Source organism: Zeus faber (genome assembly GCF_960531495.2).
Source record: "Zeus faber genome assembly, chromosome: 20".
Classification (NCBI taxonomy): Eukaryota; Metazoa; Chordata; class Actinopteri; order Zeiformes; family Zeidae; genus Zeus; species Zeus faber.
Window position 1 is genome coordinate 5,876,555 of NC_137207.1, and position 72,089 is coordinate 5,948,643.

At 42.3% G+C, this 72,089-nt stretch overlaps 3 protein-coding genes across 3 annotated transcripts; 1 reads left to right on the forward strand and 2 right to left on the reverse strand.

Moving 5' to 3' along the window:
- Positions 1-7,867: 7,867 nt before the first annotated feature.
- Positions 7,868-54,676, reverse strand: rhbdf1b (rhomboid 5 homolog 1b). The gene is made up of 20 exons (XM_080020754.1): positions 54,581-54,676; positions 29,592-29,778; positions 28,860-29,005; positions 28,362-28,508; positions 21,465-21,684; positions 19,145-19,351; positions 17,648-17,770; positions 16,811-16,971; positions 15,631-15,885; positions 15,319-15,430; positions 15,075-15,149; positions 14,800-14,961; positions 14,043-14,143; positions 12,921-12,984; positions 12,704-12,798; positions 12,083-12,158; positions 10,927-11,027; positions 10,662-10,815; positions 9,224-9,447; positions 7,868-8,169 (listed from the first exon to the last, which is right to left on the reverse strand). The coding sequence occupies exons 2-20, from the start codon at positions 29,724-29,726 to the stop codon at positions 7,974-7,976; spliced, it is 2,754 nt and encodes a 917-aa protein (XP_079876880.1). The 5' UTR covers positions 29,727-29,778; positions 54,581-54,676; the 3' UTR covers positions 7,868-7,973.
- A 5,743-nt stretch (positions 54,677-60,419) lies between these two features.
- hbae4 (hemoglobin alpha embryonic-4) lies at positions 60,420-61,805 on the forward strand. The gene is made up of 3 exons (XM_080021668.1): positions 60,420-60,525; positions 60,800-61,004; positions 61,411-61,805. Exons 1-3 carry the CDS (start codon positions 60,434-60,436, stop codon positions 61,537-61,539), a joined length of 426 nt encoding a protein of 141 aa, XP_079877794.1. The 5' UTR covers positions 60,420-60,433; the 3' UTR covers positions 61,540-61,805.
- A 4,882-nt stretch (positions 61,806-66,687) lies between these two features.
- Positions 66,688-68,161, reverse strand: hbae5 (hemoglobin, alpha embryonic 5; the record flags this gene model as incomplete). Its single annotated transcript, XM_080020977.1, has 3 exons — positions 68,048-68,161; positions 67,692-67,899; positions 66,688-66,816 (listed from the first exon to the last, which is right to left on the reverse strand). Exons 1-3 carry the CDS (start codon positions 68,140-68,142, stop codon positions 66,688-66,690), a joined length of 432 nt encoding a protein of 143 aa, XP_079877103.1. The 5' UTR covers positions 68,143-68,161.
- Between the last annotated feature and the right edge of the window lie 3,928 nt (positions 68,162-72,089).

Below are 72,089 nucleotides of genomic sequence, written 5' to 3' on the forward strand. Positions count from 1 at the left end.
ATATCTCATTTGAACTATTACCAACAGAAAACTACAATGAGTTTGCAGCATTATTTAGTGATAAAAATCACTACCATGAGAGACATCGTAGTAAATTCTGTGGGGGGTTGAGTAATATGTCAGTATTTCAGCCACTGACCTGAAAAACAAGTTCACTACCAGCTGATGTGTGGAATGCTGTAAAAAATTAACTGTCATTTGAAACCGCTATTGTCAGGCCTAGAGAAAGGGATTCCGCTGCCCTTATTATACAGTACAGACAGCAATCCTTTGATTATCTCTAGACAATAATAATCTTTCGGTTGGAAAAACATTCTGAACGATCAACCATAGCATTGAAACAACACTTTTCAAGGAATCTAATCAGTTAATAGAGGCTTGTTCAACCTATCCATCATGGCTCCCCTAGTCTCTGCCGCCTTATGATTCCACTGCACCGGCTGCAGGACAGAACTGAGTTGTCTTCCTAGTGCTGCTCGGGCTTAATTCACAAAACATTTTGTATCCAGTTCCGAATGTGTATCTGCAGGGTCTCCGTATGTTTCATGAGTCCCACTTGTTTTCCTTCCATTTGGTTAAAGTTTTGTGAAGGTCTCTGGTAAAGGTCTTTGAAGGCCAAAAGCGAGACAGCAGCCATTCGAGACGGCAAGCTAGGTTTGGAGAGCACCCTACCACCATGCTTGTTTTAAATGTCATCTAAATTGGATACTGGGCGACTGTAATGCTGTTTCTTTTTCTTTTTCTTTTTCTTTTTTTTATCTTGTTACAAATGCTCGAATTACTGCTGCCAGAATACACACACGGATAGATCTTTTAATTGGTTCTCTCTATCTTTTAGTGTTGAGTCTTTGTTATCTTGGTTATATGATTGTCAGATATGTTGAATATTACTCAGTGATATCTGAGAGCGGGCAATGAAATATACACACACACACACACACACACACACACATACACACACACACACACACACACACACCTTAGTGGATGGACGGTGGGGCGGGGCAGGGGGCATTGAGAGTCAGTCCAGGTGGTATATGGGACCAATGGGTTCTTCATGCAGACCTATAGCATTACTCTCTATCAGTGCTGTCATAGGTGGATCTTCTAACAGGTGCTTGGTGGGACTGCTGCACCGACCCCCCCCCCCCCGTGCTCCAAGACACACATCCCCAAATCCCTCCCCCAGCCTCCTTCACCTAATGGCCTCGGTGCTACAGTGGGTCTGGGGATTGTGTGTGTGTGTGTGTGCATGCGTGTGTGTGTGTGCATGCGTGTGTGTGTGTGTGTGTGTGTGTGTGTGTGTGTGTGTGTGTGTGTGTGTGTGTGTGTGTGTGTGTGTGTGTGTGTGTGTGTGTTTGTGTTTGTGTTTGTGTTTGTGAAGCCTCTTGGTCATTCCAGGCACAATGAAGAGAGAGGGTCTGTCAGGAGCCACCTGTTGGCCAGCTGTCAGGGTCCAGTTTCAGGGTCGCCTTTCCACACACACACACACACACACACACACACACATCACAACCCCCGTTATATCCACCTGCCCTCTACCTATCTATCTTTCTATCTATCTTTCTATCTATCTATCTGTCTATCTATCTGTCTGTCTGACTGTCTGTCTATCTATCTATTCTCTCTATCTATCTATCTATCGGAAGCAGGAGGGCTGTAGAGAAAAGGAGAGAAGAGGAGAGGAGAGAAGGGGAGGATTGATGCCGATCAACGTCGTGGACGTACCCTCCTCTCTCGACGCATTAGCATCTGTATCGAAAGACAACACGATGCGAGCGAGGGATGGGAAACAGCCAGACCACAAAATGCACGGAGGTGGAGAAGTGGTTATGGAGATGAGAAAGATGAACAGGAGAGGAGAGGGATGCTGCTCCTGAGACAATGAATGGAGGAGATGGGGGGTGGGGGGCCTGTTGGGTCAGTAGGTTAGAATGGAGGAGGGTTGGGGGGGTAGTGGAGGAGGAGGAGGAGAGGGGGAGGGCTAATTTCCTATACAGGGGTCTGTGTGGAGTTGGAGGGTGGAGAGCGGGGGTTTTGGGGGTTAATGGATTTTGGTGTCATTGCAATCAGTGGGATGGATAGATAGATAAATAGGTAGATAGATAGATAGATAGATAGATAGATAGATAGATAGATAGATAGATAGATAGATAGATAAATAGGTAGATAGATAGATAGATAGATAGATAGATAGATAGATTAATTAAGTCATGAGAATAGTGGTATGGTCATACATCATCATATCAGTTTATATAAGAAATATTTGAAATACATTACTATATTAGATACAATTATCTGCAAAAAAGAGAGCTTTCTATCGTGTTATGTGACGATTACATTTTGTGTTTTTGTGGCTTGGACTCCAACATGAGATTGGGTAAATTGTGGCCATGATGGATGCACATCAGCAACAATACTCAAATAGGCTGTGGCATACAAGCAAGGATTGATTTGTATTAACGGGCCCAAGGTATGCCAAAAAACATTCTCCACACAATTACACCACCACCACGGATTCTTGACACAAGGCAGGTTGGGTCCATGGATTTATGCTGTTGCCGCCAAATTGTGACCCTACCATCTGTGTGCCTCAGCAGAAATCAAGATTCATCAGACCAGGCTACGTTTTTCCAGTCTTCAACTGTCCAGTTTTGGTGAGCCTGTGTCCACCGCAGCCTCAGCTTTCTGTTCTTGGCTGACAGAAGTGGAACCCGACGTGGACATTGTGCTGTTGTAGCCCATCCGCCTCCAGGTTCCACTTGTTGTTCAGTCTGAGGTGTTTCACTGCTCGCCACCATTGTACAGTGGTTATCTGGGTTCCCGTCGCCTTTCTGTCAGCTTGAACCAGTCCGGCCATTCTCCCTTGACCTGTCTCATCGACAAAGCCTTTCTGTCCGCTGAACTGCCACTTACTGGATATTTTTTTGTTTTTCGCACCATTCTGAGCAAACTCTAGAGACTGTTGTGCGTGAAAATCCGAGCAGTTACAGAAATACTCAAACCAGCCCGTCTGGCACCAACAATCATGCCACGGTCGAAAACACTGAGATCACATTTTTTCCCCATTCTGATGGTTGATGTGAACATTACCTGAAGCTGCTGACCCGTATCTGCATGATTTTATGAGCTGCACTGAGGCCACAGGATTGGCTGATTAGATAATTGCACGAATAAGTAGGTGTAAGACCAACACACCTGTCAGGACCTCGCACAATTAATCGCACAATTAGGTCCTCATAATTAAAAGTCCTCACTTCACAGGCTTTAATTTTATTTTATTTTTCATTTTATGTGATGTGCATATTATGATTTACTTACTTGAATGATTCAAAACATGTCTCAATTGGGTTTTTCTGGATGATTCTATAAACCACATATGCGCACGCGTGTGCACGTGCGCGTACGTGCACACGCGTGTGTGTTTTCGTATGCACACCGGTGGCTGAGCTTTCAAGGAGCTGCAGAATGAGCAAATCCAGCGAAACAAAGGACGGGAGAGAGTGTGTGGGGCATCTGTAAGAGTCGTGCGCGGTAATAAAGCCCCTGCTTGAATTAATGAAGGGAGGCCTGGTGCTCCGTGATGCATTCAAGCCGCAGAGCAGCATTAACTCAAGCATCCCAGCGTGTCGTGGCGGTGGTTTAGTTTTAGTTCACTTCAGCCACAGCGATCATTTGCGTGAGGCTACCATCTGTCGGTCATCCAAAACACTCCTTTGAAGGCAAGGAGAAAGATGGCGTATTATTTTGAGACAACACAGACAAACACTGACCCATAGTGTAGGGTTATTTTCCCCCCTTCATCATTATAATTGCAACAAGGGGATGGTATACTCTTGGATTGAAATCGGTCACAGTAGGGCTGGTCGATATTGACAAAATCAAATAGATACTCATTTCAGAAGATATTTAAAAAATCATTAGTAATGTGGATATCTGCTCGGCTGGAGGCTGGAACCCTACTGTTTTTCTCTATTGTATTCTTAATCTTGGTGTTTTTCGGGGTAAAAGTATCAGGAACACGACAACTGCAGTACACACAGACATGCTTGAGGTCTCATTAGAACCGGGACATTTCAGACGAGTTGTTGTTCGAGTTTGATCAATATCGATGTATATTTGGAGCAGTGAGTGATTAGTGATTCGTGAAAAAGTATAGTAATTTTACCGGAAGTAGAAGAATGTTGCCGCGTTCAGTTTGAGGAGTGGGGTGCTTTGCGACATCATCACTCGACGTTATATACTGTAAGTCCAAGCTTCGTCTCTCGGAAGTCATTTGCTTCCATCCACTTGCCCCCTGTGGACTGCCCAATAGTGCTGCATTTTACAAAACCCTGAAAACTATAAATCGATCTGTGAGGAACCGTCCCTTTCTTTTGTGTCTGCATTTTGTAATCCAGGAAAGATTGTAATTGTTAAAACACCGTTCTTGAGGCACGTTTAAATTAAACGACACAAGAGGAATAATCAGCAAGTAAGTCCACAGTGATTGGAAAAAACACATGAAAAATAACATACTTAATTTAAAGTCTTAATTTATACACAGTTTATTTCCAAAACAATCAATCTAGGTTTAAAAAAAAATAACAGTGTCCCTCCGCCCCGACCTCAGAGTGGACACGGTGGACCCGAAGTGATCCCCGATCATGACAGGTTTACCTCAGTGTGACCTGACCAAGTTGCATTACCAGTCAGTAAAGAAGTAGTGGACAGAACATCCACACTTAGAAGTTAGTCACACTCGTCTTCACGAAATGGCCGAACAAATCTCAGAAAACCTTGAAAAAAGTTATGAAAAAGCGATGCTATGCAGCATTGAATATAAACTCAGTAAATTGTAACTTGTGCTGCATTTCACAGAACCTGGAAATACGTACCAAACACGACTAAACTGGACCCCGTGTAGCTATATTTATGACTGGAACCCTAATATTATTGCTCAGATTATTAGTATGATTAATCTTCTTGGCATTGTTTGAGGAGCAGGGCACTTTGTGACATCACCTGAAGTTATATAATTCCAAGCTTCATCTCTCAGAATTCATTTGCATCCAATGACTTGCACCCTGTGGACTGCATTGCTACACGTAGACAGACAACCCGAGCAGAAACTGCATTCAAAGGAAACTCAGAAAACTGTTAACCGCGCTGCGTTTTACAAAACCCTGAAAAGTATAATTGGTCACAAAAGACGTTTTTGAACCGCAGAAAGTTCTAAGAACCTTTGGAGGAACCGTCCCTTCCTTTTGTCTCCCCACTGTTGATCCAGGAACTATCCTAATTGGGGATATAACTGTATACCGTTTTAAGGTAGACCGTGGTATCAAGCAACCACAGTTCTGAACCGTAATCCTTTCCCTCTAATACCGTGCCCAGGGTATAAATGTATATTGCAAAATTGAAGATGTAAACTTAAATTCACATCACCTTATGTTGCCGCTGCATGATAGTAGATGGCCAAATGTTGTAATAATCCATCCAATGAGTAATTTTGCCAAGTGGCGTGTTCAGCCAAAACAGCTTACATATATTTATCGACGCCGTGCTTTACGTTACTTGTGCGGCGCATGGGAACAAGTGTAAACAAAGATGCCAACGTTCTAAAACGTTCGGTTGGGAAGTGGAGCATGTGACATCATCATTCAATTCGTTTTATATGTGCAAATTGTGGCTCTGAGTGCCAAGTCCCTGCTTGACGTCAGCGGGGCTTTTCTTTGAAAGTTTTTAGCTCTTTTGCCCTCTTGGTAAAGAAATGCATTCTGTTTGCATCTAACCCAGTGCCTCCTTATTTTGCAGCATTGGAGCCAGTCATAACACACACACTGTGGAGTCCAAAACAGTCCAAACTTCCGAACTTTCACATGGATTATTGCCTTCCACAGAGACACCGTGAGGCGGGACTCTGTGGACAGTCACCTTCAAATTTTTAAGATTAATTTATCACACGCAACAAGTGTATCAGTTGTAGAACTAATTTTGCGTGTTACCACGACTCGGAAAACTAAATTTTGTCACAGATAGTCGTCGCTGCGTCATGAGGTCAGCCGATCCTGCGTTCAATGGAAACTCTGAAAATCGGAACTTGCTTTAGTAGTGATGCTGAGGTAAAGACGAGCGACGGCACAAGCTGATGTTATGTTCCAGGGGAACTCGAAAGTTTGTAATCGGTGTCCCTGTGAAGTGATGGCGTGTTGTGTGGGGACTCGGAAAACTAAGGTAATTCGTACCTTACACGACCAACCTGGACCCCGTGTATTGCTGCCCCGCAGCTGTATTTATTGTTATGATCGTCATCATCATAGTCATGTAGCCTACACACAATATATTACATAGAAATATTGTGTGTGTGTGTGTGTGTGTAATATATATATACATATGTGTGTGTGTGTGTGTGTGTGTGTGTAAGTAAATGTATAGAAATATAACGTGTATATATATATATATATATATATATATAATAATAGGAATATATTATATTTCATAGTTATGAAAAAGTAAAAAAAAAAAAACATATAACCAATAATTTCTCTCTATTTATTTTATAAATAAAGAGAAATATTATTATTGGTATATTATGATTCGTCTTTTTATTTTGATTGGTAAAAAACCGGAGGCGACGTGAGCTCCAGTGGCGCAATCGGTCAGCGCGCGGTACTTATACGACAGTGTCCTGCGAAGTGATGCCGAGGTTGTGAGTTCGAGCCTCGCCTGGAGCAGAGCGCCTTTTTAGAGGCTACAGCGACACCCACAGGCACAAGGACGTGTGACCTCTGGAACGCTTCACCCCTAACTCACAATCAATCTTTGGGCCTCAATATGAAGCTTATGAAGACAAGTCCTCCAGCGGCCGGCGAGTCGGTTTTTCACCGTTTACGTCTTATGTCTTCATGATCGAGTAAAGCAGAGCGAGACTCGGGGGGGTGTTTGGTGTTGGTACGGTGTTTATAGTCATTTCCATGTGTCCACAGGTAGCTAAAACGCCACCATCGCCAACATACAAACACATTCACACAGTGACACAACAAACCAGACTAAGAAACCAGCGCTATCTTTCCAGGTAATCAAAAAAAAAAAGGCAGAGTATATAAAAACAAACGAACGTACCGATCCCCATTTTCATGCATTCTGCTGTTTCTGTGTGTAGTTTGACTGGGTAAAGGTGCTTTATAGGCAGCGGTTAAGTGTCAGGTTAGAGCACAGCGTGGTTCTTGACAAGGAAATACCTTGAATACTGATATAGGAAATACATATTTTCATCATCAGCCATTTGTTTCCGTTTAGTTCTACTCTCATCTTCCTCATTAGAACAAATCCTAATGTAACCAAATGCAACCACCTTTCTAAACTCACCACTACTACTACTCCTACTACTACTAATACAGCATTGTGGATGTGTGTGGGAATGTGAACAAGGCACAGTTTGGAATTCCACAAGCAAGTCGTGGTATTTTCTATTATGTTCAGTTATTTTGTTTCGAGTACATCCCGTAAATGGATGGAAAAAAAAAACATTATCCCGTTGTTTAATGTCAGAAAAAAAACAATAAGAAAAAATTAGTCTATGACAAAAAAATCCCCATCTATGCGGTTTCTCTGAGGTCGCAATACCGAAGTTGGCCACGCGGTAGCGCTCTTGAGTCCTTTTTTTTTTTTTTTTTACTAAAGATGAGAGGCAATTTGTGGCTGTCCAACTGAACTCACTTCATTCTTACGCACCATAGGTAAGTTGTTTTTACTCGGTATTGAATTATATCCTTGGCTTCCATGGATATTCTCCCCAGGCATGGCAGGCATAATGCTGAATGCCGGACAGGTGACCATGCTCTGAAAAGTCCTCACTTTCAAGTGCTTCGAAGGGTCAGTCAAAAGATTCGTTATGGTTCCTCTCCGACAAGGAGGCCCCCCGAGCTTGGGAGCGGTACGTCCAGAATGGCGTGACCGTTGCTGACTGAAGGGCGCGGGCAAGGCCGCGTTCAGTGGAGGTGGGCGTTGAGGTCGTACTTCTCGCAGAACTTGTCGGTGATGGGGATGCAGGTGAGGTACTCGCACCAGTCGCACTTGACCGGGTGGACGTAGAAGAGGACGGCCAGCGCTGATAACAGGCCCAGGAACACCAGCAGGAAGACGCAGATCTGGAGCCGCTTGCGGTACATGTCGGAGCGGCCGAAACTAGGAAAAAGGACACAACACATTATTGAGACACTATAGGGACGCTTTCACAGACGGGGTTTAATCTAAATCAGGATTTAAAAAACCCTCATTAATCCAGAATTGATAAATGCCTTTCAGAGACGTTGATTAACTCAAGATGAATTATGTACTAGACGAGGAAGTCTTAGACTAAGGTCATGAAGGACTACTCAGCTCCTTCTGTCTGGTCTCGGTGCTGCTCTTAGTCCAGATCCACCTGGTCCACCTGGAGGCCACATCCATTGATCCAAAAACAGACCTGCCTCTGGCCAGGTTTCATTGAAGCCTTCACTTAGATCTTCCTTCTGGATTCTTTAAACCGAGACTGGGGCAAGTCTGACACTATTTTAGACCATGACTGAGAAAGGCCGTTTCAGTTAGTCCAGTTTAAAAGTGGGATTTGAATCCAGGATCAGGCCTAATTTGTGTCTGCGAAACTGCGCCTTTACGGTACAAAATACATGGAACCTTACATTTGCCTAATTAGGTATTATTATTTAACCATTTTTTTAACAATACATTTTTTTTTTGAAATACAAATTTTTCATTATTCATTGTTTGTTTTTAGATGATTCTCTTCTGCTATGGTGTTAGGTAAATTTTTATTCTTGTTAGGTTATTGTTTTAATGTATATTGAAATGTTTCCCATCTTCTAGTTCATTTTCTGGATTGTTGAATATTTCCAATTCTTTCTTGTTTATTGTTCATTTTTAGGTTTACATTAATTATTTGTAGTTTATCAGAATGTCATTGTAATGAAAAATTGCTTTTTTTTGTAACCTTTCATTGTATATTTGTATTGTTTATTGTAAATTCCCTATTTTTCTATCTTCTTTATTATATATTACCAATTTTTCAGGTAATCCTTAGATCTATCTATCTGTCTATCTGTCTGTCTGTCTGTCTGTCTATCTGTCTGTCTGTCCATCTATCTGTCCGTCTGTCCGCCCCCCATCCGTCCGTCCGTCCGTCTTTAACAAACATTATACATTTGAAAGAATAGATATAGTTTCTCCTCCAACCATCCCCCACCTGATGTAGGGCAGGAAGGCAAATGAGAGGAAGAATCCCGAGACGAAGCCGCAGACGTGGGCGAAGTTGTCGATCCAGGGCAGCAGACCGAAGGAGAAGAGGAAGAGGGCGATGGCGAGCAGCTTGGCGAAGGCCCTCCAGGGCCGCTCCAGGATCTGCCAGCTCTGGAACAGCTCCACGAAGAGACAGGCCAGGATACCGAACTGGCTGCCCGCCGGGCCCACCTGGAGCCAGGAAGGACAGAAAGAAAGAAAGAAAGTTTCCAATAGTCCTCTTTAATGCTGACCACGCAGTGCATTATGGGAAGGGCAAGGAGTTTTTGGTATTTCATTCGCTTATAAGTGATGGTATTGTATTTCGTCTACGCTCCCAGGTCTGGTGTGGTTTGATATGCTTTTGATATGTTTTGGCATTTTTGGGAACATTTAATGTCCCACTATTATTTCAGTTCTTTTTATCACAAATTTGTATGTAAACAATTACTGAATGTTTGCTCGAGTGAAATTCTACATGTCTGAGCAGCTTATATTATCTTATGCTATATTTTCCCAGATGCTCGGATATTGAGATGAAAAAATATATTTCCATAAGGATAAGAGGAGCAAAGTCTTGAGCTACTATGTAATATTTTTTCTTGAAAAATGCCATCATATCGAGCAAAGGAATTTAAGAAATTCAATATCAAGTTTGTCCGTGAAGCCGTGAAATGATTCAACTTTGCTAGGCCTTTTGTATCTCAACTCAACAACTATCTATCAATAAAATAGCACTTAAAAAAAAAGGCCCTAAAATCTTTTAAGGGGAATTGGACATGTAATTTATTTTTAATTATACATTTTGAAATTTCAGTTGTTTGGATTTATATTTTTATGTAATAATTTCATAATTATGTTCAATGGTCACATAAAGGAGAATGATTTTGATGAAATTTCAAGGGAAAAACAGCAAATGAATTTCATTTTATTTAATTCAACTTTAATTCATTTTTTTTTTAATTTCAATGAGTTTTATCTTTAATTAAATTGCTTTTATTTAATAATGACGTACAGTGTTGAAAAATTGGCGTCGTTTGGTTATACCACTTTCACACACTTCCGTTCGGGTTGTTCAGTGTCCCAGCCACCCTTCAGGGACTCATGGACCGCGTCCTGCATCCGCATGTAGCATACGCCGCGGCCTACCGAGATGACGTTATCAATTCTATTATATAATTATAGAACCCCGAATCGCGATTGTGGCGCCTCCCCTTGCGGCCACCTGCGCGAGCACCTTGGGTCGATTACGCACATTTTGGTATTTTTTTGTATTTTTAGAGCTTATTGTGCATAATCACCGGGTGTCATGACATTTGACTGCATATATATATATGACCGTATGTATATGTATGTGACAAATAATCTCTTGAACTTGAACTTGAAGGTCTCTAGCATTTCCTCACCTCGGCCCTGTAGGGCAGGAAGATGGCCGACGCCAGGTTCCCTGTGATGCCACTGAGGACGAAGATGATGGAGATCCTCAGCCAGCCAGCCAGCTTCTCCAGGTCCCTCAGCACGGTCATCTGGAATAGCACAGACACCAGGCAATGCAGGATCCTACAAGCAGGGACACACACACACACACACACACACACACACACACCAAAAAGAGATTAACACAACAGCTGTGAATGAGATTATGGATAGAAGGAAGGAAAGTGTCCACACCCGGCGTGAAGGAAGAGAGACAGCCAGAGGCGGTAGAACTGGTCCGGTACGTCGGGGTTGAGGAAGGGCAGCAGGCCACACACATCATCCATACAGGCCACCTGGTGGAGGGGAAGGAGGTGGGGGGTGGAGGGAGAGTTCATATTTCTAACTAGGAGGTAAACTACTATGGAATATGAAAGCTGTCAAATTTTACCAATGACTTTTCTGGTGACTCAAAACTATACTGGTAATAATAATAATGCTAGAGTGATTTAAATAAAGTATATATAGAATGTATACATGATTTTAAAAAGGTACTGTATATGTAGAAGGTATATGTGATTTAAATAAGGTATATCTGATATAAATAATGTACTGTATATGTTATTAAATGAGGTATATATGAAAAGTATGTTATGTATATAAGGTATATGAAAAGTATATGGAATTTAAAAAAGGTAAATGTTATTAAATAAGGTATATGAAAGGTATATGTGATTTAAATAATGTGTATCTAGAAGTCATATGTGATTTAAATAAGGTATATGTAATTTAAGAAAGGTATGTTATTAAAATAAGGCATATGTGAATGGTATATGTTATTTAAATAAGCTATATATGAAAGGTATATTTGATTCAAATAAGGTATTATGGGGAAAAAAAAAACATTGAATTATTGAATTTGCCTCAAGTGAGTTGATAAAAAAAATAGTTAACATTTACTGTCTTTATTCTATTTTTTGTATTTTTAACACTTCACTCACAGTTCCGTTATTAATGCTAGAAAGTATTGTTGGCGAGAGTTGGCCTCACTGGTTGCCATGGTGTCGCAAATACACGACAATAACAACACCCCAAAAGTAAAAGTTGAGTGAAATTATCATCCCTGAAAACCCTTCTCTGTGGGTTTTATCAACAGTAATCATAGTTATTCACATTCTCCGTTGAAGTCTCCCCAGAGCCCGAACCAGAGCGCTCCAGTGGCGCAATCGGTCAGCGCGCGGTACTTATAAGACAGTGACAAGCAGAGCGATGCCGAGGTTGTGAGTTCGAGCCTCACCTGGAGCAGCACGGCGTTGATTTAGCCGAACAACCTGGCAAAATTGCCCAGAGCTCCCACCGAACCATCCGGTCTGCGGCTTCAAACCGCTTTCACGCCACCCCGTTCCTTTACCTGGGAGCAGAGCGTGGCCTCCTCGTGGAAGTAGCCCCTCATGAAGTCGCAGTACTCTCTGGACGTGATCTCGCATCTGCACACACAGTTTACGTTCAGTGGCGGAACCCCGGAGGCCCTTTTGTTACCCTGACGTCACCCAATATCCAAAATAGAATAAATACAATTACCAAGCAAATGAACTGTCGCTGCTCTCACAACTATGGATGTTGTGACAGCAGCTAGTGATAGAAGGTGAAGGAGTGCTCCAGTGGCGCAATCGGTCAGCGCGCGGTACTTATAAGACAGTAACTGGAAGAGCAATGCCGAGGTTGTGAGTTCGAGCCTCACCTGGAGCAAAGAGCTTTAACTTTTGATTAAACAACCGACGTATGGTATCATTTAAAGACACCGGGCAAATCCATAGACACGTTATGTCATCAATGTTCGCAATACTAACTTGTTGTTCAATTGCTAACCACAAATCAAGCCAGAAGTTATTATTGTGTCAAGTTCATATGACATCTTTATTTTTCTCAGATTACACGATCGAATCCTAGATCATAGATTTTCGACCAGATGTTGACGACGGCAGGTTTTGCATGTGTTCTTGGACGGCCGGTCGAGTCTTGCCACGCTCACCGTCCTTTGGTCCCGATGCAGCAGGGTCTGCCCGTGATGGCGCAGTCTATGTGGGGCAGGTTGGTGTGGTTTACAGAGTTGTACCGCGTGCACACCTGCAACGCACACAGGCCGCCTCAATTTACACGGTCTTGGCGTCGCGCGGCAGCACGCAGGCTATCGAAAGACGACAAACCTGTCATGAGGTCATCGCATCCTAGAAACACCATGTACTCACTGGCCACTTGGTGATGTCGTCAGGCCACTCGTGGGGGGAAACAGAGGCCGGTTCCAGGCAAATTCTGCAAGATTTGGAGCCAAAGTCAAGAAAGGCTAGTAGTCTGGTTGCTACTGGACACCTCCAACCCTTTGCATTGGGATGTGTTGGCAACAAATAACAATGTGTACCTCGGGGAAATACACATTTTTAGGCCTTAACTAAATAGGATTTGTAATAAATGTGCATACGTAAGTACCAAATGTCACACACATGACAAATGTCTTGTTGCGTGTGGCAGTACAGCTACTCCTCACTTTACGACCGAGTTCCCTTCCTAGGACCAGGTCGTTAAGCAGATTGGTCGACAAGCGAGGACCCGTGTTATTTCACGGTAAGAGGGGCGTGGCCATTGTGAACGCTAGTGAATACTGACAGCCGGAACAAAACTGAGAACGGTGATGAGATGACATGTATAGAGTGAATATACAGTGTATATAGTATATACTGTAAATAGTGTATATAGTATATACAGTTTATATAGAATATACTGTATATAGTGTATACAGTGTATATAGTATATACGGTGTATATAGTGTATATGGTGTATATAGTATATATAGTATATATAGTGTAAATAGTGTATACAGTATAGTGTATATAGTGTATACAGTGTATATAGTATATAAAGGGTGATGCGCTATGAGATGCTTGACGCGCACGCAGCGCGCACACCGTGGTATTGTACAGTACAGACTGGTCAGAGAGGTGGTATTAAGTCTGAACGGTTATTAAACAGGTAGGTCGTTAAGTGAGGAGTACCCGTACTGCACTTAGCTCCAGTGGTGCAATAGGTCAGTGCGTGGAACTTATAAGATGGTAACCTGCAGAAAGATGCCAAGGTTGAGAGTTTGAGCCTCACCTGGAATAGAATTTGACTTGGGCGCATGTGAGCAAATTGGGTATTTGACTGTGCTTGTGTCGAATAATTAATGCAAATCCAAAGTAATAAAGAAAAGTTGATTTCAATCAAAGAAGCATTTGGGATCGTGCTTAGAAGAGACGCTTTTGCTTGTGTGGTATGTAAACCCACGTGACTGTAGGTGATTTGTGTTTCGGCAGCAGGCAGCAGCGTGGCCTCACCTGGGGTCCTGATGGCAGACTGCGCCGTGCTGGCGTGGCCTACTGTTCAGCTGGGGAGCGCTGGGGTGCAGGGGCCACTTCACCCACACGGCCAGCGTGGTCTGCGTGTGAAATCAGGCGGGAGGCAGATAATATTAGGCTAGTGTCCATTGAATATAATAATGGAAATGAGTCCCTGTGTTTGCAAGGTTGTACTAATTGATGAGTTTCAGAGAGAACACCAGCACTATTTCACACAAAAAGTGAGGACTATACGTAGTGATGAAAGGTTGGACTTTTTTGAGATTCGGCCAAATGCCTCCACCTTTTGTGCCTTTGACTTCAATTGACTGCTCGGTAATCGAGTGACTCCCTACGCCTGAGTCATTTTTTAAATGCCTCCTCAAATCTCGCGTCACTTTGCTGCCTCCAAAATGTCAGCGCAGTACATACTGTATGAGCACTGTTGTCCAATGTACTTGAATATACAGAACTTCTCAGACATACGTCATCAAAGCTGCTCCACGTGAGGCTAAAACTTAAACTCTTACTGTCGTTTAAGTACCGTGCGCTGACCGATTGCGCCACTATGTGTAAACCATTGTTTACGTAGTTCTATATTTCACAGGATATAGTATTTCAGCCTGGTACTTTTCACCTCCTACTTGATTCACATTATGGCTTCAGGCGAACTTGGCTCGGCTACTTTGCTAGTCTACGATTTCGGAGGCGGCACTAGCGCCTGGACTGTTTAAATCCGTTGTGTTGTCCCGCTGACCGAGCACTCGTCCTGGGGCGTCTGCAGGCAGCCCGAGCGGTCGTTCCTCACGCAGCAGCCCGAGTCCCTCTCCCTGGCTCGCTTCTCCTGGATCAGCTCGTGGACCTCCCTGTCCTGACGCATGCAGGGCGAGAACTTGGCTCCCAGGTGAATCAGCGCCTCCTGGGGGGGGGTCGGGCAAAACAGAAGATTCTTAAAAGTTCCCTAAGGACGAGCGATGATTTCAGCCAGTGAGGTTACGTTTGAAAGAACGACGCAAAGCCATTCACACTCACCGAGCTCGGTCCGACCCAGAAGTTTTCTTGTTGCACAAACTTGACGTTTTCATATATGCCCTTATTCCTCAAGACCTGATCAAGGTTGAAATGACAAGACAAACACGCAAATAATAAAATGGTTTGTCTGATTTATAAAAAAGTGCTCTGTAACTACTAGTTGCTTGATCGTACTGTCCACTGACTCGAGGGAAAACACGATCTGACGTCAAAAAGCAACAAAAAGCCATTCCAATTGACTTACAGAGTCGACGGTTTCGTGCTGTGAGAAACCCACAGGGGCGATGCCGTAGATAGCGACCGCCAGGATGGTGACGAGCAAATGGACGAACGTGATCCAATAGGAGAAGAAAGGCCTGGGAGGACGGAGGAAGAGGAGGACCTTTAATTCTTTGGTGCTGCCTTCATACACAGTAGCTTGGGATTGACATTTCTGGCCGACTGAGGTTATGTCAAAGAAAACTGTATCAAAACTCTTCTTCAGCAGCCGATGTGTTTTAAGACTTTGGGACCCAAGCCCCGTACGTCCATGAGATCACAGGTTTATGTCCCGTACCTGTGGTCGTCCATGTCCTCGATCTGCCTTTGGACGTAGCTGTCGATGCGCTTGCGGTACGTCCTGTTGGTGAGACGCCCCACGATGCCCAGCCCGTACGGCCTCTTCTCCCGGGCAAACAGCTTCCTGACCGGGACAGCGATCCGCTGGCCGCGCTGCTGATGCCCGTTGACGCTCACCACCTCTTGTTGGAGACGCACTTTGGGCTGGACCAGGGAGCCGTCTTTGGCCTTCCGCCAGCCTCGCTCCAGCGGTCTGGGTGAGGAAAGGGGGGAGAAGGTTTTATTCTGAAGTATGGGGTGTTGGTGGGCCGCTGTGATTGTGGGTTCGCTGGGGAGCAATTGGTCAGCGCGAGGTGCTTACGACAGCAGCCTACAGAGTGGTGCTGAGGTTGGGAGTTCAAGCCTCACCTGGAGCAGACACTACCCTTTCAATGTCGGTGTGAATAAGATGTCCAAATAAAGAAGGTATCACACTTGTGTTGTGCAGAGATCAAAATGTACATCTTCAAATAGAGTGTGGGCCTCTTGGTATGATGAAGGCATCCCAGGTTCTAACACTAATCCTGCGCCTCAACCAGAGCCAAATAGAAAATATGCCCCTACTGGCAGTAAAAGGTATAGCACATTTGATGCACAGATGTGGAGTTATCGTGACAAAATCCTTATTATTGAGACAATATTGTCAACATTATGGCCCGACCCCAGATTCTAGCTGACATTAACTCAGCGATCAAAGTTACTGTCTTGCTAGGTCCCGTTTGGGAGTTAACACATGAGCTCCAGTGGCATAATCGATCAGTTTAAGAAGCACCGATCTGAGAACTAGTGCTAAAAAAGCGATCAGGCAAGCAGATCTCTCCTTGACTATTTGTGTCAGGGCAATTCTCCACAGACATTTGAATTAATTATACATCTCAACTCTAAGAAAATAACAATCAAATTACCCTTTGCCGCTTTTCCCATAGATTAAGGGAGACAACATGTGAAGGAGCATTTACTAATTGTGGCTTTGCATTATGAGCATGTTTGAAAAGGAGAATTACGTTTTTTCCTCCGGTAGAGCGACCAGAACCAAAATGAGGACTGAGACTGCCTCGTGGAACCAAAACAACAGTGAGTGCATAGTAAGAAGGGACAGAGTGAGCGTAAAGTAAGGATTCAATTATCTATAAACCCACAGCATGAGGTGACTCCGCTCCAGCTCGTTCCTGTCGAGGGCGCTGCCCGTCATCTCCCTCTCGTCCCCCGGCTGGTTAAGCCCCGCCTCTTTGATGGCCGCCTCCGACGGCGTCTCGAACACCTCGTCTGCGTAGCTGGACAGCTCGTCATGCAGACCCTCCTGCGATCAATTTGACATGGACTTCATCAACTTATAAAATAGGTAATGAAGGAGTCCAATTCCCTTTTCTGCTTTCCTCCTCGGGATTCTATGGCAGAGCAGCGTAACTCAAAACTCAATACTCAAAACCGTGTGGCCCGGTTTTGAGTATATTTTTGAGTCATTCAAAATGGTACCAAAAATGTACACAATTCACTTGTGAATTGTGTACATTTTTAGAATTTTTGTTTGCACTTTAAAGGGAATTCTAAACTCTCATTCATGGGCCATGGGAAATGTCCAGCTGATTAAACTACTCGGTGATGTACTTATGATGCCAAACTCAGACACAGATCATCCAAGGGCCACGAGAGAGAGGCTCGGCTGTCGGATGCGATTACAGATTCTGTGTGACGCACGCTTTAGAGCGCTTGGCCTTCATCGCTTCTTGCAGCTACATATAGTCTGCTTTTGAATTTTAAATTAAATTGAATTTTAAAGTATACCGTCCGTTGTATTATACCTCCACTCCTCATTTGCAAAATTATAGAACTATACATTCCTACTTTCCAACGACAGATCTGACTTTGTATTTGCTCGGCATCTGTTCTCTTTACACTTAAGATGCAACCCCAGTGGCAGGACCCAGTTTGGGCGTCCGGCGTAAAACACCGGCGGTGCTTATACGTGCGCTCACTCTGGTGAAGAAGGAGGTGTCCAGCTCATCTGGAAAGTCCACGGTGTCGTCGTCGAAGAAACTCGGGGGCAAGAAACTCCTCCTGCGACACCTGCGGCGGGTGCTCTCCTTCAGGGTCCGTCCCTGACACACACAATCGTACACACACAAGCGCACGTCATTGACCCAACCGCTGTCATCAGTTGCATCATTGCCATGAACGGCGTGCTGCAGTGGTTATAAAACTGTTTTAAAAATCTCCTTCTAAGCTGTTGACTGTGTATGTTGCACACGTCAGGATGTAGCAAGGGGACACAAGTATACAAGCACACAAACTGGCAGCACAGACGTTGGTGTCCCCTGATGTGCTTGCCTGTGCACTCCCTGGGCTGACGGTGATGACGCCGCTGCCGCAGCAGTGACCTCTGTGTATAGGTGGATTAACCGGGCGCTTCCGGAATATTGCGCTGGCAATCCAACGGGGAGCTGAGCATTCTGGATGTATTATCTTGGGCCATCTGGTAATGACACCATACAATACCCAGCTACCCTGCACGCACACGCACGCAAGCGCACGCAGGCACAGACACACACACGCACACACCGTTGCTCTAGTTTCTAGCTACTAAGCAAGCGGACAGTCGTCGTCTGGAGTTCCCTACACCACAGTGCAACATAACATGGATTAATCCACAATACGACAAACTGCAGCTTAGGTTTCACACAACACACACCCACATGCACGCATAGACACTCGATAGTATCAACACTGAAAAATACCAGAAACCAGCGATGTATGCTAATGTAATGGAGGGATGGTAGCTCAAGAGGTAGAGCTAGTAATCTAAAGGTTGCTGGTTCAATCCCAGGCTCCTCCTCCTGCTAGCATGCTGTGTCCTTGAGCTTAACCCCTAATTCCTCCTGATGGCTGCATCTGTCAGTGTTTGAATAATTGTAAGTTGCTTTGGATAAAGATGTGCCTATGTTGATTTGTGTGTGACTGTGTTCAGGCTCATCATTTTCAAACCAACATCTTTGTTTTAACAGAACAATACAAATAAATAAAAATAATTTTTTTTATGTTACACAATCTAACTAATAGGGCAGAACCCCCCCCGAGTTCTATATTGCTTCTTGTTCTATATACTGTAGTTTTTTCTATTTTATAAATTTTTTCTTGAAAAGTTCTGCTTTGTTGAGTATACTGATGCCTTCAAGGCAAAAATCACAAATAATCACCCATATCACACATTCACTCGCATGCAGGTAAATCCCCACAAAAACACCCCCTCACACAAATGCATGTATACTGTAATGGCACACATGCAAACATGCATGAAAGTTTAACCTATCTTGTGGGGACTATCATCTAGTCCTCATAAGTCTCCTGATGCTAAATCTGGGAAATAATCTGCTAAATAAAAACAAAATCTCATATATAAAGTGTGTGTTTGTGTATGTATGCATACGTCCTCCTGGGGCAGCCGTCTCCCTGAGGACCCAGGCGACTAAACACACCTTCATCAGGGCCGCAGCAGCCTTGAGGCTCATCACTGCTACGGACTCCCGTTTCCGTCGCCGCGGCAACCTGTTGAGCGCGGAGCGTGAGCTGGAGAAGGAGCAGAGGGAGGCGGCGCCGGGGGTGACGGGCGTCTGCGGGGCGCTGTAACCGTCTATCTCATCCATCATGCGGAAGGCGCGTCCCCTGGCCAGAGGGTCCACGATCTGTATGCACACGCACATTGCACATGCTCGTTCATTTGACATGTGTGCAAATAATCAGCTTCAGTTTGGAATGTCTTGTGATTTAATACCACTTTTTTAACATCCGAGGTACAGACAGAAGGCAAAGACGAGGAAGAGAAAATCACAGAAGGGGGCACCCAACAGCTACATACAAAACAACAGTCAACAGGAGTGGTGCACAGGACACAAGCAATAAAAGCAATAAATGGCAACGCAAAGGGCTCAGGCCGGCAGACATCTGCATGTAAGGAAGACAGAAAGAAAGAACGAACAAACGTACATGTGCATATACATATGCAGGGGAATGGTGAGAGACTACCCTCAGTGTGAAGAAAGTCGGGTGTGAAGAATGTGAAGATTACAACATTTCTAAGCCTTTATACACTAAATCCTTAACGGGAAGTGGTGTTGGATAGTTAGAACCATGACTTTTCTTTGGCTTGTCCTTTTGTGGTCTACAGCCAAAAGTAGACAAGTACTGGAGAGCTCGCTCTGTGGTGTTATTGGTAAAATGTAGTGTTACTGATAGTGCCCTTCCATCAAGCTCCAGTGGTGCAATTGGTCAGCGCGTGGTACTTATGTGACAGTAGTTGAGAGTTCAAGCCTCACCTGGAGCAACCTTGTTATACACTCCCTTACTTGGGTGGGTATACAGGTCTCTTTTAGAAGGCAAGGTATTTTAAGACGACTGGAATAGCCCTTACTATTGAGACTTGAGGTTTTCATAGTGTAAAAAATCATAGAAATATAATGGTCAAACTTATTGTTTTGTTCGGTCGCATTAGGTCAAAAAACACATACGCTCCAGTCGCACGATGGTGCAGTTTGCAGTACATTTAAGAGAGTAGTAACCTGCAGAGTGATGCTGAGGTCTTGGGTTTGAGCCTCACCTAGAGCAGCATATTTTGACACTCCCAATGTTGGTACCATACTTGCGTGAGGACAAGGCATTCATAGGCATTCCACTTTTAGATGAAAAGTTATTTCAAAATGTCTGCAATTCAGTCATTGCTAGTGAGACAATTTTTTCATATTGTCAAAAAATGTATTGCACAACCTTCAAGACACTGCAACTTAATGATAAACGTACTGTATATGTCTCATCTGGTCATATTAGGTCACAAGTCGCAATCAGTCAGCGTGAGGTGCTTATAAGACAGTGAGTAGTGAAGTAATGCCCAGGTGGGAGTTCAAGTCTCACCTGGAGCAATGTCTATTTACACAATGTGTACCTCACTTGCGTTACAGAAAATAGAAATGCTGCCTCCGATTGGAGGATAAAGCATGACTTTGACATCTATATCCATCAACCACTTAGAAGGAAATTATTTTTAAATTACTGTCAGTTACAAGTCTTCATGATTGGGACAATATTTTCATATTATCAAAAAATGTAAAGTCAAAAACACAATAGTAAAATGTATTGTCTTGTTTGGTGGCTGAGCCCTAGTGGCACAATCTGTCATAGCGTGGAACTTCAGTAAATAGCAGAGCTATGTCAGGTTTGTGGCTTTGATCCTCACCTGCAGCAAGACACTTTTACCCTCCCAATGTTGAAACCTTACCTGTGTGAGGGCAAGTGGAAATGCTACTTCCTACTGGCAGGAGAGGATTTAGCACTGACTTTGACATTTGTAGGTATCAAGAGTTTTGCAAATTATCTTTAAAATCCTGCACTAATATCAATATTACTGAGACCATGTTGTTATATCGTAATGCTAACCATCTAGCCAATTATGAAACATAATAGAAAAAGTTCTCGTATTTTAGTTAGTTGGCAAGGATAATCGCTCAGTGCACGGTGCTAATAAGACAGTCGTCTGCAAAGTAATACCGAGTTTAGGAGTTCAAGCCTCACCCGGAGAAGCACAATTTCACTCCAAAAAAGATCATCATAGATACTGACTGAGCAGTCGGAACACGATGATGTCATCATCATGCGTTAGGATGTGTAGTTTGTGCAGAATACAAGATGGGAAATCCATACTAAATGCCTCAGTAGTTGTTTGGCTTGGAAGAAATAGCAAAAAAGCATTGAAGATAGGGTGACTTTATCTGTCTCATGCGGCCCCCTTCCCCTACGCTGGCCTACCCTTTGCATGCCATAGTGGTGGAGGTGGTGGGGGAGGTAGAGGGGAGGAGGGGTCTCAGTGCTGGCCAGAGACAGGTTGTCCTGGCTGGGAAGCTCCATCTCCCTCATCACCTGGGCCTTCAGACCCCCGTACAGCTGGTTGCAGTGCTGCAGGCTCTTCCTCCTCCATCTTTGTGTGCTGTCGCTGTCCTTACTCACACCAAACCAGTCCGCCGTGCCCCTAGGAATAAAGGACAAAAAAAATTTGAAATCAGTGGTGGTATAAAAGTCCTACTAACCAATCTCTTGATGGCTGGTTGTTTTAAGCGTTGATTTGCTGCTTGGCTAATACGTTGAGTCCAAAGGTGCCAATACAGTAAACATTTGAAATAATTTGAGCATGAAGCTGAACCAAAGAAATTACGTTTTTTAATATTGGAACTGTCCCATATACAAATGCTTCATTTCTTGGTGCAAGGGCCCAAAGCTCCAAAGAAACAGAGAACAGAAACCAGAAACATCCATTTACCTGCTTCAGGAGATGTATCGAGATACCTGAGGCTTTTATGGCATGTGTGTGCATGTGTGTGTGTGTGTGTGTGCATGTGTGCGTGTGAGCATAACAAGCGTGAACGACAACCATGGTGTTATTTCCTGACACAAACTCTGTTCATTCTCTCATGTCGCTAGAAGATGAAAGGAGGAAGCCAGTTCGCTGCTCTATCTATCTATCAATCGTCCCTTTTACATAGCCTGTTCAAGGCGGGAATATTGCGCCATTATTATGCCTTGTCGTTCTGTGTAAAAGGTACGAACACGGAATGAGGGGGCATTGTTTTTCCGCCTCTAAGCCAGCAGCAGGGGAAGTCACAGAGGTGCCACAGGGGTTAAATGCTGTCTGTGTAAAAGGCATTGCCGACATGCAGGGGTGTAACGTTTTGATGACCACGTTTTTCATTAGTTCGGTTGGTGGCAGGAAAAAAAAAACTCCCATTCGGGAGCTGCGCCTCCAAAATTTACCTTAAAACCTATTCGAGCTGCAGATATTCCTCTGTAATTCCATTTGAATGTGTGTGCTTTATTATTTGTAATATCTGCATAAATTTACATTTTTAATGCTCAAATTTAGAACTGGAAGGGGGGGCATTACGCACACGGTTCTGCTGCAGCTCCGTAGCGGCTTCACACATTCGCCTCCTTCCCACATGGAGAAACAATCCAAAAAACTTCTCAAGTACCGTCTTCCCACATTGGGTGACTGTTACGGATACGGTGTGATGCGCTCCAGTGCCGTTGCAGCTAATGGCGGTGCACTGCTGGCTGCAACGGCACCATCTCTCAGCAAGTCAGCACCGCCCTCACCCAAGGCTACAGCGATTATCAAATTAAAAAAATTTAAATAATTGTATCATTTGAAATAATAACTTTATTAAATCAGTGTGATTCTCCTCAACCATATGTTATACGTCACATTAGAGGCCGACGATGTTGTGTTACACATCACACCCCCATGATCACAGCATTATGTCGGAAAGCCAGAATGTATCCAAAATCACACACGGAGGCGGCATTATACCACCTCCGTGTGTTCAGTGTAAAAGAGCAAAGCCGTGTCAGAAATGGATCTTGTTCCCGTACTATTGCGCAATCTCTGTATATACCAGCTAATGTGTGTGTGCAGGAGGACATTTCCCCAAAGCGGGGGCCACGCTGTTTGGAGGAGAAATAAACACTTGGCCCTCGTCATCGAGAGGGACACCAGCTGGGGAAGCCTTTTAAGGCCGAGCAGGGACAAGAAAGGGATGTTGTCCTCTCATACTGGCCTCCAAAACCTCTTGAACTCGTCCTTGAACCTCCCTGAACCTTCTCAGGACTTCAGAAAGATACACTTCGGGGGGAGGGGGATTTTTGCTACAGATTCGGAGTTGTAAACAGATGGCTTAGGAGACAATGCGAGGGATTTTTAGGGAACAGTATTGTACAAATCATCACCTATAACATCTAACATCTACACCAAATTTTCCCATGTTCCTCAATATTTGTCGACATTGAGGGGGCGGTTCCAGCCACATATCAATTGACATGCATGGATGTCTTATTCTCCAGTCAGTGTCTATGGGCCCAAACATGTCTTACCACACAAGTCAGTGTCTATGTGCCCAAACACAATCGCTGCCAAAAGAATACACATAAAACAGATGAAGGATATGTCACCCCCATCATCCATCAAGGACTGAAACGCCATCAATCTACATAGATTCGGCCTGCTCAGCCTCCAGGTAAGGCTGGTACACACAAAACAGTGGTTTAGAATGATTATTAACGGCAGGCTAGGACACCTGCTCTCTGCCGCGGGGCAAAAGTTCTTTGAACTTTATAAACTAAATCCACCGCTCACAAAATGAGAATGAACATGATTTTTTAGTGCTAAGATACCCACGTAATTAAGCAGCTCGAAAACGGTGAGGTGCCAAGTTTCTCCTGAGGAGTCCATTGGCATGTTGCTGCTCAGTCTTGATAGAGCCACAACTGGGCAAAAATACAAGTTGTTTCGTCCCCGCAGAGGCCCATTATGCACCTCATAATTATGTCTCAGTACCTACATTCCCTACATCGTGACAAACCTTCCTCCGTCTGAATACAAACTAGCTACACATTGCACATGAACAAAAAAATCCTCAGTGTAATGGCCTAATGGAGCGTATTGCCATGAGTGCACGGACAGGAGAGGAGAACCGAACAGGTCGAGTCGGACGGAAACTTACCTGTCCAAAGAATTCATGGAGGGGAGCAACGCCAGGGTCATAACCGGCCGACATGCGGATCTTGGATCTCTTTTCCCGACATCACTGTAACCCGACGATTAATCTTGAACGCCACCCCAGCAACCTTCTGACCCAACTGGAGCCTGACGGCAAAATAAACAGCGGCTGATCCCCGATGGGGTCATTTGAGGTCACACCAGGATACGTCTGAATGCCAAGAAATGACCCATTAGGGGGATTTTCACAGTACCCAGGCCAGCGGAAGATTACGGTGTTTCGGTTTCGACCAGGCAACTGCTCAAATAGTTCTTTGTTGATGTTGGTATCCACGGCATAGGGGGTCGTGGGTCAGGAATCAATCACCAGATAAAAGATGTCGATTTCCTGTTGTGTTTGCCCAGCGGGATGTAAATCTGTTGGAACAAGGTGCTGATCTCTGATACCATGATGGATCCCTCGCTGATCTCTTCTGGGACTGCGGCATATATCCTGTGAGAAGTGAGGGGGTCCATTCAACATAAGATTGACTCCCTGACCTGGTTTCTGGTCGGCTGACTGTCAGAGGAGGAGGATGACATCTTCTGAACTGTCTGGAAACTCCATGGTGTTGCTATCTTCTGTTGTTTGTGTATGTGTGTGTGTGTGTGTGTGTGTGTATGTGTGTGCGTCTGTGTGTGCGTCTGTGTATGTGTATGTGAGTACAGCCGCTGGCAGGCCTCCCAGTCGTCTTCCGCGAAAAGCGTGTCTTCTTTCAGGGTAAAAGCCGGTGACCCCACGGAGCACAGGAAGACCGAGGCTCCTGCTTCTTGTCAAAGCAAGCCAAGCTCGTTCGGAGTTCCCCGCAGAACCTTCAAGCTGTCTCCTGCTGCTTTAAGTTTCTTTTTTTAACTATTCCTCCAGCCCTCTCTTTTTCTCTCTCTCTCTCTCTCGCTCCCTCTCTCTCTCTCGCTCTCTCTCTCTCTGTATGTCACTGTTTGGGGTGTGCGTAAACACACACCAACACACCAGCACTTGACAGGAAGTGAGAGATTAGAAGAATGGCGAAAAAAAATACGGCAGACTATATATTCTGGAGGCGGGAGGGGTGCATGTTGGAGCTCTAGGCACCAGAACATGCCTGAACACGACAGAGAAACCGCATCAATACACACACACACACACACACACACACACACACACACACACTCTCTCTCACACCCACCCAACAACTGAAAACTGGCATGCAACAAACACAGTCACACGTTCCAAAACCTCTTCATCACAGTCCACAGAAGTGTTGATCTCTTTAAATATGTACAATATATACAGTTCTATGTCCCGTAAAAGAAAGAATAAGAATCTACTGTAAGAATCATACATTTCACATCATACAGTTTCTGATTTATGTATGAATATACAGCATTGGTATGTATGTATATACAAAATGTGACTTGGACATACAAAACATATAATAGAAGCATAATGTTGTATGAAATTTTGCTTCTAGATGACACACCGACATTAAGTATATGATTCATATAATTTTCACATTTGTTTGAAAACACAACCCTACTGTGGGCATCTCTGCCCACAGGTTGGGGTTTAGGGAGGGAGACGGAGTCTTTCTTGCCGTGGGTTGCCAACATGGCGAGTTTTATTATAAAAACGGAACGAAAAAGCTCGCTGGCCAAAAAGATAAATGATCAACAATAGTGCGTTTGGGCGCAGGAGGAATGACATTCCAGTTTGTCTCCTGGCCAGCTGACGACCCTGTGCGCCAATCCCCTCTGCAAGACAGACAAACAATAAGAAAGCGCCCTTCCCCGGATCGGACCAATCGGTGGCGCACGGGAGCTGATTCGCCCGACTCAGAGCAGCTGTGCTGTCACGGGGAAGGAAGCCATGCAGCCGTCTGCAGCCCCTTGGTCTGCCACACAGACTATAAGTAAAAGTTCATGTGATTCATTTCAAACTGATTTACTTTTTAAGAGTGAGACATCTCAACGCTTGACAACAGTTTTGATGTTTATGTGTATGACTGTCCTGTCGCTTTGACCCTGTGAAGTTAAAAAGCTCCTTGTCGTGAGAGCGACATCTGAGTCACACACACATATAAACACACACACATACACACACACACACACACACACACACACACACACCCCACACACACACAAACACACACACACACAGTGGTGGGAGTTTTCCTGTAAGGCCTCGTATAAACAAACTTCACAGTGTCCTCCCACGACAATACCTCATCATCAAGCAGAAGCCACATTGTGACACACACACAAACACCCACACACACATGCACTTAATGCAAATATGCCCAGACAGATCGGCTTACACTCTGGACTCACACACTCATGCATAAAGGTAGAAAGCATAAAGAAATGCAACCCCAACGCATATTTGTATGTGTGTGTGTGTGTGTGTGGTCATAAATATTACACTTCGGCTTCAGCAGAAAATATTACTAAACTACCTAAGTAATTAAAAACGAAATAAAGAGATAACACACATGCACGCACACACACACATATGTGCACGCACGCACGCACGCACGCACGCACACACCCACACACACTCATTTATTTTCACTATCTATTTCACACAGAGACACAGAGCAACCTTTATTTGTGAGAGTGGAGTTCTGTGAGTGTGGTCTATATATCCTGTGAGATAAATCCTACCTCAATGAATCCATCATTTCAAAATGTCTTCATGAGATTTATTTTAATTTAAGATGAATTAGCTCTCGACAAGAAAGTCCTTGACTAAGGCCTGTCTGTGCTGGTCTGTTTTTTTTTTTGTTTGTTTTTAATCTGTACCTGTATTTTTTTGCTGTCCTACCCAGACCTCTTACGAACGAGCATCCTTATCTCAAGAGAGCTAAGGCACATTTAGTATATTTATTTGTTCCAAGGCTTGATTGGAAATGAGTCATGCCAGGTTTTAAATGCCGTGTAAGCTGTTTTGGGTGACTGGGTGGAGCAGAGGACTGGTAAATCCAGCTAGGAAAGAGGATATTGGGAGTGTCCTTTGTGAATAATAAATCGAGTGCAGGCGGCGGCATGTTCTCATGTCCTCTTCCATGTATTGTCATTTTCTAGAGGGTAAGAGTTCATTTCAAACACGGCGCAGTTTGGATCTCCAGATGCTCGCAGAATTTTAAACGTTGTTTCGGGCCAGGGAGTGCTGCATGGGGCTGGTGGTGTCTGTAAGGTATTCAAAATCAGGTGCTGTTCAGGAAGAGCAGTCATTGTAACAGATACAAAAAAAAAGCTTATAAGCGATCTGTTGACAGAATTTGAAAACATCTGAGGTGCTCCGATATCTGAGAGTGGAAAGATAATTCTGTTAAAAAATCCAAAGTTCAATGCTATTTTTAGCTTGCACGTTACAAGAGAAACAGGCATCCAATGTATTTGCGCATTTTCCGCAAAGAATTGCAAAGTAGGAGCACTTGCAAGAGGTGAAAAGCCGTTCTGACAGGCAACTCTCAGATTCACTTTCAAATTATCTTGTGTACAGCAAACATAGGCATTTTATAGGAGTGTTGAGTTTGAATCCCCCCACTGGATAGAGCCCAACAGGTAGATTCAAGGAAGGTGGAAGGAGCGCAGTAACGCAAGCAAGCAGGCACCAAAGCAGGTAGGTCAGGAGGAATTGACTGCCTAAATAGGCCGGCCCATAAGGGTGTGGAAGCGTGTGGCGCCGCTGAGTTGTCGCTCCGTAAGCTACGCCTCATTTGCAGTGACTTTGATAAACCAGTAGCAGTTTCAAATGTAATTCTGGGACTAGTTGTAACACAGATCATTTTGTGCAGTTCCACTTGAACAAAAAAAAGTCTTAATTGACACCCAGCGACCACCCATCTTCAAGAACTGGATACAGACTCACCTTGAGTGGAAATGAAGGTGAGTATGATTAACATAACTGTTATCCCTTCTTCAATCTGTTCCTGTTTCCCACTGTCTATGTATTATTTGCCCCCCCCCTTTTTTCCCTGGTCACATTCTCTTCCTCTCTTTGCCCTTTCATTCCCCTTGCCATCATTCGACAGCTCCTTATTTCACTGTCTCCGGCTGTTCCTCACTCCCTGCCACTCCCCCACACTCCCCCCCTCCCTCTGTCCTCTCCCTCCCCTCCTCCCGTCTCTTGGCTGTACCTGATGATCTGCTTGGGTATGGACGAGCGTCGGCGCGACAGTATTTTGGGGATGCAGGACCGCCGGCGGACGGTGGAAACCCTCCTGGGGCCCCGCTGGCCCTTCTGGGGCACCGTGTTGACCCGCTCGAAGCGCACTCGCTTCACACTTCACACACGAACCCAGAAAAGCATTAGAGGGAGAGGATAGATGAAGGAAAGGGAGAACGGAGGAAGAAAGGAAAAGCAGTTCAAGTTAAAGCTACAGTAGAAGTGACGGTGTTATCAGCATTAGTGCTGAGGTATTACTGAAGGCATAACGCGTGCAGAAGGATGTGGTTACAGCAGAAGGAAATCAGAAGAGAAGGGAAGTAATATCACTCAAAAGTTTTAGCCAAGTTCATTTAGGTAGTTATTGCAACTTGTACTTAAAACGCCCGATGAAGAAAAAGCCAAAAATAAGTCGAATTTTAGCAGAAAAAGTCAGTGATACCAGTGATTCCTTGAGTGTGTGTCTGACCTCTTGACTGTTTCTGTGATGGAGGGCCGTCTCTGCGTGGGGGGGCGGAGGTAGTTGTTGGAGGTCTCCAAGGCGGAGATGCCGATCTGGATGTTCTCCCCTGGCATGCTGATGCTACGCAGGAAGCCCGACGCTCGCTTCCCTGGCTGCAGCACGCACGCACGCACGCACGCACGCACGCACGCACGCACGCACGCACGCACGCACACACACACACATACACACACACACACACACACAGACAACCATGTGTATTCACAGAGATGGTAAACACCCACAAGATAACACACACGTAAATCACCCTCACACATCAGCGTAACCTGAAAACACTCCCAATCAGATTTAGAACATAGGATATTTAGAACACATGAAATGAGAGTAGAGAAGGGTAAAGTAAAGAATAGTCAATCTATGTTAAAACCTAGGAGCAATTCATTTAAAGTAGTAAAAATGTATTCTCGTAAAAATGAAAGTAGTGAAAAAAGATTAATAAAGTGTTTTCTTATCTTATCTTTATTTTTGTTTTCGCTGCTGATTCTGATCTATTGTTTTTACAGAACAGTATAAACTTACACTGTTAGTTTGGGGTCCATGTAACATAATGATTAACGATAATTAATGATAGTTAATGATATTTCTAATGATATTAATTAATGATAGTTCTCCAATTATAATGATAATAAGAGAACATGCTTTAATCTGTCAAAAAAGCAGAAAATTATGCAGTTTTACCTGAGGGAGAGCGGGCGTGTCGTCTGGAGTGAGCTGGATGGTTGGGATGTCCAGTTTGAGCCACGGGGGCTTCTTCCTCTGCAGGCTGCTGTTCCTGCTGCCCTCCAGGCCCTGGACCTGGCCCGGCTCAGCCATGCTCGCTACCGCCCCCTACGCCTGCCAGCTGGACAGCACAACACGGGGCATACTGGAGGAGAGAAGAAGGGAAAATAAAGACCCATTTGAAAAAAGGATTTGCTCATCTGAAATATTTACTATATTCATAAAATGCATTATCGTATTGGTCGTTTGTGTCACATTATGGATCTGCTATTATCTACAGCGACTTTGGTAACATAAATCAATGATTCAAGGGGTTTATTTGTCACATACATAATGCAGTGACATGTCTTAATGTGTAGTTAGTTTCCTGACTGGGAGCGGAACCTGGGCTGCGGCGGTGAGAGCGCTCGACACCCAGCGAACGTGCAGCAACAAAATGAGCTCGAGGGAAATCAAACACGTGGCCCCCGCACGGTGTTTTCAACCCTAGTTCTCAGACTGGTGCTTCTTCAACGAGGCCCTGATTACTGTCCTACCAAGTCTGGGTCGAAAGCTTCCCCACGTGGGATCTGCTCCGGGAACACCACTTTATTTCCCCCCCAATGCGGCCTAAAAGCTCCCTGCTCCAGGTGAGGCTCGAACTCAGAACCTCGGCATCGCTCTGCAGGCTACTGTCTTATAAGTACCCCGGCTGACCGATTGCGCCACTGGAGCGGTTCACCGGAGCGGTTCTACGGCGGGAGAACGCTCGAGAGATACAACCTCTGATTGACTCCGTGCCATCTTGTGTGCGACCACAAGATGGCATCAAATTGGTGAAAACAAACTTTCTCCCCTAGCTCAGGCTTAGTCAGTCTGTCTGTCTGTCTATCCACCCATTTTTTTGTCTATGAAACTTTGGCACCCGACCCTCAACAGCGATGGGTGGAATTTCGTCAATGTCGTAATAGTATCCAATTTCCAAACCCATTCATACTCATTACTGCCAAAAATAATTGCAGCGAAAGGAATCGAAAGAAAAAGTAGACAAAAGACACCATAAACTGCAGAAAAGCTGCAGGGTGGAGAGCCAAAACCTCCTGTTATCCTGTTATTTAGTGGTCAACATCTTACGACCTGGCAGGGGGTTTTTGAGTTTCAACAGTTCAGTGCAGTTTACACTCTGTGACTCACTGCCAGTAGTTGATTATGCGGTCATTTTATTGGTACCTTTCATACATGCTTTCATGGAAAAGTTACTACACTATGCTCACAATGTTATAATTGAAAGTGTTTTTCAGACTGTGGTGGAGAACAGTTTCTCAGCCTTTAGGTTTATATGCTAATTATGTTTGCAAGGCAACGCTCCCTTACATTGTGAGATCATAAAGCCCACTTCACACCGAATGGGTGTTCGCATCTGACTCTCAGTGGCCGTCAGATGAACTGCGTCTCAGTTTCAGAGAGTTCGTTTGAGTAGTTTGCTGAGCTGGACATTAACAGTTTCCCAAGAATGAGAGTTTAAAATGTCCTTCATATAGTGTTTGCAAAGTCCAGAATTCAAGGTTAATTAATGTTAGTGATTATTATATACATACATGACTTATTTAGTTCACTGACTGACTTGACTCACAGCACTTCCGGTCGTAATTTTGGACCTAAACTTGTCGCATGAGTTGAAAAATTTGAACACATCCCAGAGCCTCGAACAGACGTGGAAATCCTGCACCGGACAGGCTCAGTCTTTCAGGTGCGAAATCCAGCTCTACATAGGAAGGAATGGACTTCCGCTTTGTTCTTGTCGTTTATCGTATTTGGTGTGAAGCAAGCTCAAAGCGGACCTATTACGCATTTCCTTATTTTCTGTCATATGTATAATGTTACAATGTCGGATGTTCATATTAGACGTGCATTAGAAGTATCAAATAATGAGGTCAACTAATAAAAAAGTAATCGCTGTGAACAAAATGCTGAGGCTTTTGACCGCTCTGAACACCCAGTTTTCAAAGTTTTTTTTCTACTTTCGCCCGAGCTGACATCAACTCGTCACAGATTTCTGTATAATATACATAAATCTGTATGGTAAGGTATATATGCGTTCTCCAAACAAAACCAATAAAAAATAGTGTGTTTTTATTGTAGATGTATTTATTTGCGTCGCGGTGCGGTGTCCGTGTCTCCCACAAGCCTGGAGCACGGCAACCAAAGTCATAACAAAATTTTAAATGAGACCTTGTACAACTAATATGAGTGAAGATTCATCAACTGGATTGCTTATTTCTCACCTCAAATTGGTTCAGAAACAGATTTTGGTGGACTAATACGGTGAAATATGTGACAGTTACGGAATCCGGAAGCCATGCTCAAACCCCATCGGCTCACAGAACCCGGAACTTGTGCTCAAACCCCATTGGCTCAAAGAACTCGCGGCATCGGGAGGGCGGTTCCACCCACTTAAACAGCCCGTTTTCGGACAGGGTGGATTGGCCGCATGTAAGAGTGGCTCAAATCTGAGTGGCATCTTCAGCTAAAAAAAATTAAAAAACATGTTTTGAGGACCTCAGAGATCGATATTAACTTGTGTAAAAAGGAGCATAATAGGTCAAATTTAAGACAGATTCAAGACAGGGTTTATCTTTTCTTGTTTCTTTTACAGTATAAAACTTATAATAATAATCACTAATAAGAGTAATAGTTTTTGGGCCCTAATATTTCAACAGTAACAAAGCAGCTGATTTGCTGCCTTGTTCCCTGACGTTAATAATCTTCAGTTTGAACAATACTGTCTGTGCAGGTCCATGTCAGGCATGTCTTGTCATACATGCGTTAAGGGGCTGCGCGGTGCACAATCGCACCCGTTCGGAACACTGCAGTGGGGAGCTACCGGCAATGTGGCCGACAGGAAGTCATCCAGATGGGAGGGAAGCGCGCGACATAATGGGACATCTGCGTGGGGTGTTTGGCGAGATGCGACCAAACGGACCACCAACCAGGAAACCCTCTCAGCTGTCAGACCTCAGCTGTTAGTCATTCTACTGGTTCTTTTACAGCAGTGGATAGATTGAAGGCTCCCAGCCACCGCCGCCTCCAACCTCTTACCATGAAGCCATTACAAGTGAACAATATCCACCACCGCCCACCCACCCATCATCAGTGGTTTTGGAGCCAAAGGTTTTGACTCCAAGCCAAAGCTCGGCTGCAGTGCTATTCAGCTGTGGCAGCTGGACAAATTCTTCGAAGAGGCAAAGAGGAAGCGGGGAAAGGCTTTCATACCTGAGGGTTACCACACATACACACACTTGTGTCCACACACCTACACGGATGAACCTGTATCCAAACAAACGAGAAACACTCACACAAGACTCAAGATTCAAGCGGCGCTCGCGCACATGGACTCGTGGAAATTCCCTATATATACATTCAGTCACACATAAGACAAATCCTATAATCCAATTCAATTATTATAACAATATTGTGATATGATATGAGACTAGATACCATGTGGGATTTGTTTATCGTAATAATGCAATATAGTCAAATGTTGACTTTAAGGCTGGGCTACAGTACAGTAAAGTAATAACATTTTTGGAACTCCTTAAAATGTTCTAGCCGTTCTAATCTAATCAAAGTCTTTACCCGCATAGTCATAATACTAGTAATGATTGTTTCTCAAATATTTATTGTGTGTAAATATCTTTAATATATGAAAGCGCCGATAGTCATCCCCAAAATATCCTCAAATTATTGATATTCAAGGTCATCAATTATGAAAACTTGGTAAAGTGCACCAGAACTATTTGTACTTGTCCACACACATTTGGGTCCCTGATGGGCCTACTAACACACAAACTGTGAAATAAGTCAGCCAGTTTTTTGTGGGCTGACTAGGTCAGAATACATGTGATTCAACAAGCTGTTCAGATTGTCCTGCCCCTCCTTTGTCAATAGGGGACTCATTAGAATTATACCGCCACCCATCTGAGTATCTCCACTCACTGCGTGGTTTTGTAGAGATTCACAAGAAGTTTACTGACTTGCCGTGAGTCAAAAAGGCCATTTCACCTCCATTTGAGCAGCAGCTCATTTGCAATTAAAGCCACAGACACAGAAACAGCCTGTCGAGAAAAGGACTGAAACAGAGGGGTGTAGAGGCATGCTAGAACGGCAAGAATGCATATCTGAGTGGTACTTTCAGCGAAAGACTGACCAAATACAATAAAATAGATTTGATTTGGTAAGTATTGCAGAGACCTAATACACACACACACACACACACACACACACAAATTGACACATTGTTAAGCGATTGTCTCAAAATAACAGAAGAAGAAACAAACCAAAAAGATTCGGAAACGACGACTGACCAGAAGCGATTTGGTCCAAATGTAATCCACTCTCCTTTCATCTTTTATCCAACCGCCTATCTATCCGAGAATGGACAACATCCTCCATACTCCAGTTGTTATTCCATAATCATGATCTCTCTCTCTCTCTCTCTCTCTCTCTCTCTCTCTCTCTCTCTCTCTCTCTCTCTCTCTCTCTCTCTCTCTCTCTCTCTCTCTCTCTCTCTCTCTCCCTCTCTCTTTCAGTCTGGTTGGCTTTCATGATGGAGATGCAGATTAGTGGCTGTAATCCCTTGTGCTGCTACACACCACATGACATCCCACTACTGTCAGGCAACCGGCGACCTCATGTCGACTCCTGATTGGACGACTATTCACTCACGACATGCACGGATCTTCACCCCGATCAGAGGGAAGCCTCGGATTGAATCATGATGCCTTTTAAATCTGATTTAAACCCTTGGCTTGAGCCAAGGTGGAGTGGAATTATTGAACAAACTGTTAAAGAAAGGTCCAAATTCAGAACGACTTACATTATTGAATTATTGTTCTGTCGGTGGTTTTGGGAGAGGTTCTTTCTTTCTCTTATTCGTTATTTGGCACAAACCAGTCAAATGTCCAATCAGACCTAGCAGTCTTGGCCCTTTGCTGCAGTGCTACGGCCTAACGTGCCTATGGGCGACTGAAGCAGAGTAGGCGGATGGATGTTATTAGATCTGTCCGCTTTGCATAGAGGGTGACATTTCCTGACACGCCATGACCCGTAACCCGTCGGGTTCTGCCTTCATTAGTGGGGATGGTAGCTCAGGCGGTAGAGCTGGTGGTCTAGTGATCTAAAGGTTGCTGGTTCGATCCCAGGCTCCTCCTGCTAGCATGCTGTAGTGTCCTTGAGCAAGACACTTAACCCCTAATTGCTCCTGATGGCTGCGTCCGTCGGTGTTTGAACAATTGTAAGTCGCTTTGGATAAAAGCGTCTGATAAATGACTAAATGTAATGTAAATGTAATGTTCATTGTGACTGCATGTGTCACTGGTTCCATTCAGCAGTTTTGAAGCTAATCCGGTTGCACTGCGGTTGTGTGTTATTTTTATCTGTGTATGTGCATTTTGGATGTATGTGCATATTTGCATCCTCTCTATCTACTCAGTTCAGTTTTTGGAGATGGTTATACTTTGGTCAACTGAACTGGGGTCATCACAATTTGGAGGTACAACTGCTACACCAAGGGTTAACAACGTTTGAACGTTGTCACTCTCACTTATTGATTCAACAACCAGTTTATCAGTCTTATTAGTAGGACAATGCCAATGAGTTGTGGAATGGGTTGAAATGAATGACTCTCTACGGTCGGTCAAGCCCAGCCGTGGAAAGGAACCTGGAGCTTAACTGGACGGTCCACCTCACCCACCACTGGCCCCTACCTTCCTCTTCTCTGATTACTGAAGACAACCCCACATCTGTCTTTTCCATCTTTTCCATTTAGTGCATTGAACCAGATTCAGCTAAATGGAGTCCCCTTGTAATCCCTTGCTTGGTAGGTTACAATTAATACAGCTATATACACATGTATGTCACACAATCCAAAGGACGATAACAACAAATAACACATACACATCACATGTTATATGACACAGACAGAAAGGCCGTACACGGGGGGCTACTGATGCGAAAGTGTGTCAGGATGAAAAGCGTACAGTACTGGGTGAAGTCAGTCATCCAGTGTCACTCAGTGTCTTCGATAAGCTCACATTATCATCCGCTGTATTATATTATAAACCCTGGCAGGGAATGACGTCAGAACTACATTCCGAAAGAGCGAAACAGTGAAGAACGCAAATGAATCACTGCTCCAATTTCCTAATTCATATCCAAGAGCAGCCATATGGCGAATTTAATCAGGACATTAAATGTTCCAGTCTATTTACCTTGATCCTTATCGGGAATCTCAGGAAGTGATTTGGGATCCAGTCAACATGAGCTGCATTGTACTGATGTATCTACGTAGCTAATATTCTGATTGTTCATGTCCTTTTTCCATTAAAGGGTGCCTGGGCAGAGAGGCTTTCGTTTTTGGTTGAAATAACAGTGGAGATATTTATTGGATGCCCTTGCATGTGGGTCAATACATGAAAGCATGTACGCTTTGGGACGCTTTGGGACGCTTTGGGACCCTCTGCGCCACCGTGTGGCTGCTGCCTCACAGCAAGAAGGTCCTGGGTTCGATTCCCGCCTGGGGCGCTGTTGGCACCGTGCTCCGGCGGGTTATCTTCCAAAACAGGAGCCTTTCTGTGTGGAGTTTGCATGTTCTCCCCGTGTTCACATGGGGTTTCCTCCACCTCACATCAGTAAGGAACCCCACCAAAAACATGCACCCATCATCGTCTGACCAGCGATGGACACTTATCACCTGGTCCCCGGGCGCGTCCATGTATGCTGCCCACTGCTCCTGGCTGTGCCCCCGGAGGAAGGACAAGCCACGATGGGTCAAAAGCAGAGGAGCCATTTCACCGGCCACCGTCAAGCATGTGCATGTGTGTGTGTGTGCAAGCATGTGTTGTGGAGTGTCGTGTGACAATTAAATACTGTTTCTTTCTTTCTTTCTTTCTGGGTTATGACAGAATGGCCACAAAAATGACATCATCCTACATTTTCCAATGATTGAAACCAGTTTAAAATTTTTAATGTTCTGGATAATGGATGTATTGTTCAAATAGCGTAAGTCTTTCAATGTCTCACAGACCAGCAGAAGTTTACGACATCTGTAGAAACAGCAGCTTTAAAGGACCGTCTTTAAAGGAACGGTCTGTGTTCTTGTTAGTTGTCACCAAAGCAAAATTACAGTGAGTAATTCGTTACTCTGCCAGCCAATGGGATGCTTTGTCTCTGCTCATAAAGACATTAAATGCACTGGCAGATTCACACAAACACATGCACGAATGCACACACACACACACACACACACACACAACTATGGTTGGCAGCCTTAAATTTTGTCAATCTAAAAAATGTGATTGACGTCATCATTTTAGTTACGTGCCCCAATTATTACCGACATTATACTACTGTGGCGGACCAAGGGGTGTGGTCAAACGTCCAGCTTGAAATTCATAGAGAAATAGGGAAAAAAGCATAGGGTACAGGCTGCGGTTAGTTCCCGCCTGTCGCACTCCCTGATTTTAGGCACGGATTGGCCTGGACACCTTGATAAGAGGGGCTGGGGGAGTGCGTTCACGGTTGGTAGGGAGATGTGAGTGTTGTGTGGCGCGTGGTGACCCAGAAGGGTCGTCAGCGGGCAGGACGGGTGCAGGGGCGGCGGAATCCCAATTGGGATCTCCCTCGGTCCCCTTGACCTTCCATACGTCTGACGATTTTCCGCTGGAGCAGTCCCAAGACGACACCCTACGCCTTTGAGGGTTAGTTAAAGGTACTGTATTGATGCGCCCAGACGCCGTGTTCATTCACCCGTATTACATTACATTTCATTACATTTCATTTAGCAGACGCTTTTATCCAAAGCGACTTACAATTGTTCAATCACCGACGGACGCAGCCATGAGGAGCAATTAGGGGTTAAGTGTCTTGCTCAAGGACACTACAGCATGCTAGCAGGAGGAGCCTGGGATCAAACCAGCAACCTTTAGATCACTAGAGCACCAGCTCTACCGCCTGAGCTACCATCCCCGTTATTTATCGGTGTATTTTATATCGAGTGAGCCATGACACTCAGACAGGAGAGGAGATAACCCAGTTGTTGGTGCCGAAGAGCCGCCGGAAAATGCCATGTCTTCCAGGCGACGGCTCACCATAACCCGATGACCGGTCACCTCGGTCACGATAAAACACGACAGCAGATAATAGCCCGCTTCTATTGGCCGGGCATTTGGGCAGATTTTTTATCCCGTCGATTTGGGAAGTTGACGTGTTACTGGCCGTCCACTCTATTCGGACCAGTGTTTACCATCCCCAGACGTGGAGCACTTTAATCAAACGCTGAAAAACATGATTCATAAGTTTGTACACAATGATAGCCGTAATTGGGACAAGTGTGTGGACCCCCTGATGTTTGCGGTGAGGTTCTCCAGGCCTCCACGGGATTTTCTCATTTTTAACTCCTCTTTGGCAGGAGACCCGGGGGTGCTAGACCTAATCAAAGAAAACTGGGAGTAAGATCCTAGCACCAGTAAGAACAAAAAGTATGTTATGTACCTGAGAGCAAAGTTACACACGCTGATTCGGCCGTTATCACAGGAGAATTTGCTCTGGGCTCAGGAACTTCAGTGCCTCTTATATGACCGGGGGAGACAATTCCCACCGGGAGACACGGTGTTAGTGTTGCTCCCTATGTCCAGCTCTAAATTGCTAAGGGCCTTTTGTGGTCACACGGCGGGTTGGTGTAGTCGATTATGAGGTTGAACGGTCTGACAGGCAGGGGTCGACACAGATTTATCACCTGAACCTAATAAAAGAATGGAGGGAGGGTTCGCTGTTCTCGACCGTTTAGGTACGGCTCGTTTTTTCACGACACTGGATTGAACCAAGGGCTACTGGCAGATTCCCTTGTCTCAGGAGTCCAAGGAATAATCGGATTTCTCCGCTTCGGCATGGCCGTTCGGCTTTTACCACTTTTGCACACTTCCATTCGGGTTGTTCGGTGCCCCAACCACCTTTCAGAGACTCATGGACTCCTGTGTCCGCATGTAGCAAACGCCGCGGCCTACCTTTACGACGTAACCATTCACAGCAGCACCTGGGAGCGGCATCCCTCAGTCCCTCGGTTCCCTCCGCTACTACCTCCTGCAACGTGCTTTCACCCTCTGTCCGGACTGGGGGGGGGGGGGGGGGGTGGCTCCCCGTCCTAAGTCAGGCGGTTGGGGTATGTAGCGGACCAAGGGGGCGTGGACAAGCACTCAATGCAGCACGGCTCCCTTTCCGACGGCCCCTTGCTGCCTCAAATCGGCCGAATCGGGGCTAGGAGATTTCTTAATGTTTGTCTGTCTTGCAGAGGGGATCGATGCGCAGGCTCGTCAGTTTGTACAATAACAATTCTCGCCATGTCGGCGCACCACAGCAAGACCGATGTTTTGATTAGGTGAACATGTTTTATAGACATTCGTCAGTAAAGAGTAAAAATGAAAACTAAAGGAATGACCGATACGATCCATAATGACAGAGTAACAAAAAATGTAATCAAATAAAATCGAATAAAATTGACTGACACCCTGAAAAAACATCTGACACCCCCAAATAGTGTTTTCCTTCAATAATTCAGAAATGTGATGTTTTTTTTGCTTGTACTGTCCAACATAGAGAAATACATAATGAATGTGCTGAAGGCAAGAGGTTTGTATATCTAAAATATAATGTATTATGTATTAGATAGAGAATACAGTAGAATTTAGAATACAGATGAGTTCAAATTTACCCATAGATGTGCTTCTTTAAAAATGTCTCATTCTCTGCTGTTTTTCTCTTTCACCAACCTAAGATAAACCAGGTTTTATACTGCATCTCATCGCTTCGTTTTATGCAGGGCAAGCAAAAACTATCATTTATTGACTTTTCGTAATTCTTAAATCTTCCAAAAATGTGAAGCAATCAACACAACACAGTGTGTCTGAATGGATACCACCGTCAGCAAGCTGGAGTTAAAAGTCTGACCTGCAGATTCCAATTTCTGAAATGCTGTAGGTCGATGACAAATACATGATCACGCTCACGTGATTGGATAGCTGCACATACAGACTACAGTTGCAATTGTCGGTTATCACAATACTGAGATTGCTGATTTTGTTTATTATTGTCCATTATTTACTATGGAAGAATAATAGAACATGAAACTGTCACTGAGTTCCAATAAAATAGAACGTGAGCCTGTCACAAAGTTTCAGTATAATTCAACCTGTACCTTTCACTGAGTTTTAGTAGAACACAACATACACAGTAACTAACGTGGAAATGTTCAGTTCAAACTTCAAATCAAAGTCTTTTTCACTTTTAAGTGCAAATATACATTTATATTATATTTATATGGTACTTTGAAAATAAATTGGAATCATTACAAACAAAAAAAATAAAATTAAATAAATGGCCGACTCATTCCACTCTCGTTCACTGGAAGTCCTTCACTCACAGTGTGTTAAACCAAGTGAACCAAATCGACCGACTCCTTTCACTCAAAAAAGAGTCGAACCTTTCATCACCAGCGGAGCTCCACTGTGACAGCGGTAGCACGCAGCCTGCACAATTGTGGAATATTGTCAGGCAATAAATAGATAATTTATCTTATCGGTGAAAAACGACCAATTCCGGTCACCGGCCTTGGTGCATCTCACATTTTATATGTTAACATTACGGTCACATTTTTGTGCTCCCACTTCCCATTTTACCTCAGCAATACAGTGTTACACCTCGGTGGGTAATAAAGTAGCGCTCAGATGTAGTTTAAATACCCAATAAATGTATGCTATTGCTTTGCATTGATTGATATATATATATATATATATATATATATATATATATATATAGACTGTTAGTTAGACTGTTAGTTAGCAAATTGCTTTCTATCGTCACTAATCTCTGTCAGACAGTTTTGTAACAGGATCGTCCGCTGTGGGGGTGGCGGGCAGTGGGGCGGGTCGCATCCTGCCGTTGATTTGTGCCAGGCGGACCCCGTCTCAGTGTGATGCATAATGCAGCGGTGGCCAGCTGTAGGGGACACTGCGAGCGAGGAAATACCTGGCATTCCTCCGTCCAGAGAGCCCAAACGGTTCTAGATAATTTCACTCCCAGCTCCGTTCTGCCTGCCAGAGCCTTGATAGAAGATAGGAACCGTGACTAATCGCGGTCAGGGTGGTATTTCTATCTTGTAACCCACAATCCAATGCCCACACTCGTCTCAAAGGGATTCATCATAGTTTGAGCAAATTAATCAATGTAGAACAGAGCGAGCCTTTCTCTCTGTTATGAATAAATATGTCTGATAAATCCCTTTGAATTATGTTTACAACAATTTGTTTTAAATGATGGTTTATGTACATGAACAGTACTAGTACAGCATACATTACAAGGTCACTGCACTATTTGATGATGAAAAGATGATGAAAATACCATGAAATGTTCAATGAATTAGTGTATGTTGAAAGCTCATAAAGCATCAGGGTAAGCAACCTCATCCCAAAATAATGTTATGCCATGGGCACACTTACACGACTTTCAAAGTTGTCCAATTGCTGTACTGTTCACACTACACAACTTTCTGTTTTGTGATCGGGAATCTTGCAGTTTGTGATTTGCACGCTACATGACTGATTGAGGACAGGGGGTCACACATTACAAGATCTTTCACCAGGAGGAATCCCAGACGACTCTGTCGGATCTCCAGACTAAGTTTTGTCACAAAAAATAAGAAATATATAAACAATTATATAATAATAATAATATAATGTAAACAAGAAATATATTAAAAACCGAGAGAGGAAAAGGAAAATAGGTCTGCTGTGTGTTCCTGGCTGCTGCTCTGTGCACTCCCGTCTCTCTGTCTCTCCTTCTCGACTCCTCCGCCCACCCTCACCCCATGTCTGCTTTCATTGGCTGTGAAAGTGCTCGATATCTCGCCAGCGTCTGCAAGCTATTGGCGAGCGCTCGGTGAGCAGTCAGATCAGGTTGTGAGCAGTTCACACCACATGCTTGTCACTCAAGGATTGGTATAGGCTAAAGCTATGCTCGTGAAGTTGTCCAGATTGTCTGACCATACGCACAACACCTAAGGAATTAGCAATCAGAGGGATCTATAAGCGATATATTATTATGATTATTACTATTATTTATTTGTATATCCAGTGAGACTCTCCTCCTTGCCTCCCTGCTTTGTCTATGACCTGGAGAGCCAACAACTACCTCGTTGTGTGCAGGGGCCCATACGCCACCCTCCTGTCTAGTGACAGTGCACTGCACAAATAACTGCATCGCCACATCATTACACATATTTCTCTGTATCTCCTTCTGTCTCTTTCTCTCAAAGACACTTTGTATGGTTTTTGTGACATGGATTTCTTTCGTACAACTTTTGAAGCACTCATGTGTGCACTCATATGTATCGGTAAACATGAGGGATTGACAATCACACGAATTGGACATATGGAAAGTTATCTCAATAAACTTAGAAAGAAAAACGTGTGGGTGAAAAAGAGGTCAGTATTGAGTTATTTCAACAATCTCGACAAACAAATTCAACAATCTTTAATCTGCTTTTCCGTCCGTCAGTTTTAAATCCTGAAAGGTGAATTCACGATAGAGTTGATTGGAGTCAAAGGCATATTTGCTTAACCTGAATTTTGTTTTCCCTGTGCATTTCAGATAAAGGAGTCATGAACTAGGATCTTGGGAAGAGACTAACCTAAAAGTTTTATTCAATTCCTTTGAATGCACCAATAAAATTACCGCCATTGGTTTTTGAAGCTTTTATGACCCTTAAAAAAGTAGGATTACTCCAACTTGGTTAGTGAGACTAGATAAACTGTGTTATAAATTCCATGTTGCTTAGCAATGCTGAAATGAATTTGGGCTAATTTAAAGCTGGATGAAAACAAATCTTTCCATTACAGTTTTGGAAAGCAAACTCAATGTCATGACCAATAAACTCTAAGATTGAAACCTTAACATAAAGCAAAACTGGCTTCATGGAATAAGTCATTAAAGAAAATGCATTATTCCATTTGCCACAACAGTTGTTCCAATGCCTCATGGCACCACTGGCAGCCAGACATCCAAACATGGAAAGACGTAATGATTCTTATGCCCATGTTCCAGCAAAGAGCTGGAAGAGGACCTGACAGAAGCCCTTTAGCAGGGAAACAGCCTGCATGCCATCGGGTAGTGTGAAAGGCACACGAGTCAGACACAGAAGCCAAAATGGCAAGATTACAGGTGGATGTTGGTGTGAAGTGGGTGGTGGGGTAAAGGAAGAGGAAGAGAGAAGTAAAGAATAAAAAGCTTTGAAGCCATAGAAAAAGAACAGGAAACAGCACAGCGGTGCAGCTGGTGGAGCTACTGTTTGGGAGCCGCAGAGACCGGCTTTGTTTTTTCTTTCTGTCTGCATGGATTTTTGCGTATTTGCCCCGTGTTTGCGTGGGCACCAGTTTCTGCCTACCTCCAAAGAGTCCACGGTCCCTCACCCCCTGAGGGAGCGAGGGCCACTGCAAGGAGAGGTGGAAATGACACTTATAGCCCGGTATGACATGTATAAGCCAGTAAGCTTCATTGAGCCTTACCGCCTAAATGGTGTTTGAATTGAGGTAATCCCTCACGGTTATGTCTATGGCCATTATAACCCATCGATCATAAGAGCATCTCCGAAGTAATAAATCATTAAAATTTGCAAAACACATACAGCAAATGACGTCCACATTGTTTTTTTTGTTTTGTTTTTTTTACCTGTGCTATCAGCATGCTAGGCATACAGCACAGAGTATTTGTATGCTATTGCATCTAGGACAGAGTTAGTCTGCAAGTGGAGTTCAACTTCTCAACTTGCAATGCAACTCTTTATAAATTCTTAAACAATCGAGAACTGCTGCAATAACTCTGTCCTGTGGACAATCTATAGAATGAAAAGAGCACATTTTTTTGTGATACAGAGCCACCACCAACCCCCCTCTTTGGAGAAACTAGAACTATTTTACCATGTTTGGGTCTATAAACAACTCATCACTACTCCAAGAGGGGGAGATTCACCAAGGGTGAGACAATTAAAAATAAAACCAGAAAGGGCCCCGAAGCCCCCCTCGCGCTCCGCAGCTGCATAGACACCTCACGGCTGCAGGAAAGCACCGAGCACCCCGCCCAGCAGCCACAGAAGACCCCCGGCCGCCAGAGAAGCCGGAAGCCCGAGGAGCAACCCCCACGCCCGGCCCCGAGGAGCATAACCCAGTCCCAGGGAGCACGAGGAGACCCCGCACCCCAGGGGCGCATACATACAATCCACCCCCAAGCACAGGTACAAGGGACAGCAGCAGGCGGAGAACCCAGGCCGGGGATGCCAGGTACGGACCGGAGGCCCAGAGCCAGGCCCCTAGCCCCTAGGTGGAGGGCCCCCTAGCACCACAGGGAAGCCATGCAGCGGGAGCGAAAGGCCGACAGCCGCCCCCTGCACTCCAACCCACATCCGCAACTCAAGCAGCCCCCCCAGGGGCCACGAAAGGCCGACAGCCGCCCCCCTCGCACCCCTCCTGCCCCGCAGACCCTGGTTTGGTGGAGTGCGCTGGAGTCCCCGGGATCCCCCCAGACCACAGGATGCCCCACTGCCGCAGAGCCCCGACGAGAACAGGAAGACCCCCACATGCCCCAAACACCACAACATTGTGGTGTTTGGTGTTATGTCAGTGATAAGTTATGTCAGTGATAAAAGTAGCGCACATTTCATTAAATGAATCAACCTTGTTTTTGGAAATTGCTAATAGTTTTTCCATTGAGGTGTATCCTATTAATAAATGTAACCATTGGGATGTGGTGAGATAATCTCTGGTCCACATAGTGTTAAAGAATAGAGTAGAGGGAGGTAGAGTAGAATAGAGTAGAGGGAGGTAGAGTAGAATAGAGTCAAGGGAGGTAGAATTCAATGGAGTGGAGGAAGGTTGGGTAGAATAGAATAGAGGAAGGTAGAGTAGAAGAGAGTAGAGGGGGGTAGGGTAGAATAGAGTAGAGGGAGGTAGAATAGAATAGAGTAGAGGAAGGTAGAGTAAAATAGAGTGGAGGGATGTAGAGTAGAATAGAGTAGGGGAGGTAGAGTGGAATAGAGTAGCGAGGTAGAGTAGAGGAAGGTAGAGTAGAGGTAGAGAGACACCCCTGTCCCTCTCTTCCGTTTGACAGTGAAATCAAAGATTTTCTGTGGTTTCCTGCTGTGAAATCCTTTAGAATGTGAAATCTTCTAAGACTTTTTTTTAATCAAACAATGCAACAGGCAAGACTATAAAGACAACATTTAGGAAACAACAACGGAAATAGTTTGTAGCTCATGAAAGCGCATACTGTAAGAATGAATCAATGGAGTCTGAACTTTTTTTCATCCATTGATCATTTAAGGAAAGAACTGACAGATTTCACACATTTAAATACCCTGACAAACGCACGCTGACTGATATGCCCACAGTCTTTTGCCGCTGGCTAACAAGCAGCCACTAAAGCAGGAAGAGATTAGTGCTTCAACCACCCAAGCTGCAGTTAAATTAGTTGTTCTCATTAAGTAACTCCCCATCTGGACTACCCATCAGTCCATTCGGCTACGATAACTATCTTAAGCTGCTTTCACACATGCACTGTAAACCTGAAATTATCTGGACATTACCAAGAGGAGTTGTACTGTATGTGCGAACGCAAATGTCAGAATCATTAAACTCCGACATTACCCGGACTTTACCGAGCCAGCGCCCTAGTAAAAATTCTGTGTAAAATCCAATTGAGCGGTATGTGTGAACGGAGCAGGTAATTGTCCGGATCATACATAGCAAGCGAGTGGGCGTGTCGCGTGTTGATGACGTCTCTATCGTGTGCCATTTAATTACTTTCATGCGGATCTTCGTGCACGGAGTGTAGTTTGATTAATGACAGAAAATTTTATTTAATTTTTTTTTACCCTTTCAGGAGGAATCCGAGCATTGGAAACGGTGTAAGTGCAGTTTTACCGTGTTCTGAAACTGGAGAGAGGGGGGGGGCCGCAGGGCGGAGGCTCACCCTCTCTGCGCTGTTGAAAAACTACTCCAGACCTCAATTCCCCCCTCTACAGTCTTGTACAGAAACGGGACTGTAAAGGGGGGCAGGTGCTAAAAAAAAAGAAAAAGAAAAGGCACATGGACCTCCCCAGCTCCGGTCCTCGGCATTTTGCCATTCTTGGCAAACGCAGCAGCACGGCGGAGCGCTGATCACTGGGAGGAGACACCCCGTCATCCCCGGTGCCCATGATCTGCAATCCAGCAACAAATAATATAATCTCATGGAGAAAGATTTCGATTCATTTATTTTTTTGTTTTTTGTATGTAGTTTCTTACTTACTGTATATGGAAAATGAAAAACGTAAACCTAACTCAGAGAATAGCATATATAATTGCTAATATATAATTGCTGTTGCGTTGATACTCCAAGTATTTGGACGTATCCGCAATATAAACGAGAGAGTGGAAAGGGATAATAAAGAAATCACAAGATTTGCATATTGAGTGGGAGGTACGTGCAGGGTGGGGGGTGGGGGTGTCCGAGCACCTGCCCCATGGACCCCACGGTGCCCTTCTTACCAGGCACACTTTTTTAAATCTAAATTAATGGGTGTCAAGGTAGCGGATTGTCTGGCCAAGATATATTCATGAGGAACATCTCATGAACCTCGCACGTGTGATGTGCACACAGCGGCTCCACTGTGCTGCTCCGTTTGCCCATAGCGGCAAAATGCCAAGAGCCGGGTCTGGGGTCCGATGTGCCTTTTCTTTTTTTTTAGCACCTGCCCCTAAAAGTCTTTGTACGGGACTGTAGAGAGAAAGTGAGACCCGATCATCAGTGGTTACTCGACAGCGCCGAGTGGAGAGGGGGAGAGCCTCTCTCCCTCTCCACAGTTTCAGAACACGGTAAATTGCACTTACACCATTTCAATCCTCAGATTTTTCCTGCTGGATAAATACAACAAACAAAACATCAGTCATCAATGTCAATCACGGTCGATGGATTTAATCCTAAATCGGCCCAAGCCTAGTAGACACCATTGTTGAATGGGGATGTTAACAATTAATCTACTATCGATTAATAGTCGTTTAATCAATAGTCTGTCTTGTTGTTATTGTATCAACGGGAGTCTTTGTGGGGCGTAGGGCGTTTCGAGAATAGAAATAGCCAGCCAGGAAGTAGTACTCCAGTAAGTAGAACTACAGGGGGGGTAATTGAGACAAAAATGCCCGTTGGAGCAAGAACACTAGTAGTAGAAGTAGACGGAGGCTTCCGGAAGAACGACGAACAACAAATATGGCTGCATGCCAGTAAACTATGTTTATTGTTGCTCAACAACTAATGCTGTGTTCAAATGGAACACGGTAGACGGGAACGGGATAACAGCACTTTCTGAACGGTAAGGGGGAGGAAAAAAAGACCATGAGCGAGGGAGAGGTACCAGTCGGTAAAACCAAACAAGGGATATGCTGCTATGGCGATGACTCCAATAAAATATATTAAACAAAATAATTTTGTGTCTGTTTATATATAAGAATTTTAGTAATATTTAATACTTTTATTAGCATCTTGTTGTCAATACTGTATCTGTACCACACTTGATCTGCTTTGTAACATACAGCTCATTCTGTTGCAGAGAACGGAAAAAAGTTTAAATATTAAACTCGTGCAAAGACGGGATGTAAATATTCCTGTATCCTCAAACGTCTCCATTTTGAAATGAAATTACGTGAAACAAGGAGAAACGCTCCTCGCGCCCCGTCACAAAATCTCGGAGGTGCGCAACGTGGCGTAGGACCCCACGCACCAGGGCACCACCCCCTGGTGACGTCATTAGCTTTTATGTTGTCAATAAATCGACGATGGTTTGTTAAGGTTAACAACTATAGATGAAGGAAATTCCTTTACATTTGCATCCCTATTATTGTCCCAGTGGATACGTTGCAGGGGGGTTTAGTGGAAAGTCTCACATCCTCCTCAAGATTTGGGTTGGCCCCATTTGGTCGCCCCATTGGGTTTTTTTTGTATGAGAGCACCACTGAATGCGACATCTGGGTCAATCCAGTTCGCTGAATGGAGCCTCAATATTTTGGGCGAGAACACATCCCGGCATTTTGGCCGTTTTTGGCTTTATGCGAACTTGACTTGGGAACAGAACTTGGGCCATGAAAGGTGACGTCAACTGAGCTCATGAGAAGGCAAGTACGGACAAATAGAGAAGTTGATACAACGCCAGAGATAACAACGTGAATCAACGTGAGCAAGCGATGCGATGAAAGGGATGGGAATACAGAGAGCGGGCACACGGTCCAATTAGGGCTGGGCAATAAATCGATACTCAAATTTATTGTTTCTCAATGGTATCGTCATGCATTTAATCTACAGTAATGATGATGATATGATGGGACGTCATATTTCTCAAATTATGGAAAAATAATTTGCTTTGCGGAGGATTTTTCTATGTTGAAGGCTGACTTTCAACAAGATGCAGTCGGATGAGTCTAAAAGAGGCTTAACGAGTACAAAGAAAAGAGGCTTTATTTCACGGTGAGCAGGTCATTCCATCATTTTCAACTTTTGGTGCCAAGATTGGTTATTCATCAGAAATGTGGAATCGATCTATTGGAGCAGGAGGCGTCATAGAAAAAACATTAAATAGATCAAAAGTGCAAAAATAAATCCTGGAGACAACCTTTAAATTACTACATAATTCAATGTGATCAACCACAGCAGTCAGCTTTGGATTTTGAATTGATACAGATACTGTACTGTGATTTATATCTCATTTAAATCTCAATATGATCATCATGATAATAAACTCTTCCATATTGCCCAGCCCAGTCAGCTGACCCTCACATGGATCCACTTCCTTTCAGCAGTCTGGTGACAGGAAAGTCAATGTCACAATAAATCCAATCCAGGCAAGTATCCGCCTGCAGACATGAATAGACCCACTCACCAGCCATTCAACCACTCCCCACCATCCTACCATCCCTCCGTCCCGGGCCAGCCGCCTTGTGTTGAGAAACCTTGCATAAGAACTTCCTGTGTTGGACTGGCTTGTATGAAAAGCTAATCATAATTGTCCACAGATGCGGTCGACGGCGAAGGGAGTGGGAGTGAGTAGGAGGCCAGTGGGCCCTGAAAAGAATATTTATAAAGGAAATATGGAGGTTCATAATTGTCGTCTCGCCGACACAGAGAGGGGCTTCATTCAGTGTCTCCAGAGAAAGACCCCAGACTCCCCCAGGAGAACTTTGGCAGCCAGACAGGACAGTGTTGTTGTCAATGGGCCATTGAAGACAAGTTAGGAGAATGTTTGACCCCCTTTAAAGGCTAGACTATAGTTAAACTAACTTCCCAGTCTTTGTGACAGACTGTTTTCCATTTATGCAATGCTTTAGTTTGGGAATTCACATGACAGCCACATAGCACTTAGTGCTAATGGGCATCCACCCACCACACAGTAACCCAACATCCTTCCCAGAATCCATGGGTGAGCCCACTGACATACAGTTTACGTCCGGATTCTGACCTTCACATTCAGTCACTCGTGGCACCGTTAATACTTCGTCTGCCTATTATTTTCCTTCTCTAATTTGACCGCAATCTCTATAGGGGAGATATGGCCTATTTTAAAAGTGAAAACTGAAAGAAGATAAAGGGGATAAGAGAGAGGTAGTCAATATTATATGTACCCATTAACTCAATAGGCCTTCAGGTGGACATGGAAAGACTTTCAAGAGCCCAGAAAGTAAAAGGAAGAAATCTAGAAACTTGGAACAGAGATCTCCCTTCCGGGAAGGCTACCATGTGCAATGGGCACAAAAAGTAAAATTCCTCCACGGTATTCGAGTGTTTGATTTGGAAAGTAGCACAACACAGAGGTTTAACTATAGAGTGAAATCCAGTGTTGGAGTAGTGAACTACATGTAGTTAAACTAGAAGTTTAACTACATTTTGCAGTAGCTTGTTGGTACAGTAGTTTAACTACATTCATATTTGCATAGTGATTCAAGTAGTTCAATTACTTTTTTTGCCATTTTTTGTGTAGTTAACGACTGAAACTACAAACAATTTTGGGCCATAAAAAACAAATAATTTTCTATTTTTATTTTACAAGTGCTTCTTAACTGTAATTGAACCCCCTTTGAATAGCCACATCCACTCTTTCTTTCATCCTGAGAGCTGTGTCGGTATGCCCAGCCTTAGTCATGAGTATTGATTATTGCTATTTATTACTAAATGTTCAGAGGAGTTATTGCATGCTATTTTAGAAGTTACCTGGCTAACTGATGCTTGGTGCAACACCCTGACCCGGACCCTCTAGTTTCTGGAGGCCATGTGTCTGACTGATGGACATTGTATACGAAACCAAAGCTGATATTCCTTGCACTTTCCCATGGATAGTAGGGTAAATGAGTGGGCATTTTTAGCTGGCATGTTTTTGTATTATATTTTGTTGAAATTTCGCATCACATGTACCTTGTCAATTTGATCTTTTTTTTTTTTATAAAGTAGTTTGAACAAAATTTTCTAAGTAGCTTTCGTGAACCCAACTAGATTTCTCCCTTGCCTAGCTTTGCTGTAGTTCAACTTCCTTCAGTGTGAAGATTATTATCTATTGTTTTAATGTCTATATGGTTTTACTGTGTATTCAGTCTGACCTGGTCCCTTGTCAGGAGGTTATTTATCATTATTATCATGATTATTATCTATTGTTTTAATGTCTATATGGTTTTACTGTGTATTCAGTCTGACCTGGTCCCTTGTCAGGAGGTTATTTGTCATTATTATCATGATTATTATCTATTGTTTTAATGTCTATATGGTTTTACTGTGTATTCAGTCTGACCTGGTCCCTGTGAGGAGGTTATTTATCATTATTATCATGATTATTATCTATTGTTTTAATGTCTATATGGTTTTACTGTGTATTCAGTCTGACCTGGTCCCTGTCAGGAGGTTATTTATCATTATTATCATGATTATTATCTATTGTTTTAATGTCTATATGGTTTTACTGTGTATTCAGTCTGACCTGGTCCCTGTCAGGAGGTTATTTATCATTATTATCATGATTATTATCTATTGTTTTAATGTCTATATGGTTTTACTGTGAATTCAGTCTGACCTGGTCCCTGTGAGGAGGTTATTTATCATTATTATCATGATTATTATCTATTTTTTTAATGTCTATATGGTTTTACTGTGTATTCAGTCTGACCTGGTCCCTGTCAGGAGGTTATTTATCATTATTATCATGATTATTATCTATTGTTTTAATGTCTATATGGTTTTACTGTGTATTCAGTCTGACCTGGTCCCTGTCAGGAGGTTATTTATCATTACTATCATGATTATTATCTATTGTTTTAATGTATACATGGTTTTACTTTGTGTTCAGTCTGACCTGGTCCCTGTCAGGAGGTTATTTACACGTATTCACCGTCTGGACGTTATCTCTTATTTACATTGATCTCTCAACTATAAAGTTTGGAGGAAGTGACTGTTGACTCTTTTATCTGTAAACCTGCCGTTTGTTTGGTCGTTATTTGAATATCAATATCTGTGAAACCAATAGGTCATGGATAGTTCCTACTACATACTTAGTAGCAGGGATAGTTCCTAGGTAGGAAAGCACAATGTGAGACATTTGAAGCTTTGTGACATGGTGCGACTTCTACTCTTTAAATGTATGTTTAATATGACGCAGACAATTAATTCTATTATATAATTATAGAAGGCAGAATTGCGATTGTCGCGCCAACCCCTTGCGACCGTCTGCGCGAGCACCTCGTGTCGATTACGCACATTTTAGTATTTTTAGAGCTTATAGAGCTTATTGTGCGTAGTCACCAAGTGTCATGACATTTCGGTGCAAATATGTATGACCATGTATGTGACAAATAATCTCTTGAACTTGAACTTGAACTTGAAGTAATTGGTGGCTTGCAAAGCAATGCCTTTGAAGTAAGCTTCCCCAACATAGGTGAAATCTGCCGGCTCAGTTCACCAATGGAGCAAAACCATCAGCCCTGTACTTTCTAAACCTGGAATTACCCACTAAAACAGGAGGGCACAGAAAGACTATTATCCACGATACCAAACGAAAACAAGACAGACAAAGATAGGAGAAAGAGAGAGTGTGACACAAGACAAAGAGAGAACATCAGACCGATTGAGAGGGAGAAAGAGATCTACAGAGAGAAAAAATTAGATTTACAAAGAGGATTACAAAAATCTCTTCCAAGTGCACTAGGGGATCAGCTCAAATCTTGATCATTTGGCCTTCCGAGCTTAACAGGGAGGCAGTGTTTGGGGGGGAAAAACAAGCCATACGTGATCCCCACTGACTCAATCACATTATACCTCACTCCTCCCCTCACCTGTCGCCTAACATGGCCAGAGGAAAAGGTTTAAACTTGCTGTAATTTAGCGACGATTATCGCCATTCAATACTTTTATGGTATCCAATTAATTAAATTGATGGGAAATTGAATACCAAATTTCCACACCAAGGTCGTAAATCTCTTCTCTTCAGAGTCATGAGCCAAAGCAAGAAGTTTTGCAATAAGTTTCCTGATTTTGTCCAGTAGTTAGTAAAAAACACTATCAGAGCCAGCATAGCACTACCCTACCATTATGTCATGAAGCAGACGCTTTTTTCAAAAGTGAACGCGACTTAGAACGCGAGCGATGGCCATGCAAGGCTGATCGGGAGCAGTTAAGGGTTAAGTGTCTTGCTCAAAGGACACTTCAGCATGCTACCAGGAGGAGCAGGGAATCGAACCATCAATCTTCCAATCACTCTCTACCTCCTGAGCCACTGCCGCCTATCAGAACCATCTATGATAGTACAAATCAAATGACTAGATTAATTTACTAAGTAATTTTTCCACAAGATTTTATCATAACTATTTAAGGTCTATTTATAATCCATGACTCAGCTTAGGGTAGTCATGGAGTTTATTCATGACTAACACCCTACAAGTTCAGTGTGGCGCTGTAAAACACAAGAATGATAAACGGCAGCTTGTAAACACAGTGGTTACAGAAAGACAAAAATAAAAAGCTTTTGTGAAAATACTGCTTTAGATAGGGATCACCCTATATACATACACTGCACACACACACGCATCTCCCCTACCCTGGTACCCCCATACAGTCCACATCCCGTACAGCAGTGCATTTCAGTTGCTCCCGGTTTGACACAAAATAGGCTGAAACTTGTTTAAGCACAGCATCTGAGGCGTGCCTGCCCTGTGCACACAGTGAGACAAAAAGAAAGACAGAGAAAGAAATGCACACAGGAGCACACACACACACACACACACACACACACACACACACACACACACACACACACACACAGCCCTTAAACACCACATGAGAAGAGAGAATTTTCAGTTATACACAGGAAACAAACAAATGTCATCGTTGAAATAGACATAGACGTGTGTGTGTGTGTGTGTGTGTGTGTGTGTGTGTGTGTGTGTGTGTGTGTGTGTGTGTGTGTGTGTGTGTGTGTGTGTGTGTGTGTGTGTGTGCGCGCGTGTGTGAGTATACCCGTTCCCACATTCAGGTACGTGTAAACTTTGAATCGCGCTCACGGTTCACACACGAAACAACCAGATGTTTTCGCTTCACCGTGTGCAATGAGCTACGGAATCGACAACAAACATTTTGGTACTGACTGGGTTTGAGACACGTGCAGGGATACAACTGCGCAGTGGAAAAAAAATCAATGCAATTTGTATCAGGATGATTTAGGGGTTTAGTATATTTGCATGGAAGATATTGAAATTACTTTTCGAGAATATATCATTCTCTGAATGTAATAGTATTCAAGTGTCCCCCCCCCCTGTCATTTGGACTGTGGGGGAGAGGAGAGAGAGAGAGAGAGAGAGAGAGAGAGAGAGAGAGAGAGAGAGAGAGAGAGAGAGAGAGAGAGAGAGAGAGAGAGAGAGAGAGAGAGAGAGAGAGAGAGAGAGAGAGAGAGAGAGAGAGAGAGAGAGAGAGAGAGAGAGAGAGAGAGAGAGAGAGAGAGAGCATGTGGTTGCAGTGGTTCTCAACCAGAACGTCAGTTCTGATGACCCCAAGAGATTCCGGGGGTCCGGAGGGTCTGCAGCAAAGTTAATATTGTTTCGTTTACATTAAGACATTAGCCCTCCCCCGTTAGGGAATAATGGCGGTTTTGAACATAGTTTGACTGAACTGTAACTATAGTATAAACGGGTGGGATGTTTGGACTCAATCATATCTAACATTACAGATCTTCTCAGGTTGGGGGTCTTATCAAATGGGGTCTGTGGCCTAACGCAAGTCGAATTGAGGGTCCTTGATGTGGAAAAAGGTTGAGAATTAGTGCACTATAGGATGCATGTGATTTAGGCACGCTTGCAAATCAATCTGTAGTCCATTATATATTAGTATATTCATATTAAACATAAGAGGACCGTTGGGTTACGTCTCCTTGTCGTCGTTAATTTGGCATACAGATTTTTCTGTCGCGACATGACGATATGATATGGGCAAGGCATGAAGACGCAGCATAAGGAAATATATGAAATAACCACGAGCCTTGCTAAGTTGGAAAAAAAATATCCCAATTATCACGATGTGACGATACCAAAAAAAAAAACCATTTCAAATCGTGACCTTAAAGACTAATCGATAGGACTGGGCGATATTGACAAAAATATATATAGCAATAACGTGTGTATTATGGGGATAACAGCTAGAACGATCAAGGAAAACATAGCATTACTTCACTTTAATGCAGCTTTAAAAACAACATTTGACTGTATCACGATATTTCGACAGCCGAAGCCGAGGACAGACAGCTGGTCTCATATCAATATCACTGTGTATCGCCCGGTCCCAGCGATGCAGCCCCCGCTCGGTGCATTTCTTACCTCCTCACTGAACTGGAACCCAGCGCGGTGCTGGAGTCGAGGTTCCCATGTCGGACTCCAGAAGTTCACCTCCGTGACGCCCCCACCTGCTTCGACGCGCCGCGCTGCTCCAGCGACGCCTTGGACAAGATTCCACCGACACCCACGGCGGAGGCTTGTTTAATTGTGCCGGCACGCCGCGTCGGCGTTCCACTCGGGAAGAACCGTGCCGCGGCAGCGCGGTCCTCCCCGGCGGGCGGAGCCGCGTTGACGGTGGGTGTCCAACGCCCCCGCCTCGCGGCGCAAGAGCGCTAGCGCTACAGTAGGCGAGATGAGACGGATGGTGCACGTAGTGGTGGTGCTGGTGGTGCGTGGAGTGATGGTGGTGGTGGTGCGTGTGGTGGTGGTGCGTGTGGTGGTGGTGCGTGTAGTGATGGTGGTGGTGGTGCGTGTAGTGATGGTGCGTGTAGTGATGGTCGTAGTGCGTGTAGTGATGGTGCGTGTAGTGATGGTGCGTGTAGTGATGGTGCGTGTAGTGGTGGTGCGTCCAGTGATGGTGCGTGTAGTGATGGTGGTGGTGCGTGTAGTGATGGTGCGTGTAGTGGTGGTGGTGGTGGTGCGTGCAGTGGTGGTGGTGGTGCGTGTAGTGATGGTGGTGGTGCGTGTAGTGATGGTGCGTGTAGTGGTGGTGGTGGTGGTGCGTGTAGTGGTGATGGTGCGTGTAGTGGTGGTGCGTGGAGTGGTGGTGCGTGTAGTGGTGGTGCGTGTAGTGATGGTGCGTGTAGTGGTGGTGGTGGTGGTGGTGCGTGCAGTGGTGGTGATGGTGCGTGTAGTGGTGGTGCGTGTAGTGATGGTGGTGGTGCGTGTAGTGGTGGTGCGTGTAGTGATGGTGCGTGTAGTGGTGGTGGTGGTGGTGGTGCGTGCAGTGGTGGTGATGGTGCGTGTAGTGGTGGTGGTGGTGGTGGTGCGTGTAGTGGTGGTGCGTGTAGTGGTGGTGCGTGTAGTGGTGGTGCGTTTTTCTGTCTGTATGTACAATACACTGAAACATTTACAGTAAACAACCCTGTGTCAGCAATTCACGTTCTGACAAAAGTAGGATATTTTGCAAGTTTGCATAAATATGCAGTATATAAAATCTGTACATATACTGTTAAACGAGGTGGAAAACAAAAGGTCATGACTATGTCTGTGCGCGCGTGTGTGTGTGTGTGTGTGTGTGTGTGTGTGTGTGTGTGTGTGCGCGCGCGTAAATGTTCTAGAAAAGCCAGGGGAGGAGTTATTCTACGGTCTTATTGCAAAGTGTGTACACTGGGTGCAATTGTATATACTGTGTTCTGATCCATAAACGTCAGCAAAGAAATATCTTGCAACTTTGTGACGATTGTAAAATGAACGAATGCGTAATTATTTGTACACCTGGATAGATATTTGTGAATACACATTTTACCCTTACAAATTCTGTATCTCTATATACTTTGTATATAAACACCTAATATACAGTATGTTCCCACTTGTCATATGTATTTTTCTTTTGCAAATGGACATTATCAAATGTGTCGGCAGTCCTGTGCCAGTGCTATACACAGAAATACCTCTTACATGGGTTTCTACAACCTTTTCCTTCCCCTACACAGGTAAGCGTATGGATTTACCTCTACTACAATCTGTCTGCAGGGCAGTACCCAACCCAGCATGGCTGATGCTCTTTGGAGTATACTTCCTGCCCTCTAGCGGTGAGACATGTAATACAGTTTAAAAACCCAGTATGGGTTTAGGGGATGGAAGTAGCAATTGTAGTAGAATGTAGTAGTAGTTGTAGTCTGTAGTAGTTGTAGTAGCAGGCTATTAGTTATAGTAACCCAGTATAACTAGACACGAAAATATAAGACCTATTTATTACATTATTAGGTATTAGGTATTATTATAATGAGTATTATTTAGGTCCGAGCCAACAGAATGTGGACGAAGACCTTTTTGTTATCGCTCCGTTTATTCAGTTTCTTCTGATTCTTCTGCTTTTCTGAAGCGGCTTTTTGGAGACCTTAAGAAACTCGAAAACTCATGAAACTTTGCATACTCGTCGGTCCTGGTGTGGCATTGGATGTTCTATGGGTCCCGTGCATGGGCATGGCTAAATGTTTCCCTTTTTCCATGAAAACTCACGAAATTCGGTACACATATGTAACATCATTAGACTTAAAAAAAAAAATATATATATATATATATATATATATATATATTTCTATATTGCCACCATTAACTAAACCCAACAGGAAGTCGGCCATATTTAATTAAAGGTGCCATTTAGTTATTAGTTGTTTTTTGGTCATTGTTACGCTTTGTACTTTTGTACTTTATTGGATCGATTTCAAACTTGGTGAGTGTCGACAAGACACCTTCACGATCAAAAGTTATTAAACACCTGATTGATGGGTTGATCTGGTTGATGGGAGATATACTGTATATAGGTCCATTGGATGAAGTTATTACAGCTTTGATCTTGAACCATTAAACAGCCCATCCTGTATTAACAGGCCAACTGTTCATATATATATTGAACCATATATTTATTGACTGATATTGCATTGCTGTCTACTCAGGCATATTCAAATTGTCCTTTGAATGTGTAGTATGCTGAATTTGAGGGGGTGGGGGGGTATAAGAAGATCGTATTTAAAAAAAAAAAAGGACAAAAATCAGGAAAAGTCATGGAACCTTTGTCCACCTCCCAAAGTATCTGTTTATTTGGTTTAGCAACATCTGTGTGTAAACATCTGCTTTTGTTTAAAATGTCAAATTTATCTCTGGATCTCAATATGCCAGTCGAAAAAGCAGTCTTATAATGTAGTGGTGGTTCACAATGATTTAACCCTTTGTATGAGTCAAATACACTACAGGAATTTGTACATCTGTGTGTGTGTGTGTGTGTGTGTGTGTGTGTGTGTGTGTGTGTGTGTGTGTGTGTGTGTGTGTGCGTTCACTTCCTCCCACGGGCCCACTCTCGAGCCTGCTGAGCAGCATCGTTGCTGAGCCACTTCAAAGCTGACCAAACCTCCCGCTGGAAACCACTCAGGGAAGGAGGGCCGGCGAGCCGTCTGACAAATGGGCTGAAGTGCAGTCTATGTCTGCTCAGGGAATTTCTACTCTCAGCCGTGGTCCACACGTGTTCACGTTAAACACAGAGGTTTATGATCACTCTAATTTTATTTCAGGTGTACCCAAGGTAATACATTAACTTCCTTTGAAGGTTATAATTTATCTATCTACCTTTCCTATATATATATATATATATATATATATATATATATATATATATATATATATATATATACCTACCTACCTTGCCTATCTATCTATCTATCTATCTATCTATCTATCTATCTATCTATCTATCTATCTATCTATCTATCTATCTATCTATCTATCTATCTAGCCACTTCCTGTTACCATCAGGCCAGTTGTTTGTTTTATCCTTTCATCGAAGTCGGCAGTGGAAAATGCGACCTCTTCACACTGTTTGTTTATTGGTTTAATGTTGTGCCCATCCCTGCATTTTGTTTTATAAATCGGAGTGACAGGATGTTGTTAGGTCATTACTCAGTGTTTCTAATTGTGGTGGATGGGGTGGCTTGAGCAGCCACACCTGATGCCCGTTGGTTGGGCGAAGGAGCATCAGGTTAAAAACCCCGTCACACACTCGGTCAGGGTGGGAGCCCTGTGTCATGACGTGTTCCTTCTGCTCCTGGCTAATTCCACCGAGCCTCCTCTCTACAATAAACTGGTGGTAACAACCGCCTGTCGTCTGTGTCTCTGTGCTGAGGTCCCTGAACATGCCACTTGGGTGGCGTATGGCGGAAAATCTGCCACAAATAACATTTACTGTTTTATATTGTGTTTTTTAAATATTTGTTAAACATGTCTGCCAGCTCACTATGCTACTGCATGCATGCTGCATTTAATACACAGGCTCAAACATGTTTGAGACAAGTGTTTTAAGTGTTTTATACTCTTTTTTTAATACTTTCTTGCATTGTACAGAAACAGAATGGGGTTGTATGAGATACCGGTGAGGTGCTTTATTGTATTTAACCCAGTTGTTTTATGGTTTCATCAAGGGCATCATGTGTGTGGAAGCTGCTGAATAAACCACCGGCTGGTCGACAGCCATCATCCTGTCCACTCATCACCCTTTCTTCCGCCGCACCTCACAGAAGAGATCACATTTGATTAAAAAAATATATCAAAACGCAGAGTATACCCTGTGAGGCTGCTCCAGAAATGTTGGGCATGCATAGGGTTACAAACCAATCGATCTGTGTGTCTAGATAACAGCAACATAATACAGTAACTATTACATTCAATCCCTTATTACTAAGGGCCAAATTATTTGAAGACTGTAATCTCATGTCTGATTTAATCAATAAATTAATCTGAATTCTAATCCCTGATCGTTTCTATTGTATTTTCTATATCTAGAGGTGTTAGACTGTGCCTTTCCATGTGCTTTGCGGCTGAAGTGTCTCATAAACAAATGCTGCTTTAAAAAAAAAAATCCATAAATTCAAACAGTAGACAGTTAATTCCTGCAAAGGTTAACAGTTGTGTGGCTGCCTTTTCGCAGCTGCATCTGGACATCTAAGGTCTGTGTGCCTGTAAAGCATATTTATGGTGTGACAAAAGAGGATGAATATATATGAACACTGACATATATTGAATCTTTTATTGTAGCTTTTCTCCTTTATATATCTACAATCATTCTGTTCTCTTTCGCTTTTCTCCGGACTTTCATTTTCTTCAACATCTCCAAGGATCTCGACACAAACACAGAAGCCATGCAACATTGAACGCGGAGAACAAAATTTGCAGAACCTCACATACTTTGGCTAAAATCAATATCTAATCCATTGATAACATTGGTCCTTTATTGGACGGGAAAACAGTCCTCCAGCTGACTGACTTGAGTATCATACTGCAGCTTTGGCTCCACGCCCTGGGTGCAAACCAAACCTTCAGCGTATGGGACCGCTGATAGAAGCAGCTGGAATACTTTATCTACAGCAGACCAACCAGCACCCCCGCCTCTTTCTCTTTCAAAGAGCTGCTGGTAAGGATAAAGAAAAAATGCTCATTTATTGTTTTTCCCCTCATGGCTATTTACCGGTGCCCATCAAATAGGTCCACAACACACATTGTGACAAGTTTCAGGGGAATACAGTCTGAGAACCCACTTTGGAGGTTAAAGATCTTCTCCTTGAACTGTATTTCAGCCAATTCGACAGACATTGACATGGGAGGTATCACCAGTGAGAGAGAATCAATCAGTCAGAATGAATACAATAATAAATATCAGGCACCATTTCCAATAACTTCATTGTAAGTCAAATATTAGTCATTATCAGTCAAATATTCAAAAAAAAAAGATAAAATACCCATTTAAAATGTATTTCTATGGTCTACGATAGGAGCGTGCGAACGTTACGCATGCGCATTGGCCACTGGTCCCGTTGTCGCGCCCCCACCTTTCAGTGGTACGCGCATGATAGCGCTGATCACGAAAACAACCTAAAAACATAGACACCGTCAAGACTTGCACCGTTGGATCCCAAAATATCTCAAACCAAAACGATCACAGAGGATATATTTGATCTATTTTTTTAACAGTTTTCTAGTTTTATGGTTTTGTTGTTTGTTTTTTACTTTATTTTCATTTTTTATTGGAAGAAAAATGGTTGATTGACAATTTAAAACGGACACAATCAATACATGTAAACAATCTTGATTTCCACTGGATCCTAAACAAAAAAAACAAACAAACAAAAAAAAAATATATATATATATATATATATACACACACACATAGTGAAATAACTTGCAATGTTAACGCAGCGAGAGAAGGAGCTTCTTGCGCAGATATGGGAGAGAAATATTCCCGTTGCCGATGACATTGGGGCAGAAGCTCTTCTTAGGTGAGTTCATTATTCCTGTGCATATATTAGACACGGAAAACCACGCTGTTGGGCATAGAATAAAAGTCATATCTTCATATATGGTGTGGGGAAAAAATAATTGAGAATTTTATCAATATGGGCCTATTATTCAGAATACACGTTACTAAGCGTCTCTTGAGTGACAGTTGAGTTGCGTCGAGTGTCAATGTTCACTCCATTCATATTCATATTCATATTCATATTCATATTCATATTCATATTCATATTCATATTCATATTCATATTCATATAGGATGTTCACGACTTTCCCCGGCTCCAAGACTTACTTCTCTCACCTGGACATCAGCGCCCGCTCACCGCACCTCCTGTCCCACGGCCGGAAGATTGTCCTGGCCATCGCCAAGGCGTCCAAGGACATCGACCGTCTGACAGACACTCTGGCCCCGCTCCAAACGCTGCACGCCTACCGTCTCCGAATTGACCCCGCTAACTTCAAGGTCAGTCTGATGGTCGGTCGAGGAGATGTTTTATATTGAATTTAAAAGAGGAACTCGCACTGGCTCACACAGGCGGTTTACTGGATGTTTGATGGAACGTTTGAGGGCACTTTACCTAGACAGACGAATGATCTAGATTAGGCAATAACCTCAATATGCCAAATAGGCCTTGATGGCGACGTACTGTATACGGTGGTTCTTTGAAGGAGGGTGGCCCGAGGAGGAGGAGGTGATATAAGGATGTTAAAGGGGAGGGCGGGATGGGGGGATATATATGACTGTAAATCACCAGAGAAGGTTGTGGTTAGTATACATCCTTTACTGTGTAGGGCGAAGGTTAGGGGTTAATCCCTCGTGACCTTTGAGCATCCACATTGTCCCTAAAGCTTCTTGTTTTTGTCTGCAGCTTTTCTCGCACTGTATGCTGGTCACCCTGGCCAGTAACATGGGAGACAGCTTCACGCCGGTTGCACATGCGGCCATGGACAAGTATCTTTCTGCGTTCTCAGCCGTGCTCTCTGAGAAATACAGATGAGACCCGTCCATGGTCCACAACCAACCAAGCAACCAACCAAGCTGCCGTCCACTTAGAAGCCAGTCCAAATGGATTCCTTAGAGATGTAAAGTCTGTCATTATGTATGCCATTTATAATAAAAGTGTGCGATCTACTGTTCCCATGTCTTGTTGCAAGGAATGGAGTCCACTTTGGTTTGGGTAAGCTGCATTTAGGGTCGTTTATGAAGCAGTAGCGGCACCTTGTGGCGGTACTGGGCTGTGGTTCCGCGCAGGGCCACATGAATAGGAGCAGATTGTAAATCAATGTAGCCTTGCGCATTGCATAATTCTCAAACGATGCATTTTGAAACCTGATACCCCCACCTCCCTTTTATTATATTCTGTATGTGCTCTGTATACCTGACTATTTATGTTCAGCTATTTTGGCCATTTTAATTATCATTTTATTCGTATTATTTTTTTAATTTTCGCTTTTTACTCTGTTTATTTTATTATTATTTAATTTTCAATATTTTCTGACTGTTGAGATTTTTGAATGGCAATTGTCTGTTGTGTAACGCATGACCTCAACATGACAAATTCATAGTATGTAAATGTACCTGGGGGAATAAAATTATTGTGACTGTGACACTTATTACTGATATATTATTATTATTATTATTATTATTATTATTATTATTATCATCATCATTATTATTATTGCATCACAATTATCCACAGCCGAGGCTAGTTTTACCCACAACACCTGAGTTCCAGGTAAAACATCTCCCAGAATATTAGTTAAACCATCCCCAAACATATAAACAACCCTGTGACATAAGTCAACCAAAGGAACAGTAAATACAAATATGTTGTAGTTATAGATTGTTATTTATGCTTATCCCATTAGCGTTCCACGACACCAGGCAACTTGTTCAATTCCGAAAAAAAACTTGCTGTACTTAAAAATAATCTATCATTTATATTTCTTATCCATCCTAATTATTAAATTTTAATTTAATTTAATTTAATTTAATTTAATTTAATTTAATTTAATTTAATTTAATTTAATTTAATTTAATTTAATTTGTATATTGTTTTATTTCTGTTGACATCCCCGCCCTATTCTTTCCCCCGCTGCACGGCATGGACATTTAGAGCCAATGTTCATTCTGACAATATAGCCTTTTGCAATCATAAGCCTACACGTTTTGTTTTTTTGTTTGTTTTTTGATTTGTTCGTTTTTACAAAGCAAACAAATCTAAAAATGACCCAAACTTCTCTGTCAGTGAGTTGGAACCAAAGAATTGTCTCAGTTCTTCAATTATTATTATTATTATTATTTTTATTTATTTATTTATTTATTTATTTATTTATTTATTTATTTATTTACATTATGATATTATGATTATTATTATTACATTATCATTATTATAATAATAATAATTATTATTATTACATTATCATTATCAAAATTTTTATTATTATTATTATTATCACAATTTATTATTATTATTATTATTATTATTATTATTATAGGTGTTGTTCTTTAAGATGATGAGTATTATTGAGTAGTACTAGGCCTACAACCATTTTGTCTGTTTCATGATAAACGAATCCCAAAGAATTCAAAAAGTTCCAATCGAAAACGAAAAGGTGGAGGCTATTTTTTGTAAAACAGGAATGAATGGAGGAATGACCTGGGCCCCATGAGTGGATTTTTTTTAAGGAAACTGTGATTGTGTCACTCCCCCTAAATGTAATCCTCACAATTCAAGCCATGCAGGTTTTCAGAAAACGATCTGTAATTGCCCCTGATAATCAAAGCCCAACTATTGTTTTTAACGTCGATTTAATGTGCAGTTAATAAAAGTAAAACTGTCCTGAATCTGGTGAGATGAGGATTGTTTTTTATAGTGTGGAAAAAGCCTCATAAACCCAGATTTCTCATAACAATCCAGTCGCTAGAGGATGATTTCGTTGAATGTATAGTCTCGTTTTGTTTACTGACTCCCGAGAAAAAGCTTTTGTACAAAATGCATCACCGCCCTTTTCTTAGCAGAGGAACGCCTCTGGGTGGGGGCGAGCCCCACGAACCCAAATGTTGATTGTGGGCTTTGACAAACCTGCAGATATTAGATAAGGACAACACTGTGATGTAAGTTCAAGAACCTCTTAGTCATTGTTTGCTCACTCTGGCTTTATGTCTGATGAGATAACAGAGTAACTGTTACACAAACTATTATTTTGCGTGTGTTTTAATCCTGCAGATTGAATCGCAACGTCGCTTTGATATTGCAGACAAACGTCTTTGATTTATAGATGATCGATTTGATCGTTTCAAAATAGGCTTGGAATAAACGAATAAAAAAAGGAAGTTAAGCATACAGTACTCCTCACTTAACGACATACCTATTTAACGACCTGCTGCTGTTGTATGCTCTGCCCTTACGAGGACTTCAGGCCTTGAGCCTTCCTCGCTGATAGTAGCTCCAAGATACTTGAAATGGTTGACTTCTTCAAGTTTATTCCCATTTACTGTGATGTTCATGTCAATGGTTCGGATGGAGTTGGTCATGATTTTAGTTTTCTCTGCGTTGATTTCCACGTCATATCTGGATGATGCTTGTGTCCATTCTCTTCACAAGGCTCGCCAGCTCTATAGACACTATATACACTATATACACTGTATAAACCATATACACTATATATACTATCTACACTATATACACTATATAAACTATATATACCATATACACTATATTTACTATATACACTATATACACTATATAAACTATATATAGCTCTATATACATATATATACAGCTCTATATACACTATAGACACTATATACACTATATACACTGTATAAACCATATACACTATATATACTATCTACACTATATACACTATATAAACTATATATACCATATACACTATATATACTATATACACTATATACACTATATAAACTATATATAGCTCTATATACATATATATACAGCTCTATATACACTATAGACACTATATACACTGTATAAACCATATACACTTTATATACTATCTACACTATATACACTATATAAACTATATATACCATATACACTATATATACTATATACACTAAATACACTATATAAACTATATAAAGCTCTATATACATATATATACAGCTCTATATACACTATATACACTGTATAAACCATATACACTATATATACTATCTACACTATATACACTATATAAACTATATATACCATATACACTATATTTACTATATACACTAAATATACTATATAAACTATATAAAGCTCTATATACATATATATACAGCTCTATATACACTATATACACTATATACACTTTATAAACCATATATACCATATACACTATATATACTATATACACTATATACACTTTATAAACTATATATACCATATACACTATATATACTATATACACTATATATACTATATACACTATATAAACTATATTTACTATATACACTATACAGTATACACTATATACACTATATACAATATATACAATATATATACCATATACACTATATACACCACATACACTTTATACACTTTATACACTATACAGTATACACAATATATACTATATACACTATATACACTATATAAACTATATATACCATATACACTATATATACTATATACACTATAGACACTATATACACAATATACACTATATACACTATATATACTATATACACTATATAAACTATATTTACTATATACACTATATACACGATATACGCTATATACACTATATATACTATATACACTATATACACTATATAAACTATATACACTATGTACACTATACAGTATACACTATATACACTATATACAATATATACAATATATATACTATATACACGATATACACTACATACACTTTATACACTTTATACACTCACATGCCACTTTAAATGCACATATCTGTATATACATAGCCATATTCCTTCAACCTATTCCATTTTATTTCAATTTATTTTTTATTGTATTTTATTCTATATATTTTTTATCTTATTCTATAAGTATTCCACTTACTGTATTACGTTTTAGGAGTCAGTTAGTCGGTCTATAGAAAGGAATTTTCTACTTTTTATTTTATTTTATTTTTGTACTTTTTCCTAGGACTTATTGTGTGCTATCACCGGGTGCGTTGCATTACATTTCACTGCATATATGTATGGAAGTATGTATATGTATGTGACAAATAAAAATCTTGAATCTTGAATCTTGAATACAGTATACACAATATATACTATATACACTATATACACTATATAAACTATATATACCATATACACTATATATACTATATACACTATAGACACTATATACACAATATACACTATATACACTATATATACTATATACACTATATAAACTAAATACACTATGTACATTATACAGTATACACTATATATACTATATACACTATATACACTATATACAATATATATACTGTATACATCTCATCTCATCACCGTTCTCGTTCCCACAGTCTGACAGTATTCACTACACTAGCGTTCTTCCTCGCTTATCGACCAATCCACTTAACGACCTGGTCCTCAGAACGGAACTCGGTCGTTAAGTGAGGAGTACACGTACGCTTATAATGATCTGAAATTGTATTTATTTATTTTTAATTTGTATTAACTACCGAAGTTAATGATCTATACACGTATTGATATTTTTTATCAGTTCCATTTTTAATCGAACTAAGTAATATCATTTTTTATGATAAAATAATTGGATGATGTCGAATTGAATAAAAGAAGAATACAACGAATACAATAATAGGATTATGAAATACAAGAGGTAAATATTGGACTTTTAACAATATTGTATTTATTTGGTCAAGATTTATAAACGCTTCACTAAACGTTTCATGCTGCTTTTTTAAGCACCATGGCGAGATCAATCTTCATCCTGTGCTCTATATCTATCATACATTTTTGTATTAAATACACATTTCACACATGCATGTCATAACCACAAATTGTAAAAATAAAAATAAAATACAATTGAAAAAAAAACGCCAGAGGCCAAAGGAGTCATTTGTATCCGTTTTTATTTTCTGAGACCCGGTCCCGTTGACCCGGAGGGGGCGCCACGGAAGGATGGACTCCGTGCTTGGGAGGCTTCTTAACGGTACTTCTCGGCGAGGGCCAGGGCCAGCTGAGCCAGGAACTTGTCGACGGAAACGTGCACCTGAGGGATGAAGTCCTCGGGGAACAGGATGGCCATCACCACCAGGATGCAGTGGGTGAGGATCTGAAGGGGGGAGAACAGAAAACGTTTCTTATTCGAACATGGGAAAAGCACACATCGAATAATAAGAATGATAACAATAATAATGATGATGGTAGTAATCGAATGTTTCTGCGATGTAAATAACAAAAGAGGGTTGCGTTTATCTGCGTAACGTCATTTTTGCATTTAGGCCGACGTCTTTTGCGTCATCTAGCTTTGGCACCTTTTTTTCTTAAAATATATTTTTGAATTTTGCCGCCTTTCCCCCCCCCTTTTTTAAAAACATAGAATTGAGATTTTAGCGTCTATGTTATATATATATATATATATATATAACATATATTATATAATATATATAATATAATATATATATATTATATTATATATTTATATATTTATTTATATTTATATATTTATTATATAATATAATATATATAATATAATATATATATATAAATATAATATATATATATATTATATATATATATATATATATATATATATATATATATATATATATATATATATATATATATATATATATATATATAAAATAGACGCTAAAATCTCAATATTATATAATATATATAATATAATATATATATATATATATATATATATTTTTTTTTTTTTTTTTTTTTCATTTAAAATAAATATTTCTATAGTTTTGGTTTTGACGTCTTTTTTTTTTTTTACTTAATGACAATTTAATTATGTTTTGTTTGTTTTTTTCATTTTGGCCGCGTCGAGTTTATTGTTTCGATCTTGCTTTCGACCCCTTTAAAACAAAACAAAAATCGATAGTTTGGGGTTGTTATGAATAAATGACGACGACCAAAAAAGAACAAGGTTACGCTGTAATGATATATATATATATATATATACATATATATAACCTTGAAGTTGACGGGGTCGACCCTCAGCATGAAGGCGTGCAGCTCGCTCAGGCTCAGCAGGCCTCCCTTCAGATCGTCCAACTTGGTCACGGCGTCGTACACGCCGTTCATGATGGTGATCCCGTGCTTCTTCACCGGGGCCGAGTTGGGTCCCAGGTCCTTCCAGTGGGCGAAGTAGGATTTGGTCTGCGGGTACACCGCCACCATCCTTGGAGAGACGCCATGCGGTTGGAAAAAACAGCCACAGCTCCATCAACCCAACTGAATGACGTACATTTTAAAATACTCAACATGAATGCAATAATAATAATAATAATAATAATCATAAAGATATTAACAATTAAAATCCTTCTCACCTGGAAAGGGCATTGCTGCCGATCTCCTCCTTCCTGCTTCTCACTTTGTCGAAGAAGGCCCTGACGGTGGCCTTGTCCTTGGGGCTCAGACTCATGGTGCTTGCTTTTGGGGGGTTTATGGGGGACAACAGCTGGATCGCCATCGGGTGGTCTTATTATGGGACGCGGGGCTTCCCAGCCCGCCCCCAGCTCCGCGCCTCTCCGCTCGCCATTGGCCGAGGGAGATGCAGATGATGGAGAGAGATGCAGATAGTGGGGTTTCTGTGAATTGCGGGGCGTCGTCTCCCGTTATCTGATGAGGCTTCGTGGGGAAACGCATTGTTGGGAGCGGCGAGGTTCTGACTGGGCCGGGTTGATGGGCGTAGACGCGTGACAGTGTCAATAAATATAGAACTATGTCTGGTGAAAAATGGAATTGAATTAAATAGAAATTATGAATGAGCAATGAATTTCATGCCACTCATGCTCGTCTTCCCCTCCATAGTTATGATTATGATGATGATGATTATTATTAGTTTATAGATAATATAGATATATAGATTTATAGATAATAATATCAACAATATTATTATTACTATTACTACAACTATTATTATTATTATTATTATTATTATTATTATTATTATTATTATTATTATTATTATTATTATTATTATTATTATTATTATTTTATATAGCAGAGGTAGTAGTAATAGAGTTGTAGTGGTATTGTAATTATTATGGTTGCTGTTATTAATAATAATCATTATCACACTATTACAAATACTACTACTACTACTACTAGTACTACTACTACTACTACTACTACTAATAATAATAATAATAATAATAATAATCGTATCATCATCATCATCATCATCATCATCATCATCATCATCATCATCATCATCATCACAAATATAGATATAAGTAATAAGAAGTAATTTACCCCTGGGATTATTAAAGTATTTCTGATTCTGATTCTGATTATAACTGCAGGCAGCAGGGGGGCAGGGTAGTCGCCCCTTTGTTGAAGTTGAATGGGTGAATGTGCCTTGGCTCTTTGTTCCGGTGTGTTTTGTGACTGTAGGAGCTAATTCGTTCAGCCTGGTCACAGTGTATTTTTGCGATGGGGCAGTGTTTGCGGCTGTGGGTGGGTTTCCTACGCCGCAACTAATGGCGGTTTTCATTCTGAAGGAGGGCTGCATGATTGTGGCTGAAATGATAATCACGATTATTTTAGTCTGTATTGTGATCACGATTAATTTGGACAATTATTAATGCATTTTGGGGGGCATAATTGTTTTATGGCACTTTGCAAATCAACAGAAAGCTGCCTTCACAGTAATAATGTATTTTATAAATCTATAAATAAATAAACTAAGGTTAGTGGTTTAACTGACTCCAATTCTAGAAGATATATAACAAAATTAATTGTTTGGCTCTGGGCAAAAGGCTTCGGCCAGGTAGTCTCCCAGGCCTCAGTTTGGTGTCGGGGGTAGGTGGTGTGGGGATGGTGTGGTGAGCAGCCACACGTGACCTGGATCTAGGTGATTGGGATCAGGGTGGCTGCATAACCGTTGCACATTGGTTGGGCTCAGGAGCAACAGGTTAAAAACCCCCATTCCCACACACACACACAGGATAGGAGCCCTGTCATGACATGTTCTATCTGCTCCTGGGCTCATTCCAGCTAGCCCACTCTCTACAATAAACTGATATTTACATGCTCCGGTCTTCTGTTTCTCTTTGCAGGAGGTCCCTGAAAACGCCACCTGGGTGGCGTGTAGTGGTTAAACTGCCACAATGAGTGGCAGTTTAACCACTGGTGGCATGTGTCTAACAACAGCAAGTCAAAATGTTTTGTGATGTGTTGGTGGTGCGTTTTAGTTTCTACTTATTGCAAATGATAACATTCCAAAGAAGCAGCTGTCATCATCCACAGTTGCCATACATTATCTTTTGTTTCACAAGGATCACCCATTGCAATTGCTTTATGTATGTGACTACGATTATTGGGATGAGTCATATTCAATTTCAGGCAAAGTTGCAATAACATCATATATGTTTGAGTTTGTTATACAACTAATTATATCGGCAAAATTGATCACAGACTGAGACATATTATGTTGGCCTTCCAATCCATGGGGTGCTTTGGTCATCTTTGGCAGATTTCTTTGCAACTGGACTGGGTGTTGTGTTATGTCAATAATCTGTTTGTTTAGTCTGGTGATTTCAAATAAGGGTTGGCTTTCATTGAATGAGTGACGGTATGACAGAAATGCCTGGAAACACAGTCAATGTTGTTGTAATAAGCTACAAAGCGGCTGGGTGAGTCATACTGCAAATATCCAACAGTGCTGCATGCGTGTGAATCTACCTGCATAACATGATCCCTGTTTAATAATTGGACATGTATTGCCGGTAATTGTTAATAAGCATGCGTCATTATTTTCCAGTGATCTCTGAATGGCTTTACCAACTGGTATGGCTATATTCCGTCCTGCAAAGTCATCATTTTCAACACCAATACAGCCAGTCACTGCTTCAGCATATGTTAATGCAATACTGTCTTACAGAAGGTATGTTGCCTTGGCAACTTTGATATTGGAATATATCCGCTTCATAAAAAGTTGTCTCTTATTCTACCGGACGTCTTCATAATAAGTAATGAATTATAATGTTACAAATCAAGGCTTTATTAATATTGTTGGGCTACTTTAGTGTTTAATGTTGACTGCAATCCTGTCTATTTGGACTATCCGAACTGTGGTGTTACTACATATGTTATTAGTTGTTGGTTTGGTTTTGCACATGTATGGCAAGCCGTTTTAACATTTAATCCTTAGGATGATCTAGTCACTTTTTTTAAGATAGTAGTACTTATATTATAATGACTATTTGCTATTTCAGCAGTTGTATTTTGACAAGTAACTATTTTAGTTTTACTAGTCAAAATGTATCCTGGTTAACATTTTGTTCAACTTTCCTTAGAGTGACTCTATTGTCTTTAGCCTATAAAATAATTTCATAGCCGCCTGTAAAATTAGATAGGAGGCAACACAATTTTATAGCCATACGTAAGCCCTGTGTATTGTCTACAGAGGAAAATAGGGGGGGGTGTTTCCAAGCATACGTAATTGCAAATAGGGTTGTTTTGTTGTGTCTCTAATAGGCCTGTCTAGTAGTAGTCATGTGGAGTCAGACAGTACTATAAATTTGGTTTTCGTAAAATCTGTGTAACATACAATATGTATATTCTTGTTTTTGTCATGTGTTTTAATGAGTTTATAACATGCATTCATTTTAAGAGTAGAAGTTCTATCCTCATCATAATAGTTATCAGAGTACCTTCCCCACTATGCACAATGCTTTACACTACTGACAATTTAACCTCCACTTTTCCAGTTTATTATTATTATTATTATTATTATTATTATTATTATTTCAATAAGAATACATCTGATTTTATATTTAGCGCTGGATATTTGATACAATGTATAACTGTACAATTGTATTTTTTAGTAATTTACATACTAAACTTCTTTGGTTAAAAACCAGCAATTAATTAAGGCTTATATCATTTGATTTATTTTATATGTACAGTGTATATATCGGCACTGGATGGGGTGCAAACTTCACCACCCTGCGCACCTCTACCCTTGCCCTCGCATACTCCACGGCTGAGTAAGCCGCCCCTGCATGGAGTCACAGCAGCCATACAGCCTGTGTTGATGTTGTGCTTAACACCGCCATGAGGCTAATTAGTGGTGCCCTGCCATCAACCCCTGTCGAGTTTCTCCCCATACTGTCTGGCATTCCACCTCCAGAGCTCCGTCGTAACTTCCTGACCTTGAAGCTGGCCTGCAAGAGTGCAGATGAGCCAACAAGCCTGATCCCCCCCCCTGCTGAATATGGCCACCAGAGACTCAAACGCAGACACTTCTCCACCGAAGCTAGGAGACTCCTTACCACAAGCCCTCCACACCCTGGATGGATCCTTGACTGCTGGAACAAGCAATGGTCCGAGTCAACCTCCACGTTGAGGAAGTTCATCAACTCC

Excerpts from the sequence above, each read along its gene's own strand:
- rhbdf1b (XM_080020754.1), bottom strand. The coding sequence starts at position 29,726 with ATGGCTGAGCCGGGCCAGGTCCAGGGCCTGGAGGGCAGCAGGAACAGC. Across the intron at positions 15,431-15,630 it reads GAGGACATGGACGACCACAG|GCCTTTCTTCTCCTATTGGA; the intron begins GTACGGGACATA and ends CCGTCCTCCCAG. Across the intron at positions 12,799-12,920 it reads ACGACATCACCAAGTGGCCA|GTGTGCACGCGGTACAACTC; the intron begins GTGAGTACATGG and ends TGTGCGTTGCAG.
- hbae4 (XM_080021668.1), top strand. The coding sequence starts at position 60,434 with ATGTTAACGCAGCGAGAGAAGGAGCTTCTTGCGCAGATATGGGAGAGA. Across the intron at positions 60,526-60,799 it reads GGGGCAGAAGCTCTTCTTAG|GATGTTCACGACTTTCCCCG; the intron begins GTGAGTTCATTA and ends ATATTCATATAG. Across the intron at positions 61,005-61,410 it reads TTGACCCCGCTAACTTCAAG|CTTTTCTCGCACTGTATGCT; the intron begins GTCAGTCTGATG and ends TTTTGTCTGCAG.